Source organism: Neltuma alba, unplaced genomic scaffold, assembly GCF_004799145.2.
Source record: "Neltuma alba isolate B1F8T4 unplaced genomic scaffold, ASM479914v2 tig00002063_pilon, whole genome shotgun sequence".
NCBI classification, from domain to species: Eukaryota; Viridiplantae; Streptophyta; class Magnoliopsida; order Fabales; family Fabaceae; genus Neltuma; species Neltuma alba.
Window position 1 is genome coordinate 1 of NW_021632725.1, and position 52,837 is coordinate 52,837.

The 52,837-nt window shown below is 38.4% G+C and overlaps 5 protein-coding genes, 1 long non-coding RNA gene, 1 other non-coding gene and 1 pseudogene across 11 annotated transcripts; 5 read left to right on the plus strand and 3 right to left on the minus strand.

Moving 5' to 3' along the window:
• Window positions 1–293: 293 nt before the first annotated feature.
• Window positions 294–5,309, minus strand: LOC114716211 (uncharacterized). Of its 3 annotated transcripts, none has more exons than XR_003737608.1 (4): window positions 4,981–5,309; window positions 3,217–3,358; window positions 1,578–3,126; window positions 294–516 (listed from the first exon to the last, which is right to left on the minus strand). XR_003737608.1 is itself a non-coding variant. In XM_028901183.1 (3 exons), exons 1-3 carry the CDS (start codon window positions 5,295–5,297, stop codon window positions 1,675–1,677), a joined length of 1,911 nt encoding a protein of 636 aa, XP_028757016.1. In that variant the 5' UTR covers window positions 5,298–5,309; the 3' UTR covers window positions 1,331–1,674. The 3 variants fall into 3 exon arrangements, 1 of the variants encoding a protein (XP_028757016.1); XR_003737603.1 differs by having other exon boundaries at window positions 294–597; XM_028901183.1 differs by lacking the exon at window positions 294–516 and having other exon boundaries at window positions 1,331–3,126.
• Window positions 5,310–10,529: 5,220 nt separating this feature from the next.
• Window positions 10,530–17,681, minus strand: LOC114716190 (probable pectin methyltransferase QUA2). 3 transcript variants are annotated; one of them, XM_028901166.1, is made up of 9 exons: window positions 17,609–17,681; window positions 15,324–16,182; window positions 15,102–15,234; window positions 14,293–14,533; window positions 13,180–13,393; window positions 12,823–12,998; window positions 12,390–12,693; window positions 11,619–11,757; window positions 10,530–11,078 (listed from the first exon to the last, which is right to left on the minus strand). In XM_028901166.1, exons 2-9 carry the CDS (start codon window positions 16,025–16,027, stop codon window positions 10,920–10,922), a joined length of 2,070 nt encoding a protein of 689 aa, XP_028756999.1. In that variant the 5' UTR covers window positions 16,028–16,182; window positions 17,609–17,681; the 3' UTR covers window positions 10,530–10,919. The 3 variants fall into 3 exon arrangements, with proteins under 3 accessions (XP_028756999.1, XP_028756990.1, XP_028756984.1); XM_028901157.1 differs by lacking the exon at window positions 17,609–17,681 and adding an exon at window positions 16,880–17,145; XM_028901151.1 differs by lacking the exon at window positions 17,609–17,681 and adding an exon at window positions 16,812–17,145.
• A 9,599-nt stretch (window positions 17,682–27,280) lies between these two features.
• On the minus strand, window positions 27,281–27,365 carry TRNAM-CAU (transfer RNA methionine (anticodon CAU)). The gene is given in 2 exon segments: window positions 27,281–27,316; window positions 27,328–27,365. It is a non-coding gene; the product is annotated as a tRNA-Met (tRNA).
• A 2,720-nt stretch (window positions 27,366–30,085) lies between these two features.
• LOC114716231 (probable RNA-binding protein ARP1) lies at window positions 30,086–30,721 on the plus strand (the record flags this gene model as incomplete). The annotated part of the gene is made up of 3 exons (XM_028901207.1): window positions 30,086–30,333; window positions 30,466–30,595; window positions 30,699–30,721. Coding segments are annotated over exons 1-3 (351 nt in total), but the record flags the coding sequence as incomplete, so codon positions are not given.
• A 1-nt stretch (window position 30,722) lies between these two features.
• LOC114716186 (uncharacterized) lies at window positions 30,723–32,225 on the plus strand. Its single transcript, XR_003737602.1, has 3 exons — window positions 30,723–30,816; window positions 31,922–31,958; window positions 32,080–32,225. It is a non-coding gene; the product is annotated as an uncharacterized LOC114716186 (long non-coding RNA).
• Window positions 32,226–38,408: 6,183 nt separating this feature from the next.
• Window positions 38,409–39,554, plus strand: LOC114716178 (protein EXORDIUM-like). Its single transcript, XM_028901130.1, is given in 2 exon segments — window positions 38,409–38,833; window positions 38,836–39,554. Coding segments are annotated over 2 exon segments (954 nt in total). The 5' UTR covers window positions 38,409–38,493; the 3' UTR covers window positions 39,450–39,554.
• Window positions 39,555–42,224: 2,670 nt separating this feature from the next.
• Window positions 42,225–43,360, plus strand: LOC114716224 (protein EXORDIUM). The gene has a single exon (XM_028901196.1). It carries the CDS (start codon window positions 42,299–42,301, stop codon window positions 43,214–43,216), a length of 918 nt encoding a protein of 305 aa, XP_028757029.1. The 5' UTR covers window positions 42,225–42,298; the 3' UTR covers window positions 43,217–43,360.
• Window positions 43,361–48,002: 4,642 nt separating this feature from the next.
• Window positions 48,003–50,391, plus strand: LOC114716240 (phospho-2-dehydro-3-deoxyheptonate aldolase 2, chloroplastic-like; annotated as a pseudogene).
• Window positions 50,392–52,837: the final 2,446 nt, after the last annotated feature.

Sequence of the window (52,837 nt, forward strand, 5' to 3'; positions counted from 1 at the left end):
TTTTTTTTTTTTTTGGAGGCCAACAAGAAGATGCTCATTACCTTTCCTACCATTGAGTAACCATTCCTTGCTTCAAAATTTTGCTGCTCAGACAGAGCATCAACTATTAACGCCTCGCCAAAGCATACGCATTCATGTTTCTCAAATAGCCATCACGAATGACCTTTTGCCACATCCCATTTCTTTCAGGAGGGAAAACTTGGTACCTGGGAAGAGCACTCCCTTCGAGATGGACATCACTAAACGTACATGAAATAAGATGTCTCACAAGTCATCAAAAGAAATGCTCAGAACTGAAGAACGTAACGTAAGTCAGTACCATCGGATTTCAAAAATTCAAGCCCAAAGAGCTTTGTAGGGAAACGATGTTGCATTGGTCACTGGTATACGAACCAATTTGCAGATAAATAGCGGTGGTCAGTCTCCGTTTGTGCTGGAATCTACAGCATTCAGGTCATGATGGGCTGTCACGCTGGTTGTACAAGTTCCGTCGCCATATCAGCTAGAAGAGCCTCCCTGTGCAATACCCAATCGCTCGAGGTCATTCATCTCAACTTGGCTCATTTCAAGACCGAGTTCAACATCACAAATGCAGTCCTGAGAGCAAGCGTTTTTGGTCATAGTAGGAGGAAAGCACCAGTGCTGGTGCACGAGACGTTCTTTGATACCAAAGATGGCAAAAGTGCACACAAATGGCAAAGAGGAGAGAAACTTGATGCAATTTCAAACATGCTCAACAGCCATACAATGAAGACAAGACTCCTATTAGCATCATTGCATGAGTCATTCACGTGGTCCAACCCCCTCACCAAACCGATTTCCCAAGTTTCTCACTCTCCAAGCAAACTAGTTGCATAGTGCCACCTAGTACCTGATTTCCAACCTAGCACTACTTTATTAAGAACATTTTACAACTACCTCCAATGACCACACAATCGCGACAGGAATCGTGTCTTAGGTATTACTATTTTCCCCATATTCATAATATTGGCTCAGTACCTGAGCATCTACTTACTGAAACGATTTACATTCCAACTAGAATTAGAAATGCAAGAAGTAAATAAAATGACAGTATTGTAATATCGAACCACTAATAGCATGCTTAAACAATATTCATAAGCACTTGCAAATCATTTCTCCAAATATCATTATTCGATTATTTGCTTTCTTTTTCTTTCTTTCTTTATTAAATGCACTTTCATCATCTACAAAGCCATCCATGTCCTTAGAGGGGAGAAAGTACCACGGGATTTGTAGGTCAAAGCCTACTGTAAACATTAATCATTCCCCCATTTAATGGCAGCACTTCCACAGGGCTGATCCCCAAATCATAATAATGATGATCATGATATAGTAACCATTTTATTATCAGGTTTTGTGGCAGCAAATTTTGAGATAAAAATCACTAAATCGTGGAAGAAGAAAAAATCAATCTTCGTAGATTTTATAATCAATCCCAACAGATGCGTGAAAAAAAAAAAAAAAAGAATTCCTGGAAAACCACCAGCTCTTGTGCATCAAACAATTTCCAGCAGTTATCCAGGCAATCTTACTGTAAATTAAGATAGAAAGATTACCTTTTCCAGGATACTATCCTTGTTAGTGACTTGAGAATATACAAGCAGAGGATTGTGGAAACCAGTTCATTCTGCAAAACTACTATCCATCGCTTGTTTAAACATTCTTCCACCCACTGCTTGTCATATCAACACCTGACTCAATCTGGTTGCGGCCAAATGCTAGTAATGCCTCATCGTTCTCACATACTTCAACTTGGTCACCCTTAGCCACCTTTGTTAAGCAAAATTTATCAGCATTATCCACTCCATCATGACCTTGCCCCTCAAATTTATTTTGAATACTGCTACTCAAAGGACTAGATACACGGCCACCAGACCTTCCCATTATCATGCTTGTGGTACTATATGCATCTGCTGCGGCATCATTATTGCAGCACACAAGGTCTAATGGAGGGTTCTTGCAGGCCGCTTCAACAGTTTTAAGTGTATCTAAGGTGCCAGAGAAGGCAATATTTGAATTATTATCAAAAGCAGAAGGGGGTTCATCACCAGCTGGCATAACTAAATTTTGTTCAATGCTTCTGGCAAATAAACTGTCAATTTTGCAACCAAAACCTTGCTCCTTCGAGGAACTCGTTTCCAGTGCAAAGCTTGTCACAACACCCTCATTATGAGGAGTATGATCATCATTAAAATCCTTAATCACCTTGACATTAGGATCAATATCTAGTCCACCTATCCTTTTCACGCTATTAACAGAAACATCTTTTAGCTCAATACGGGAATGGGCAGCCGAAAAGCCTTCTGAACTACCAGCAAGTTTAAAACTGTTCAAAACATCTTCAGTTTCCAAGTGACAGTTGCCTGAGTTGGTGAGCCACCTGTCATTCTCAAATAGATTTCCATGTTTAATATTCACATCTTCCAATCCATCAGCAGCACGTCTTTTCTCTTCAAAATTTGGAGGAAGCTTGCCACTTCCAAAATCTATCTGCTCCCCAAAATCCTCCACCAATCTTACAGGAAGCTCATATCCACTGCTTTTGAAAACAAATGGTTGCGCATTTCCACAAGAAATAGTTTCAGGGCATCTGGTATTTCCATCTTGATTAACAAAATTACCACTTCCACTTTTCATGCATTTGACAGCATTTATTTCATCAATGAATTCACAATTACCATTACTCTCATTATTGGAGAAATTTCTGGCGTCCAAATGAGCATCAGGTCTGGAAGCAACATCATGAACCTCATCCAATTTCTCATTAGCTTCATTACCGACTTTACCATCCACAGGAGAACATCCCTGAACTGCATTTTTATCATTCTGATTAGCCTTCAAAGGTCGCTCATCAATAAACAAACTTCCGTGATGGTTGAAGCCAGTAAACATTCTGCCACAAGCTGCACTATCTCCTCCTGGTTTAGTACCTGAAACCAGATCTTGATTGACATTCTCATCAGAATTTTTTTTCTCACCACTTCCAATTGATGATGATAGGGTGGCCTGATTTGCATGATCAACGGGTGCAGATGCGCTAGGGATAAGCAAATTACTTGAAATATTCAAGGCCTTCATGTCACTCGTAGGGAGCAAACCAACACCCTGCAAGATGAAAAATAAATAAATAATTCCTTTGTTTATCTTCATATTATCAAATGAAGAAGCATATAATACCATAAAATATTTACTTACATTTTCAGGCGCCATTTTACCCAGAAACTGCAGGCTTCCATCGGTATGACTAGAATCTAAATTGCTTATCTCTTGAAGTCCAAAACAAGAAAGCAAGTACGAAGAAACTTCCTTGCATGACACAAACTGTCGCCCATCAGGGCTGAAGGGTACCAAATTAAGATGTATAAGAATATCATAAAAATAACCACAAAATAAATAATAAAGTACTGATATTTCTATCCCAAAAACTGAAATGCCACACAGCAGTAGAGATAAATCCTTCCGTCCATAGCAGTTGAATTGAACTAACAGATGAATGTAGTGAACCGAGGAGAGACAACAGCTGTAAACTTTCTAATTCTAAAGAAATTAAAAGTCTTAAATAGGCTGATGATGTACAGAAGAACAGCTGCATAAATGAGGATAAGACATCAAAACGTGACTTCCCCAAGTTGAGAAATGAATCCTTTGGAAACTTGCTACGAGAATATTCACCAGAGCTTCTTTTTTTTTGGGGGGGGGGTGGGGGCGTATACCCATGAGAAATGAATCTTCAAAGGCTACAATTAGCTGAGCTGCCAATAGACTTAGCTTATCACGAAAAACGTGGTATAGATTAGGGAATGGTGAAAGTGATGACAAGAAGAATTGAAGAATGATTTATTTTTAAAATTTCATAACCATGAATTCTAGAATGATCATGTTTCTAGCAATGAATGATTAATTTTAAGAATCGAGGTTTCTAGATGGCTGTCTAGGCTAGGAAGGAAGAAGTTAAGATGGAGGAGAGAGATGCTCAAAAAAATGAGGGTGTTATAGTCTTCCTGTTTTATAATTATTTTCCATACATTAAAAAAAAAAAAACACACACACACACACAACACACACAGAGAACAAACAAAGTTCTTACAATTATTCCATTCACTTTCCTTTGCATGCCAAACATAATTTTTGAAAGCCCGTTCCTATTCTTGGTCCCAATCATTTTTCCTATTCCAATTCCCATCTAAAATTGTATGCCTTCAATTAGCGTAACGAGTCTCATTAAATTTCAAAATTTTTGAATTCATTCATTTCAAAATCTATCAAAGTCTCACTTTCTAAATGAAACGGTTGGTTTAGTGCAACTCATAAATTGTAGAAGAGCAAAAAATTTCAACCCATGCTTAATTATTTTCTTGCCTGTTTCCTTCTCTTTTTATCCTTCTTCTTCATACATATACTCATATTTTAAACATCATAATATGGGGATCCCTTCCCTTCTCAACATTAATTAAACATCCATTCTTTTTTTTAAAAAAAAAAATTATTAAAAAAAACCGCTCCTATATTCCTTTATGAAACAATCTTTCCCTTCTCCCTCAAAAGGGCCAAACAACGTCAAGGCCCAGTGCGGGCTAGTCAAACGACGGAACGCTCACCAGTACTATTTCCAAAAGATCCCATTCATCAATGACTACCATAGTCCTTGCCATTCTGCTCTGTTTCGTGCACCCAAATGAATAGTAGAAGTAATAGATGAAGCCAAATTAAGATAACGAAACGCACCAAGAGCTATAACAGGAGTAAAATGACGCTAAGCATGTACATGACCGACAAGGCACACGATGTTCCATAATAATCAACTCTATACATGACTGCAAGCTCAATGCAATGGTACAAACTAAGGGTATCAATTTTCAACTCTTGTAACTTGTGTATCAGGAAAACAAAACCAGAAAAGAGAGAAAGCAAAGGCGTTCACTTAAAAGATATTATATTAAAATAGAGAAAATTGAAAACCTTATGTAACGGCGACAGATTATCCACACGTGACCTGCTCTTCTCTTGAGAGAAAGCATGATCTTCCATCCTCTGGGCAAAAAGTCGCCAAAATAGCCAGCCGGCACGATCCTCCTTCTCTTCCTTTGGCTTGCCCATTCTCCATCTAAACTTCCCATGAATTCCAACAACTGGGACTCAGTCTGCAACCCTTGAGTCCTCCTCTGCAACTCCTCCTCAAATGGATCGTTCACCAAAGCAGCTGCGTTAACAAGAACATCATTGTTGTTAACTATTATTATCGCCTCCCCAGAATCCTCTTTTGGTTTCTCTTCCATATGGATTCGTGCATTCTCTTCTTCCGCGGCCGCCCACGTTTCCGCTTTCTCTGACCACCAGCAACGACGTCAGTTGGAATATTTTTGCAAGGCGACGGTCGAGGACTCGGTCTCTAGGCCTTGGGTCCTCCTTTTAACTCCACTCCAAACGGATCCTCCACATTAACCGAAGCAACCCCGTCCACAAGAACACCGTTGCTATTGGCCACCGTCTCACCTCACCGCCCTCCTTTCTTAATTTATCTTCCAAGGGTATTCCCGCGTTTTCATTCTTCCGCGGCCGCCCACGCTTCCGCTTGGTCTGACTGACATCAACGATGTCAATTGGAATACTCTGAAAGGCAACGGTCGCGGATTCTGGTAAAGGGTCCTGAAACTGAACCTGGACCGGAACAAGGTTATTATCACCATGCTTGACGTCACCATAAGACTCGACGCCGAAGAGTTGTTGAAGTAGGCCAATGATTTGCTGGGTGCTGTCTTCATCGATGGGCTCGGAATTTTGGCGGGCAATTTGAATGGGGACGGCGGAAACAGAAGAGATTTGGTTGTTACGAGGAGCGAGGCGGAGGCGAGAGAAGGTCTGCTTTCGGCTGCCGGCGGATTCGTTGAAAACGGAGCGGTCAATTTTGGGGATTATCGCGTCGTCGTCAAGACGGCGAAGAATGCGGGAAGAGGAGCAAAGGGAGAGGAGTAGAGTCAGATTGGGAGAGGAAGCGGAGGTCGACGAGTGGGAGAGACTCGACGTGGAGGAGTGGTGGTCGGTGGAGAATCCTCCTCGGCCATGGCATTGCGATTCGCCTCCGTCTGTGCGAGTTTGAAGAGATCGGCAGCGGCGAAAACAAGAGGGGCAGCTTCAAGTTGCAGGATCATACCATTAGCCAATCCCGTGTCAGTATCGGGCTTTTATTCCCCCCCGATAACGTATCTAGAGGATATGAATATGATCATAGCTCATTCATATATAGTGGCAAAAAAAAACAGAGAAGTGTTTAGAGATCCTAAGTTCAGTGATATTATATTTATATATATTAGAAATCGAAGAATAATTTTATATTTTATATATATATATAGGTATTGTTAATATATAAATAATATTATATATAATATATAGATATTGAATAAATCATATATAATAGATAATATGAAGAAGATTAAAAGTAAGTAATAAGATACTAAACTATAATAATAAGAGTAGTGACTAATTATGAGATAAAAGGAAGATAAGCTAAGTTAGTTATTTGTAATAAATAGGTGTTGTCTTTCTAAAATATCCTTGCTATCAAGTGTGTTAATTAGAACTACCATTATTAAAAAGACTATCTTGGAATAAAATGCATAATATTAAGACAGTGTGAATGGAGTTTTATATTTATGACTAAAATAAAAGTCAGACAAGATGTTAATTAAGGATCGGAGGTAGCATTAGAAAGGTTACGAGGAGGGTAAGTAACTTCTACTTTAATTAAAAAAATATGTTGTTGAAATCTTAAAGGTTAAATGGGCAGATAATGAGAGAGGAAGGATTTGGTATGAGAGTAAATTGGAAATAATTTTATCTTTAATATAATTGGACTTAGTAGATATTGTTTTGAAGTCCATTAAAATTATTATTAACAATTGAAAAATAGGACTAAAGCAAGGGCTTTTGGAATATATGAAACGTTTTGTAGTTAAGGTTAAAAAAAGGGTTCAGATTATTTTGCTCTTGTTATTATTCATCTATGTAGTATGCTTTTAACAACCATTAGCCATTTGTATTTCCTATGAGATGATAGGGTAAAGGTTCAGTTTTTTTTTTTTATACTTTTTTTTCAACTTTGAAATTCTGTGCAGCTTTTTAATCAAGTTTTTTCCCAAGGCTCCTGAATTTAGCTGAGTCTGGCTCATTCTAAAATCAATACAAAGATGTGAAGGATTTCAATTGGCTATATCAAGGATTCTCTTCACATCATTCTCAACCACGATCCATAATTTTATAGTGATTAATTTGTGTAAAAGAATTCGAACAAAGCTTCTCATTGAGTGGTTAAAATAAAAGGTGGAAAGAAAATAAAAGAGAAAAACTAAACTTGAATGCAGTTATTGGCAGATATCATTAGCAATTTGTGAATTTTATCTATACACATCATTAGACACTTGCCAACTTTATTTACACGGCCCATCCTCCTGGCATTGATGGCCCCTTCTCCTTTGAAAGCAACTCCTCCAAAGTATGAGAGTGTGGAATAGGAGTGGAAGTAGGTTAGGCCCTATCGGGAGTTTACGTTTATTTTTAAACCTAACCTAATCTATTTAATAAATAGGCTAGGCCTATTTTTATAAGACCTAGCCTACAAATCTACAGGCTTGGTCTATTTAGCTTTTTTTTTTTAAAAAAAAATTTACACTATTATATAATATAATCTAGATTAATTTTATAAATTATTTATAAAATTACTAACTTAGTCATAATCCTAAGTCTCACATCCCATCATTCACACACAAACGCAACCCTTTCATCAATCAATCTTTCACCTTTACATTTCTTTTCTTTGATCACTCAAGATGACTATGTTAGCTCACTCCCTCTTCCCTGACTTACGTTGTTCACTAAAGCATAATAATTGTAATAAGTTTGTTTTAGAGATGCCTTAATGAAATATTATAATACTGCCAGAAAAGCAAAAGGTAAAATCTAGTTTTAATTACATGCCACTTGTTAGGTTTGGTTGATTTTAGAAAATATATCTCCTTAGTCAACATATAATGGTTTTTTTTATTCATATTTATTGGAACAATTGTTGTCACTAAACATTCTTTTTCCTTACTAGACTTTTATTATCTTATATTATATGTAAGAATAGATCCTAAGCTTTTAAGACATAACGTAGGCTTTAAAATAGGTTTGAAGAGTTACACATAAATTTAGACACGTGTTTTTAAGCCTATTTAAATACCTAAATTTTAACTAGGCTTTTAAAAAAGCTTTCAGGCCTTTTGAAGGCTCAGGTTCGAACTTAAAAAAAAACTTACATAGCTCAGCAGGCTCAGACTTTAGATCTCTGATGTGGGCCTAGGCCTATTTAACTAAAGCCTAGCCTATTTCTAACCCTAATGGGGAATGAAAAAGTGACTTTTATTTGTTTTACATAAGAAAAATTATCCATAAGTCCTGATTAAAAAATGTAAATACAAAAATGTTTCGGAAAATTCATGTTTATAAATCAAGTTGCATATTTACAAGTAACACTCAACAATTTATGTAATTATAAGTCAAACGTTTATATTTGTAAGTTAACTTACGTGATTCGTAAGTTAAATTTGCAATTAAAAAAACCTTAAATTTGGCACTTTTTTCAAAAATATTTTTAGATTTCAAATATCTATTTAATGACAGTTAAATTTAGAAACAATATCAAAGTTACCAATTGTGGGGGAATAATTGTAAATTACGCTATATAAAGTCATAAATAGGGTGAGTTGCAAATAATTATTTAAATACTGGGCTACTATGAAATTATTCTTTTGGACATAACTGTCATTCCCCCTTTTTCCCCCAAACACATCATGCATCAAGTCATTAACTACTTAGTACAATGGAAAATGACAATGAAGAACCTTCACTTGCCCCCACAAAGTAGAAATTGCATCTTCTATCATTCTCATTCAGCATATTCCACAGAGCTTGACGCATTGAGTATACTGATACAGCATATGCCGCCAACATTTATTCTGGGAGTGGGAATTCAAAAACCATTTCTCTTACTGCGGTGCATCATCAGCATTGCTTTCAAGAGTGGCATCGAAAACAAATAAACAAGAGTCAAAGTATATATGGAATTATGATTTAAATGATAAATATGGGCGATGAAGAAGACTGAGATCCTACATTTAAGATAAAATAAACTCTTTAACTAGTTTTTATATTTAGGATCAAATGAAATATAAATTTTTTCTATATTGAGTGAGCAAATTCTAAACTCATTGTACAGATAAACAAAGTAGAGAGATTCCGAGTCATTAGCAAAGACTTGAGAGTGCAAAACATGGATGTTTCTCTCAGTTACTCAGCTCTTAACCATGTTTAGGGCCTCAGGAAATCAGATATGGGTAGCCTGTCATGTTTTCTGGGAGCTATGCATTATCTTCAAAGTTTGGTTGTATACCTAGTATCATTTGGCTGGGATCATGCCTGCCAAGTTTCAAGACAGTGTTATCTGAGAATTTCCCAACTATACAGTCTTCCGAGCTATGGTCGGTCTTGTTAAGCTTGGTTTACCTTGATATTTCCCCGACTTTAACATCACTCGCCCTATAAATGCTGTGATGTGCAGACACTTTACACACTTCTTCATGTGTCTCACTCTGAAATATCACATCATTGTGTAATAACTAGTCAATTGAAAGACCTTCTGTCTTCCGCGGAATTCTTAAGTTGCATCATAGATCGAGTTCAAGTTAGATAAAACTTTGGACGGTATTTATCAAACTAAAATGTTCATACTTTGAAGTTTTGAACTCTCTAAAAGCTGATTCTGAAGGCTTTGATTATTTAGACTAAATTCCACACAAGCTTTGGATTAAAATGCCAAACTAGTAACCTGTAAAAACAAATGAACTAAATAGTTCACGGAACAGGGATTGATGAAATCTGAGTAGAGATGTAATATTTAAACCTTCTTCCTTTTTCCCCCTTTGAATATGTTGAATACATGGGTACGCTTCGATCGCAGAAGCAGACTCTGGACTGAGATCACCATAGCAACCCTCACTCTCTCTGTCATTCTACGCGACATTTCGCGTATCTCCAGTACTATCTGGAGCACTTCCCAGCCTCTTATTTATAGGTCTCAATTTTGAGAATTCTTCTCAGCCAAACTTAGTTACCACTAGAAGATAATTTAGAAATTACCTCCTTCAAAATTACATACCCAACTGGACATAGTAATAATCCTCTAAAATAATTAATCTTAATCTAATTTATCTTAAACTTACATTTCGAATTTATTCCTTTACGCGCTGATAAATGCAACAATTCAAAAGAAATGAAAAATAAAATACATCGACAAATTTATATTGCTTGCTTGAATTTCAAATTATCCAACCACATCATGCCCGGCGAGGTTTTTACGGGGCCATCAGCTTCAGTTCCAAACGTGATCATCGACAAATTATCAAGTAGAGTACTTCCCAAGCTTTTACAGAAGACGGAAGAATAATCTATAAAATGGGGGCAGAAATATCTGCGTATGAATTAACCGCTGTGCATTGTATACACCGAGGCGACCAGTAAGAATTTATTCTATTATCACCTTCACAATCTTAATCATGAGGCTGTGTAACTGTAATAATATTACATTGAAAGCAAAAAATCTACCAGTATACTTCCTCGCCCGCTCTGCACCTCCTTTAGTAATTACAGGGTCCTATGCAAACCTTAGGACTGCATAGGATTTGATTTGTATCATTCATCAGGATCCACTGTTTCCTCTATTGATTTTTTTTTCCCCCGGCTTTCTTCGGTTCCCAAAAAAAAAAAAATTCAATCCCCACTTTCTATGGAGCTGTAAGTAAATGAACATCTAGATAATGAAAATGAATAGTATGGTCTCTAAAACTTCAGGTCCTCTCTTCAATTGCTTAGTTTGCCTGTCTCTTAAAGAACGGTTTCTGGCAGATCAGGAGTCTCTGATCGCTGTCACTTTCAATCTCTATGACTCGCGCATCCCACTTCAGCCGTGCTGTTAGAGCTCTTGCTGTTTCTATTGACGGAACTGTGTCACGGATTATAATCCAACCCTGCAAACATCAATAAAATTCTTACATATTAAAAATCCTCCAAACTAACATAGAAGAACCAATTTACTGATGCGTTTAGATTTCTCTGTCTCTCAATGTTGACACTCGACGATTTGGGTCAGACCCAGCAGCCACATGGCAGTGTCGGCTGCTGTCAAGTGCACATAACACATTTTTGAGACCTTGTTGATGAACTGCTTCACTCTGGGTTCAGTTTCAATAAGAAATACAATCTACAATATAATTTGACTAGATGATTAGCACAACTCTCGGTGAAGGGGGGTTAATGATCAAATGATGCTGCAATTCAATCATGTTCCTGAGCCAAATGGAATCCAGATGATTCCTCTCAAGTTCTAACTTAAGGGGGCCCAGTTCAAAAAGGGCAAAAAATTGCCTCATGTCAGGCAGAAGTAAGAAAAAGACTGTCGCCCCAACGTCAGTTACAATCAGTTATTCCATGAAACAAAGCGAATAAAAATGCAAGCGAAGAGATGGGCCATGTACGCAAAGAAATGTTGAAGTATTTAGCTTACATACCTCCGGACGAAGTAATCTATCAATCTCAATGAAGAGGTCAAGCATCGTGCATCTATGCTGCTGAGCAGTTCTTTGGGAAAGAAGACCTGCTGCATGCACCAAGTCAAAGGTTCTAGGGTACGTTGGAAAGGCCTCACACCTAGATACCATGAAAGATCGTTATTGTATGACAACATGTTGAAAGACGTAACAAAAATTGTCATGACTAGCTCATAAAGACTCAAGTATAACAGTAATAACAAACCTTAAGATTTTCTATAATGTAACTCATAGCTCTTACTGTAAAATGAATGCATTAGGAAAACCTTTAGTTTTCGCTGTACAGCACTCTACTGAGTAATATAGCCTTTTTTTTCAATACTCTTTCTTAATTCACTTTTGTCTGACAAAACTACATTGACATTACAACGTGAATTTGGATCATCCAAGTTTCTCAATGAAATTAAAGGGTCAAACTTGGAAGAAAGCAACAAAGTTTGAGGCCCTGCAGATAACAAAGGGACCCCAATCGGTTTCAAGCAAGAGATCCAAATTGAATTTATCTACGCTGAAGCTTAAATCTATAAAGAAACCAAGATCAAGGCTTCAATATTAAGGTTTTACAAAATTAAATTGGAAAAAACCAATAATTTTATGCACTTTGGTGGAATCATGACCAGGAAAAAGAACATAGCACATGGGTTTGGATTTTATATTTGACCAAGCGGATATAACTGACGGAAACAAAGAATTGTGACACGGCCAGATAAGAACAAGAGAAAGGATAAATACCAATCATGCAAAACACCGACAAATCCCCTGTCCAGGATCAATGGAAGGTAGTTTGGTCCGCTGGTTGGAACAACATTCATTACCCACACAGACTTTCTAGCTCGTAACAATGCAGAATTGAAACCACCAAAATGAGCATTCATGTCAAGCACATTTCTGAGCATGTTGTAAGGAGGTGGAGGATCCTCTTCACCAGGCCTCTTTGGATGATCAGAGAATATTAGAGGCGACAGAAGAGACCAATAATTCTGGACTGCAGTTCTCCAGCTTTCAGAGTCCTCAAGAAATTCTTCAGATTGCAACCCTGACAAATGTAAATTTGGACAAATTAAGATAACCTATTGGGTACAGAGTTTCATTAGGTAAGCCATGACAGTGCAATTACTTTCATTAAGAGATTTACAAAAAATTGTTTTAAGAATCTAACAATTACCATGGATGCTGAGTTCCTTCTTGTTCAAGTTAGCCCGAGAAGGCCAAGTTCCCCTCTCTTCAATAGAAATCCAGCGGCGGCTGTGGGTTCCTCCTATGCAGTTTTGCAGTTCCCGATAATATGGGGACTCCACATCATGACTTTTCATACACAGAGAGGGCCCAGAACCAGGCTTTCTGATTATGAAAAACAGGTAATGCTAAAAGTCAGAGGTACTTCTAATTTACCATGCAGCAAAAAAAAGTTTCTATGTAGTCTAGACGCAATTCAAAAGAAATCTGATTTGCAGGTTTTTTTTCCCCCCTTGCCGGGGGAGGGGAAGCACATTTTCATAACATATGCCCCCAGAAGCTCTACCTTGAATTATAGCAATCTCGATTACTAGTTTTCTTCCACACAACTGTTTCATCCTGCTGCGACAGCATTTCCCAGCAAAGATTTTCAGTAAAATCATGGATAAATATCCACCGTTTCTGATTCTCTTTGTTACGAGCATTTGTAAGTGGCGAAGTCCAGACAAAGTAGCCGCCTGGTTTTAAAAGTCTATCGGCTTCAACCAAAAGAATGCCATCTATACCATGTATAATGAATGTATGGTTAACCAACAAAAGTCAAACATGAGAAAAAATAATAAGATACATCCAATTGGCGGTTCTAAAGCTCAGAAATATTTTGTCGGGTGCTAAGTTTACTGTTTACAGAATTACTAAAAGAGATCATAACACGATGGGTATTCAAGTCAGATGAACAATTAACTCCAGTTTGTTTGCTTATAGTATGTTAGCAACTGTAGCCGGACATAATGTACAGCTCCAGTTGGCCACAAGATATCTTCAAAATAAACAGGAAGCCTTAATGCAGTCACTACAAGCAATTTCTTCATAATGAAAGCTTGGCTACCCAGGACCCCCAGAGAAAGGGTGAAAGAGATGAAGATTAATGATAACAAGAGCAATATTCAGCTTGCCAACTAAAGCAAAAGCCTAAGCTACTTAACATACAAAGGCTACATAGAGAAGATTAATACAAATAAGACATGACAAATTTTCTTATGCTTTCCAAAATTATATTTACATGTCAGAAACAGACAACAAATGCATAGTTTGACTGTAAATAAGCTTTGTGGATTTTTTACTTTAAAAAAAAAAAAGAAAAGAAAAATCATTGCAAGTGATATAGATGGTTCGAAGATCCATAATGATCACAGTGGGAAAGGTATCTAAGAATTTTCAATATTGTAAAATCATTCCATAACAGGGTCAACTGTTGAAGGTTTGGACTGAACAGGGAAAACAATGCTTAAGCCAAACCCCACAAGTCCAACATATGAAAGGGTGTATACAATAATTACAAATTTGTTTCTTTGTTCATGAATCTCATTTCTCCTATAACGAGTCTATTTGTGTAGCACGTTTGCAAGGACAATAGTAAAGACAAGATTTTGCTGAATAGAGCAGAAGATGATACTACCTTTCTGGTCCCAATCAATGCCACATCTTGCACAATGCAACATGTCGAAGGAAAGTGATGGATATGGCAACTGTTTTGAAGTGAAAGAAGCAATCATAGCGGGGAGACCTCTCTCAAGTGTAAGCTGAATTTGGCTGCCTGAGGGCTCATAGTTTGCAATGCACATCGTTAGGAGTTGACTTTGATAGAGATGGGCTCCAAAACTACCATATCCACATCCTATGTCCAGTATGGTTCTAACCTGTAAATTTTAGGATGAAAAGATGATCAATCAAATTACAGTAGAATCAAGGAACAATACAGTCAAATAAGGACTCTCTTCAGATTCAATACCATTTTGTTCTACCAGAGAATATATTAGAAATCCATCTTGATGCAAGGCAAAGGTAAAAATTAAGCATATAATTGATGAATGAGTAGATGTTGTATGGACAACAATATTGAGCGCCCATGTACAATAGATCAACGGATTCAAACTATTCCAAAAATGTTACCAAAAAAAAAAAAAATCCAATAGCGCCATCATTCATGTAATTTTATGACATCTTTTCAATATAGACATGGTGTTTAAACAAGCTCTTCGAAAAAAAGCCACATCCTAGGAACGATTCAATGTGTCCATCAATAGTTTGCTGAAAGGACGATGCGAATGTTATGTGTGCGCACGTGCGTGATCAAGCAAGTTTAAAGCAATGCATACACCTCTCTCCATCGAATACAACTACGCAGAAATAAATATGCTGACCATAAAATTATCATCAACAAAGTGAAATATAAAAATATTAAATAAAGATTAAGCATTTACATACCCCAGCTTGTATGAAGTTTGATTCATTTCTAAGTCCAATCATTTCTGCAATTTGATGCGAGTAGTCTTCAACACCATCAAACATAAGAGAGGCTGAACGAAAGGAAATTTGCTCCTCATCCAGCATCATCATCCTGTAGTCATATGGTAAAATGGATGTGTTAGAATGAAAAGATATTGAAAAGGCAGCAGGTAGGTGAGACATATTCAGCTGCCTGCTTACCTCTTGGTTAAGCTCCCTGAAGAAAGAACCTCCTGTGCTGTGATCTTAACATTGGCAATCCATATAACATCTCTTCCAGTAGGCCACCTAAGTGGAAGTTTGTAATTTGCTGGCGGGAGAACTAAACAACTTTGTCTGAGCTCATGGCCACATTGCCGGTCAAACTCATTGTTGTCAGAATAACCCAAAGCTTGATTCTCAGAAACATTATAGCAAGGAACATAGTTTTCATACTCCTGAGAACAGAATTCTAATTCTTTCATCTTTGATGGACCACGGGAAAACTCTCCAACATCCAACAGGTCAGATACTAGTTTCTCTTGGAGTCTTCTATAACCATGGTAAATGTGACCTCTTGATGAGGTAGAAATTGAGATGGACCACCAAAAAGACCCAGTAAGAGCGAGTATGACTATAAAAACTAAACTCATTTTCAATAAAAGCACCGCCAATTTATGGCGATTTCGGGGAGTGCCAACAAGGAAGGGATCAGATGTAAAACCATTCTCAGTGATACCGTATTTAGAGTGAGAATTTTCAGTAAAAAGCAACCGCAGAGGAAATTTCAAACCCAAAGGGCTGTGATCTGAAGAACCCCTTCTATCCAAATCATCTTTTTCTGTTTTATTTTTGGATTGAGAGTCCAACGAATCATGATTGTCCTCAGCGATCCGAGATGCACCTCGATGGAGGGGCCTGGACATTTTCGGAACTGGAAGGGTGCACGAAGTAACAGGATAGCCACGAGTAATCTATTATAACACCAAGAATCCAATATTGAAGTGTTTTTCTGACATCAAAGAAGCTGGGGAGGAAATTTCATCGGAAGAACTCAGGCTTCAGTTCTGCATTTGAAAATCTGTTAAAACAAATACACCATGTGAATCTTTGCACCAAAAAAATGCACCATATGAATCTAAATTCTAAATGACCTTCATTAAGAACAAGTTCGATTCTTAAGATATTTTAAGTGCGAAGAAGTAGCTGGAAGCAACTTAAATAAACAAATTCATAGTCAGCCAACTGACTATTCACTCAGAACAGCAACAACAAGCGAGTAGCATAAAGGTAGACCCTTAATTGTCACCGCATCAGATTCATCAGAGACCCAATTTTGAAACGGGTATATATGCACAGGGGCTAAAACTTCACTGGTGACTGGGAATTGCAAACGTAAAGCCCAAAAAGAAGGTAGTAGGAAGGAGAAGTAAGAGTCGAATAAGTAAAAGTTGAAGAAAAGCAGGTAATCAGTGGGTAACAGAGCAATCAAATCGCAAGAAGGTGGCCTAAGTAATAATAAATCGGGAGTGCATTTTCGGAGAAAAAATCACGTTCACCGGGCGTTTCATACCAAAATCCGATCGAAACCCAGAAGGCACAAAAAGATACTTGATTAGATCACAATGCTAAGGCTAACTCACAACCCAGATGAAAACCAGTGAGCGGAAAGCAAAACAACGAGTGGGCAGTTACAAGAGCGAAGACTACCTCCTTTATAAAAGACGGAGCTGGGAGAGAAGAGCGAAGAAAAACAACAACTAAAACCGAAAAATCACCGTGAACTCATGGGTTGGTTGTTTACTGCGACGCAATAAGAATTAAAAGAACTCGTCAGCCTTCCTAAGCTCAGTCTCTTCTCTCGCGACCAGCTCTCCTCTCTCGATCAGCCTGTTCCTCTCGCTACTCTCACTTTCGTCAAATGCTATGCTTAATGCTCGTGAGAGAGTGAGAGATGCACTCACAGAAGCATGAGCACACGGAGAATTTGTACTGATCCGATCACGTCGCTGCCCCGAGCGCCCAAATAGAGAGTAGCATGATCATAATAATAATGGGAAAAAAACAGAGAGAGAGAGAACTCGGTTCGTAAAAGTAAAACCCTGAAATTAGTTTTTTTTTTTTTTTCAATCTTATAATGTATAGTAATCGAGCATAGGGGTTACGTTCTTACAATTGATGATTAAGATCTCGCAAGACAGTATTATAACATGAGAATTCATAAATTAAGTGTAGTCACTCGACTCGGGTAACCATACCGTGAAAATAGTCATAAATAATTAAGATCTGTTTAGAGTAGCTTATACCTAATTTTTTAATCATAATTTATATGAGAGAAGTTTTGTTTCTACTTACATAAAACATATTTATAAATAATTTTCAAAGACATCCAAACAGACCCACAGTAGATCCAGGTTGAAGTGTTCATTATTTGAACTCCCTGATTTATCTGCTCAGCATAAGAAATGGGCAGACGAAAAGAAATTCCCATAAAAGTCACTAGTTACCTTGATAATGATCAATCATGTGCACCTTCCGTTTGACATTTCCGCACAAAATGCCACCCGACCCATTTCTTCATCGCACCTCATGGGGTGTGGAGAATCTTTCTTGGTAAAGAAACAAGCAGAAATGGCAGATCTAAAAAAATAAAACTATGCAACTCCCCTAGCTTGTATATATACACACAAATATAATATATGGTTCATAGACATGATATTTGACTTGAGCCGGAAGTGGCGGGCGCTGACCCACAGCTTATTTTAATGGCCACCATCCATAAATACGAGCACCTCGACGCTTGCATGAGGTCCCGGCTCGGCTCGGTTAATATTGCGCCAAACTTTTTGCCGTTTTGGCAGGGATTCAACCTAGTGCGTTAGGAAGCAACCCATTTTTGTGCGGGCGGGTGAAAATTCATCAACACGGGGAAATATGGCCGAAATAAAAGAAAATTCCAAGTGCGCTTGGACTATTTGCGTAACTTGGACGATATGGTTGTCGGTGAAATCGATTTATCTTTTGGGTTGGAGAGGACATTAAGGTTCATTATTTTATATTAAACGAGCCAGACAGATTTTCAAAGCGTAATTGTCGATCACTGTAACCAGTAATGTGTAATCATAGTGCGAGCTGAGGCCTGGCTAAGTTCTACAGTGTAAAGTAAAATGTTGAGTGCAAAAAGACAACTCACAACCTGCTAATCTTCTATTTTTCCTTTTTATTGTCTAAGATTCTCCTCCCAAATAAAATAATAACATGTATCCTGGTCCAAGCAGAACAAAAAAAAGAAAAATTGAGTACTCGTCATGGCTTGCATTTACATGTTATGTTCCCACGCCCCGTTTAGAACTTGGTACAGAGTCTAACTAAATCTTTTTTTTTTCATATTCAAATTTTGACGTCACAATATAAAATATGTTGGAAATTTTAAAATGTGAATTGTAAAAATGAAGTATTTGTACGGTGTGGGTAAATGAGCAGCGTGCTGGGTCGAAATTGGTGGCTGCCAAATTTGTTTTGTATTGGGGTGAAGGACACCATGATATGCTCCACCACTGCGTTCTAGTGGTGGTAGGTGGGTCACGCAAGCACAGTAACGCTGCGACTTTCTGAGACCATAATCTCGGCTCAATCAACATAATGGCAGTTCGTTATAGTATAGGTCAAAAAGGGATAAGAAAGGTGGGAAAGGATAAGATTCTGATCTTAACTAAAAAATGTTTGATGTAGGCAACTAATAACATATAAATACAAATCATTCTATCTGATTTTAAATATAAGTGCTGATCATAAGGTTTGTTTTAATTTTATATACTACGAGATCAAAACATATTTGATTTCTCAAATTTATAATTTTTTCCTACAACCTCCATTAAATGGATATATTAAGAGGATTTTTATCAAGTAGTTCAAATAACAAACAAAAAATTAAAATAAGAGCACATATTTTTTTGAATCACTCTATCTTATCTTACATACTGTTGTTGATTAGAGGGTTTATTCTGATATGAAACATAAGATCTAAATTTATTTTGTTTCTTAAATTTATATTATTTATAAAACATTTTTATCGAGCAAATCGTCGAGTTCAAGTACACATAATGATTAAAAAAATCAACGCACATTTTTTAAAAAAAGATCATTAAGTTAACTAATTTTTTTACTTTTTATAAATTAATTATATGACTTATATATTAAAAATGGAAAGAGTATTTTTTTTCAGAATAGGAAAATGAAAATAGCAGCAAAATGCGTTATAAAAAAATTACGGGATGCGTACGGAGAAGCGTCCCATGTGATGTGAGAGAGGCGAGTCTATTTTCGAGTGCAGGAAATGAAAATATATTTTTTCAAATTTCAATCGATAAATAATTTATAAGGATACAGAATACCGCGTCAAGTAGAATCTAGGTAGAATTCTTAAATATAAGATATATTTTATAATAAAATTTCTATTTATAAAGTAAGTCTTACATTTAACATAGGATGTAATATTAAAAATGCAAAGGGAGGGGATGAGAAGCGGGGGAGTGGGGTGGAAGGGGACGAAATCCATCGGTGGACTTGTGTTTCCGCTTGTTTGTTTGTTTCTGAGTTCTGAAGGTCTGCGTTTGGGTGACTGCACTGATTGTCGAGTGCTGATGGACTTGGGGAGCGTGCGAAAGGGTCACGGGCTCCCTTATGCCTGATGCTCTTCCAACAGTTTTGAGCCACTTGACGCCATTCTTGGTTACCCCTTCAATACGCAAAGTCTTCAGCTCCCGAGTGGAGATAGACGTTATTGTTTGTGCTTTCAGGTTTATCTAATTTTAGTTTTAGTCAATTCTTAATTTTCAATCCTATAATTTCATAAGAGTTTCATCTGAGTTAATACCATTAATTATAACAAACAAAAAGTAAAATTAATTAAAAATGCAGGATATGGGGTCATTTTTAACAGTTTTAATTTTCGTCTTTAATTATAAAAACTAAAAATCACAATTTAAAACTATAGAACTGAAATCAAAATTTGAATAAAATCATGAGGACCAATAATATTATCAGCCCAAAAATTAGTGAAATAAGTAACTATTGGTTCTTAATATAAAATCTATTGAATTGATAAATACAGGGAAAAAATAGAGCGGCGTTTAATATTTATTATAAAAATTAATCTAAAATATCTTATTCATTGCTGGGTGTTCTGCGCAACAGGAACTGGATATGTTTGCAGAGTTCATAGTTCAGAATCTCTGGTGTCTCTCTGGTGTCAGTGCAGTGCATTCTTCATCCTACGGACTGCATGAATTTCAAGGCAAATTATATATTCCATTATTCTACATTAAAATTAGGGAAAATGACAATAAAATACCACTTGAATTCTAAAAGGACAAATAAGGGACCTGAATAAGCAAAATGACAAGGAGGTCACTGGGAACCAATCTGGAATTAATATTTTCGACCAAAAGACCAAAACGCCCTGATGAATGCGGGAAGACCGAAAGCTGAAAGTGAGAGAAAGGAGAGAGGAAAACCGACGCAATGAGAGAAAGGAGAGAGGAAGACCGACGCTGATGAAATACGGGAAGAAGGAAAGAAGAATGTTGGAAATGCTATTATCTGACTCTTTCGCATCACCATTCTGTAGAGATTGTTGATTTTGGTTGTGGGAAAGAAGATTTGTAGTGAGAGAGGGAGTGAACCGAAGCGGAAATCAGCAAGCAATTACATAACGTAACTGCTGTCATATGCCTGCTGGTTTTTGGTAAATCCCATTACGTGAATGGTAAATTTCACTATACATGTAGTTAATTATGAATTTTACAAAATACATATTGTGATTTACAACTTTTGTAGTGAAAGTGACTACTTTGTTAATGGGTTTTGCAACCTGTTTTCAGGAGATAAACAACTTGTTTGTAAAAACTAATAAAATTTCACGCTAAATTTGACAAAACGTATAGTGGGATTTACAACTTCCGTAGTAAAAATGACCACTTATTCAATGGGTTTTGTAACTTGTTTTCAGGGATGGGCAGCTTGTTTCTAAAAACTAATAAAATTTCCTACTAAATTTGACAAAACACATAGTGAGATTTACAACTTTCGTAGTGAAAATTACCACTTCTTAAATGAGTTTTGCAACCTCTTTTTAAGGAATTGGCAACTTGTTTCTAAAAACCAATAAAATTCCATGCTGAATTTTACAAAACATAGAGTGATATTTACAACTTTTGTAGTGAAAATTACCACTTAAATGAGTTTTGCAACCTCTTTTCAGGGGATGAGCAACTTGTTTCTAAAAACCAATAAAATTCCATGCTGAATTTTACAAAACACACAGTGATATTTACAACTTTTGTAGTGAAAATTACCACTTCTTAAATGAGTTTTGCAACCTCTTTTCAGGAGATGAGCAACTTGTTTCTAAAAATCAATAAAATTTGATGCTGAATTTTACAAAACACACAGTGATATTTACAACTTTTATAGTGAAAATGACCACTTCTTAAATGAGTTTTGCAACCTCTTTTCAGGGGATGAGCAACTTGTTTCTAAAAACCAATAAAATTCCATGCTGAATTTTACAAAACACACAGTGATATTTACAACTTTTGTAGTGAAAATTACCACTTCTTAAATGAGTTTTGCAACCTCTTTTCAGGGGATGAGCAACTTGTTTCTAAAAATCAATAAAATTTGACGCTGAATTTTACAAAATACACAGTGATATTTACAACTTTTATAGTGAAAATAACCACTTCTTAAATGGCTTTTGCAACCAGTTAATTCAACGTGACTACAAAAGTTGTCACTTTTATTAGTTTTTACAAACAAGTTGTTTATCTCCTGAAAACAGGTTGCAAAACCCATTAACAAAGTAGTCACTTTCACTACAAAAGTTATAAATCACAATATGTATTTTGTAAAATTCATAATTAACTACATGTATAGTGAAATTTACCATTCACGTAATGAGATTTACCAAAAACCAGCAAGCATATCACAGCAGTTACGTTACGTAATTGCTTGCTGATTTCCGCTTCGGTTCACTCCCTCTCTCACTACAAATCCTCTTTCCCACAACCAAAATCAATAATCTCTACAGAATGGTGATGCGAAGGAGTAAGATAATAGCATTTCCAACATTCTTCTTTCCTTCTTCCCGCATTTCATCAGCGTCGGTCTTCCTCTCTCCTTTCTCTCACTGCGTCGGTCTTCCTCTCTCCTTTCTCTCACTTTCAGCTTTTAGTCTTCCCGCATTCATCAGGGCGTTTTGGTCTTTTGGCCGAAAATATGAATTCCAGATTGGTACCCAGTGCCTTATTTGTCATTTTGCTTATTCAGGTCCCTTATTTGTCCTTGTAGAATTCAAGTGGTATTTTATTGTCATTTTCCCTTAAAATTATTCGTAAATTGTCGTCCTCATCCCATACGTTGCATTCTTTTGACACTCTATATCTTATCTTCTGCCTTCTCATTAATTTTATCAGAAAAATTTTATCCCTTTAAAGTATTGAGCTCCACAAAATGCGTGGCCAGAGGAAAATGGAGCCAATCACTCAAGAAAATTTCCCTGCCAAGCCCTTCGTGTCAATGCAAAACTGATTTCTTTCCTGTTTGGCCGATTGCTGAAATAAAAGCTGCTCATCCTATTACCCGATGACAAGATTTTTTTTTTTTTTCCAATGTTGTAAGTTTTAATTATGTCATGCACAGCTAGAACGATGATATTTTAAGTATAAAAATTAGTTGAATATTTAATTTAGTCATAGATATAAAACTTCAATCCATTTAATCTCATATATTCATTTATTTATTTTAAAAATACTCCTCATAATGATTACAGTTAAATGGTTTTTATTCAAATATATATTATTAGTAAGAGTGTTTTAACAAAGACAATACTCATTTATTATAAATAATTAATTTAATTATTTTTTAATATTTATAAATTAGTTATTGAATTCTTATATTAAAATATAATAAGTCCCCGAATGCTCGCCTTACATTTTTTTTTTGTGGGGTCAAAGCTCGCCTTACGTTTATAGCGTGTTCTGCGTTTTCAAATGACAAGTCACCTAAATAATTCATTCATTAAAAATTGTCAGGCCACAAAAAGATTCATCAAGTTTTGACGCACGCATATAATTATACTACCTCCGGTCATTAATATAAGATCCTGTTTGATTTTTATTTTAGTTTTAAATATAAGACCTCAATCTATTTTGTTTCTCATATTTATATTTTTTTTTCAAAGTAGCCCTTCTAATAATAAGAGTTCTAGTCAATACACTTAATTAGTAAAGATATTTTAAGAAAGACAACACATATGTAGGACAAATAACTAACTCAAATTACCTTCTTAATTTCTTTAAATTAATCAACTGGTTCTTATAATTAGGACAGGAGGTAGTATTTGGTAAAGAAGACCCCACTTTACACACCTTACTGATTAGTGGGGCCACCTCTCCACTTATTTTCTCGTTCATTTGTAAGGATTACAGATTTCCACCCTGCAACACGAGAACTGTTCTTTTTAATTGTAATCCTTTTTGCATGAATCCGCCATGTCCCGAGCTCACTTGCAAAAGCTGCCACCGTGCTTTAAACCTTTTTATTTTTTTGCGGCCAACGCATGGTGGGGCTTCATAACAATATTATTATTTACTATTTCAACACCCCCCCCCCCCCAAGCATATTACTCACATTGATAAAATTCCTGAGAAATCTAGTTTTTTAAAAGAAGAGTTCATTTCAATCTCGCGGCGTTCGGCTTCTCTCCTGACCCACCCCACTTTTCGCCAGCTCCTCTGCCATGCCAAAACGGCATCGGTTTGGTTAGACGCTTCGCTCAATATGTAAAACACATTGGATTCCGAAACTTTTGAACCACAGGGATCCATTTAAAAACGAAGATAAATTAGAAGGAAAATTCTTCTTCTTCCGCCGCATTTCCAAACCATTGGTGTATCTTGCGTGCATATAATTACGTAAATTCCTGGGTCTACATGGTTGTCCGGTGCTGAAACCAACTAATAAAAATCCATGGCCGCCTGAAAAACCGGAAGTTATCCCATCACTTTCTTTTAGCCATTCTTTTAAGTTCTATCTCCAATCACGCGCCTGCACTATCCAAATCGGAAATTTTTTGCAGTATAATTGAACTTTCTTCCATCATGCTTGCCACTCCCAATCTGGGAACCTTAATGAGGGGATATTGTGAAGTAACATCAATATTACACATCCGAGTGAATAATTAATCAGCTGTTTGGAAAACTACTCATCTTGCTTTAGATTAATCATTTTCAAACCTCCTTTTTGAGATCTGCGATTCACAATTGCTGTCATATTTATATTATAATCAATGGGAAGTACTGGGCACTTGCTTCATCATTGACGTTACAGAAGTCAACAAATTGGCAAAAGTCTAGGTGGATCCAGAACCCTCATTGGACGCCGGTGTTTGTGCTAAATCCACTCCTCCACTGAAATCAATAGACACTAGCTTATAACAACTTAAAGTCGCCTTTAAAAGAAAATGGACCTCAATATGTGATCCTCCAAATATTACAAGCATAATGTCAAACAATTCACGTGAGGTCGGCGTCCTCCCATCTTGGTTTTTTCCCTCTGCTTTTGACTAACGCCTGGCCTGCTAGTGGCAGACCTATTATTTGCAGCCGAGTAGTTATAATCACAGTAATTTACTGCTCATATTCTTTTAAATAGAAAGAACAGGGGGGAAAAAACCACCCGATTACGAGAGACATGAAGAAAAGACATTGTGGTAATCCATGATTAGCCCACTAAATTATATGATGTTTAAATCATGATGAGCTGGAAGTGGGACCGTTGGAAGTCCTGTGGGTCAAACTCTGTAGCTCCGAAAATGTGACAGTGTATGTTGTGAAAACTGAATAGGACTGCCACTAAAGCAAAGGATTAGTTTTGGATGGGAAAGGGAGATAGGGAAAGATAACCAAACAGAGCGCTAGGAAATATTAGCACGAATTGAAGCGCATCACAGAAAAAAGAGAATCAATCAATTTCATAAAATTATGAGAAGAATAAGGTATGGACTTCATTTATTGGCTGTACGGTTTTGTTTCTGCCTAGCTGGTGTGATGATCAGAGATAAATACTACTTTCCTGATCCTAAATATAAGACTCTCATACTAGTGTGTACAAGAGTCTTATATTTACGACCAGAGGAGTATTATTTAACATTCAATTTGTAGGGAAATGCTTTGGATGCTTATCCCGATATCATATCATCATCAGATATTAATGTTTCTTAAATGGCATTATTTGTTAGTTGAGAATATTAATATTTTTCCAACACCATGATAAAGTAAATTAGATCCTTTCCATTTGGAGAGGCTCCTTATTGAGAAGGCGTGGGTGAGGGCTTGCTGATGAGGTAAATTTCCTCAAGGGTGACCAGCTCTTAGCTTGGGAGCTGGATAGCTAAAGCAACAATTAAATACGACTTTATTGTGGTCACGGCACAAATAGCAAAATCCAGCCTTTTGAAAGACGTCAATATTTGGTCCCATCAAGCAACTTTGGTCACTGAGATTCAAACCTCTCATACAGTTTTATAAACAGCTGAAAGCTACGCTTTTATTAATGGCTAACTACCCGTTTATCTCTTATTTTTACTCCTTTTTTGAATCTCTACAGGTCGAATTGTTCAAACAAGATCAGAATCACTAGACGTAATTTACCAGGGTATATTTCATTTATTACTATTGACCCAAACGGACACCACATTAGGCCAACCTTGTCAAGTGTCATTGAGCTAATTCTACACTCTACCGTAGTCCACTCCACATCTTATCCTGGCAAGCGTGCCTTGAACTATCGTTTATCAACAGTACCGAGTGCTTTATAAATGGAACCAGACAAGAGTGGCTTGTGTCTTCTTTCAACAGATTAATCATTGCACGAGTTGCAACCAAAGTTTGTCACCTTAAGTTGGGTACCAAGGAACATCAGGACCCAGCACTACATGTGACAACCTTGATCACACGTCTCTCTCCTCAGCTTCTCTCGTTTGATTTAATGGCTTCGGTGACAAGGTATTTGAGCTTTCATCTCATGTAACATGGCATAAGAAATACCACTAAAACCATTTTAGTACATAGAAATTTGAGGAGTGGATTTGGAAAGAATAAGACTGACAGAGAAGGATCATAGAGGGAGGGAGGGAGGGGCGGAAGTTGAATAATAATTTGAACATTGCTGTGGTCGCCATCACTGGATTAAAGCATACTGATATGTGTCATGGTCACAAAAAAACTGAGGGCTATATTAAAGCATGCTGATATCCAAACACAGGGTATGAATAAAAGAGTGGAGTGGGTGAGCTGTAACATTTAAAAGGGTATCATGGTGGATGAGTGGGGCAAAATAAATGCAGCTTCGCCAAAAGGCATAGGAAGTGGCATATTCTCATAAACCAGCAACTTATAACCGTTCATCAATTTCAACTCAGAAACGAGAGAGGCTCTCTTCCCGTTTTTCCAGCATCTATAGGACTAACAGAATCTTTGAGATAAAGCGTAAATGTAAAGACAGTTGCAGTTGGACAAGAATTCAGCAGCCATTTCTCTCATGTGACGGGGGAGATTGACATGCATATTTTTCTCATCCATCAGACCTAATTTTGGGTCATCCCTCTGCATCATCCTTCAGATTCCAACAAGAAATTTTCGAATCCTCAATGGAAAGACATGTCATGTGAAAGTAGGATAAAAGAATAAGAAAATATTTATTTAATAGGGTGAACTTCCAAAAAAGACATTCTGCAGGGCGGTCAAATCTTCTCTGATCACGGGAAGGATCAAAGCACGCTCAAATTTAAGAAGTTGGCGAGATTCTTTCGAATTTGGACATGATTTATAGGTACAGCCATTCAAGTCCCATCTGCCACAGTGTATGTATCCAGGTTATCTAAAGTTTCTTGTACCTTATCAAATGCTTAAACAGTCCTGTAAATTGTACAAGATGATACAGTTATAAAACTTCGAAAGATTAGAGCACATAAAACTGTGTGGAAATTACGCAGACACCCGGGATGAAAAAATTTCACTCATGGTACAAGATGATAAGGTTATAAAACTTCGAAGGATTAGAGCACATAAAACTGTCTGGACATTACGCAGACAAGCGGGATGCAAAAATCTCACTCATGGGGTGAGAGAGGCTCGAACTCTCGACCTCAGGATAACTCAGAAGCTATGAGACCTACGCGCTAGCCAACTGCGCCACCACCCCGAGTGGTGGGGAACCTTAAAAGATTATCTATTTTTTGGTTATCGAGGAGAGGATTAAACTCCTCCGATGTCATCTGTATAGATGAGAGAAGGTCGGGAATGAAAAGCCCAAAATGTGATTGATATGGAATATCAGTACAGTAATGTTGAATGGCATTTTTGACGGGCAAAAGCATTTAAAATAAAAGAGTGAATGAATGTGTCGGTGGGTTCATGCTTCCCCCCACCACCAACTCCACATCTGTCCTCTGCTTTTGTTGGATCCAGTGGGTGGGACAGCTCATCACTACCCGCGTTTAAAAGCTGATTTGGTTCAATTATACTACAAGTGTGACATACTGAGTGAATTTTTTTTTTTTCCCCTTTCTAACTATTGTTAATATGCACTACATAAGTTATCCTCGCTATTTATCGCTATAGTTCATGGTACAAGTTACTACATAAACTGTATATATAAATACAAGGAAGCTTTTTTTAACATGAAATTTCAGGTTTAAACTAGCGCAAGTCAATTTTTCACTGCAGACGCAAACAAGTCGACAAATGAAGTTAGAGAAAAGAAAATAATGATTAATATGTGAGACCTAGGATAGATAGCCATGGGACATGGAGACCACTTGGATGAGTTAAAAAAAGCACTCGTCTATTGTGTGTAGAGAACCCCTAATATAAGTTAGAACTAGGTTCTCTTTACCAATATAAGAGGGAACTTCTCTTCGGTTTGGACTTTGATTGTCGAGATGAGGAAAAGGAACTGGAGTATACAGTTTCAATATACACCAAGAGATACCAACAAAGTTGCTGATAGGCTTGCGAAGGATGGCCTCAGTAGGGTACATAGTTTTGTTTTTATTGATACGGTCCCAGACTCGCTGAGGGCCCTTGTGCACCAAGATTATACGGGACTTCTATCCCCTCATGTGTAGTTTTTCTTTGTAATGGGCTAAGCCCTCCTCTTTACCAAAAAAAAAAGTTAGAACTAGGTTCCCTCGGGCAAGACTTGAATCCCAACATTAGTAGGCCCATTGACGTCCAACCTACAAACGTTCACACGATTTGGGGCCCATCTCGTGCTATTTCTCTAATTCCATAGCAGGCCGAATAACACAGATTTGGGCTTCTCAAGAATTCGTGCTCTCTGAACACCACGCCATAAATGGGCGGTGTTGGCGGCTTCTTTCCATACTTCGTGGACGGTTTTCGTATCGGTCGAGGTGGGGGGGCCTTCTTACGTTTTCACGGTTATTTAAAGTAGAAGCTGGGGAAGAAGAATACGAAGGAATGTGAACCAGTCAACAAATCTCAATCATGTTTGTTCGAAGGGAGGAGGGGATGCCCCACGTGCAGAGGACTTTATAGTAACAGTAAAGAAAGCAGAGGAAGAGAGAGGGAAGGGGGAGGGGTCCTCGTAGCTGGCAACCAGCATAGATAAGGACTACTTGCGGGGTGGATGAATTGTTGGGCTCAGCGTATATTTTTGCCAGCAAATAAGTCAGTAAACAAATCATGATCATTAAAGCCTGGGCTACCTCCTCCAGTCGCCCTTGCAAATTCACTCTCTCATCCTCTTCTCATTTCACTCTGGCCTTTCAATGCCATGAGATGAAGCAATTCTCGCAAGTACATATGCATTCACGTACATATTTTGTATTTAAGCATGCGGTTCTAAATGCATATTGTCCGGAAGCCAAAGCTATGCACAACCATCCCCCCCCCCCAAAAGCGTTATAGTACAGTTTCTTCTTTTCATGTACTTGGTTCAATGATGATCGGCGTTTATTTTACAAATTCGGCCGAAAGAATAGTTAAAGCGGGCCCATTCTTTTACAAATTAATACCTTTGCGTTTGTTTGATATAATGTGATGAAGATAATACCATTACACCAAAAAATATATATATAGAGGAGAATGAACACAACAAAGAGAACCAGGTAAAGAATAGCTGCGGGAGCAGAAGGCTGTATGTATATACCACTTTATGTTCTTGTTAAGAGTTACTCCCTCCGTTCCTTATTATAAGAGACGAATAACCGAATTACGTTGATCAAAAAAACAGTTAAAATTAGTTAAGAACAATTAATGTGTAAAAAGTATAATTTTTTTCCAAAAATGCCCTCATTAATAAGGAGAGAGAGCATGAGAGAGAACAATAGTAAATTCTTAAAAGAAAGAGAAGTGGAAAGGAGAGAGAGTGTGAGTTGGAGACAATAAATATGGGTAAAATAGGAAATCAACACAAAAAAGTAGAGACAACTTTTAAGTGTCTCTTATATTTAGGAACATGCTATAAGCATCAAATGTCTCTTATAATAAGGAACGGAGGGAGTAATTGACTAATTTAAGTAGATTATAAAAAATTAGTTAAATTGGTTATTTGTAATAAATAGATGCTGTCTTTTTTTAAAATATTTTTGTTAATCAAGTGTATTGACTAGAATAACTATTATTTCAAGGACTATCTTAAAAAAAATATATGAAAAATAATAAATATGAATTTTGTATTTAAAATCAAAATAAAAGTTAAATGAAGCTCTTATATCAAGAGGTAGTATGTATTAATGACTTTGGATTGAGACAATACCAGGCAGCTGTCACTCCATGCTACAAACACCAAAGCTTACCCCTACCTCACACATGCTCCATGCCTTTTCTTTTCTTCACTTCCTTTTTATACGTTCTGTTCCAAACAGCATGAGATGACAACACAACATCGACAGGGCCAGCAATTGAAGAGAAAGAAAGCCATTACTGCGTGTACTGGTAGAGCTCGAATGAATGATGCGATGGCCAATCACCCACACTACCGATCCCAGTTCGGCGACACCACATTAACCAAGGTGTTCGTGGGAGGACTAGCTTGGGAGACGCCCACTGAAGAATTGCATAGATACTTCGAGCAGTTCGGAGATATTCTTGAAGCCGTTATCATCAACGATAAGCATACTGGGAAGTCTAAAGGCTATGGATTCGTATATGCCTTTTACTCATCTCCTTTATTTTCTATGTCTTGAAGACCAATTCTCTGCTCATCATCTGATTGGTTGAAGTCTTATATTTTAATTACTGTTTATTTAATTTATATTATGTCGTCCAACGAGCAGGTCACTTTCCGTGATCCAGACTCAGCAAGAAAAGCTTGTGCGGATCCCAAACCGATGATACATGGTAGAAGAGCAAATTGCAATATTGCTTCTCTAGGACGGCCTCCGCCCCCACCTTCATCTCCTCGAGGTCTCTTCATTTTATACTTTACTATCATCATGTTTCAGTTATAGTTGTGGATTCTTCCATTGACGTTGAAGTTGCATAACAAGGTTGGCTACTGATAATGCAGGAACGAACTTATCGGTGCAAGATGGTGGCAAGGAAGGCACAGTACGAGAAAAGCCGGCCTACAATGGAGTTCCGGCAGCGGCAGCGCCACCTTCTCTGATGTACTCAGCAGCGTATAGGTGAGTGAATTAATTTGATTCATTAAGTGGCAGAGTAGTCGCAGGCAAACGACTGGTCCGTACTCCACACTACCACATGGATGTCACCTTCAAATTCACTATATACTAATATCATAATTATTTTTTAAACCCAGTTTCACCTTCATATCATACTACCACCTCCTGTATTTAATATAAGAGTTAGTGACTAATTCATTAAATAGACGTTGTCTTTTCTAAAATATCCTTACTAATCATATGTATTAGTTAGAACTACTATTTAATTAAACCTTTCACACGTGTAATTAGCTCCTTAATAGGATCAGAAGTAGTATAAAAGAATATTGCGTCAGTATATATAATTTTCATATATTCTTAGAGAAAAGTATTGATATATAATTAGTAATTCCATAATAATTGTAACTTAAAGAAGGCTGAGGACGCGGTTACCTCACATTGTAATGCATGCACGTGTAGATCGCAGTGGTCCTGTGTCAATTGACATATAATCTCAGGATCATATCTCTCGGCTATCTGTACTTTTTATTATCCGTACCAACAAAGTCATTTTCCTCCCAGCTATGGCACTGTCTGATGAGAATGTTTGGTAATTGAAGAGCTAAACAGGAGCTATAAAGAGAATTATATTAACACTCGAGTTTCAACTCTAATGTTCTTTTTTCTTTGGGGGGGGGTCAATTCATTCTCTCTTCATCAAGTAATTTACCTAAAGATGTAAAACAAAGTTTTTGCCAAATAATTACTGTGAATAAATGTAAATATTACCAGACGCGCCTCCTTTGACGTTCCTTTTTAAACTTCGTTTCACTTCATATGATGTGTACTACAAAAGGAAGTCCTCTACAAAGTAGCACGCTGGGTCACAATTATTGAAGCATAGGGACAAGCACGCTGCATCATATTAGCCATCCACTCAATTTGGGAACCCACCACAACCTGCAGCTTTACATCAATATTTAATGGCTACTTATCCTTACTGTTGTACAGATCCAACATTATATATATATATATTCTTCATTACACAAGTCAATTGAGTTATTTGCTTCTCTAAGCATGAATATTTCCTTTCACATTTTCTCGGTCAATGTTGCTTCACCTTGTGCAGCTATCCAACCTACACTACTGATTACGGGTATCACCAAGTAAGGATCTTTGTTATCTCCTGTTTATCTTATCAGCAACTTAAGTTTTCTAAGATATAAATTATCATCGATAACAAACGACAAATATACTAAGAAGATATATGGCATATATTGTGCACAGGTCATGTTGTCCAACCCACAAGTTCAACAGCCACGATACTATGAACAAGTCTATGGACAATCACATTCACATTACTATGGGTATTCTGTTCAAACACCAACGGCTACATTTTTCACTCCCCCCCGGGCAGATCGCTTCCCAGCTGGTGCCTCCTATCCGTACTACCCTACACCCATGCAAGGCTATTGTCCTCCTCTACACTTCCTTTCCCCTACTGGTACGTAGCTTTCTGTTCTCTTAATAATTTATTTTACCTTTTGATCAGTTAAATTCGCTTTCTTTATGTGCATGTACTCTCCCCACAAAACAAACGCAAGAACAGATATTGTGATGCATTTCACTGATATGGGGTTTGGCTGTGACATGTGGCTGTGGGGGTCACATGGGCAAGTAGCCCAGCCATGAACCATGAAACTTATAATGCATAATGGATCAGTGTGAAAAAATCATGATGGGAGGAAAGGGTCATCATAAAGCATAAAGTAAAAGAGCCTGCATGTGGTTTCAGTTTAGAAAATGGAGTGGTTAGTTCTTTATAGATGCAGTCAAAAGTGCTGCTATATTCATTCCCCCCCCCCCCCAAAAAAAAGCATACTAGACAGATATACATACTGCCACACTTCGATCTGTCAAATTTTAGACAAAAGTTGGCCTTTCAGCAATTACCAGTCTAATTCTTCGGGCTAAACTTTCTGTTATGCTACAAACTTTATTTCTTTTATGATTTGGATGGAGGCGAATGAGGCAATCAAGCAGAGTCAAGAAATGAAATACTATCTCGGGCACTTAATATAATATAAGAGTTAATTAATTAATTTGAGTAGATTAAAAAAATTAGTTAAGTTAGTTATTTGTAATAAATAAGTATTATTTTTTAAATTATCCTTATTAATCAAGTCAATTGGCTAAAACTATCATTGTTATACGGATTACCTTAGAAAAAAATAAATAAATATAAAAAATAAAATAGATTGGGGTCTTATATTTAGAATTAAAATAAAAGTCTAACGAGCTTTTATATTAAGGACCAAAAGTGGTATAATCTTGTATTTATCTAAGACAAGTTTAATGTTGTTGGCCCCACAGATTCTCGGACCCAGCAGTGAAGCTCCTTGGAGACAAAAGCTGGAGTAGTTATAACTTCAGAAAGTGCCAATGGCCGGGGGAAGAACTGATAAGATCAGATCACCCATATGCACATTATTATATCTTAATGTTTTCGGTCCAAAGATGTAGCCTTAGGCCTTAGCGCAATAAATAGCAGAGTCAATAAATGGCTCAGCAGATCATTACGCATATTTTCTACGGCTATGGGACTCAAAAAATGGACTAACTTGACTTCAGATTTCAGACAATCTTCGTTCTCTATTCCTATTCTCGCAAGTAATGTATGTTTTTTTACTAGTTAACTCCTTTTTCACATATTATGTAAAGACGTGACCTGATCTTAATGTGCATGCGCTATTGTTGCTAATTAACTCAATTTCCTCTTTTTCATTAATAACAACATACACTGATATATGCTTAATTCATCATCATAACCTGATTTTCTTCAAACATTATACTTTACTAACTAGTGATTTTGTACGAACAATGAAGCTTCAATGCTTCTGCCAAGATTTCTTATCGACGACTTCGCCTTTCAGGCCTCATGTTTAAACAAAGTTGAACCATTAGCAAAATTATAATGCCAGACCGAAAATAAGGCCACCGTGAACTACTGATTCCATAATATATCAGTGAACATTCACAACGAAGCAAAGGAGGCGCAAGTACACTGACCAAGAGTTGGTATGATAGAAGGAAATAGAAAAATAAATATCCAAATAAATTACATGTCACTGGATATATATGATTGTGGCGGCAATAATTTAAGTTTTCTCGGTTTGTAGAGGGAAGCAATGGTCAGGGTCTGGCCCAACGTCACATAGTCCAGTCCACGTCCACTGGGCATCGTTCGTCCAGCGAGGGTAACATATCCCACGGTAATGGTGATCCAAATAAGGTCTCGTAGTGTGCTATGCCTTCAGTTGTTGATTTCTAGTCTGTTCTCCACATCACTTGTTTTTCAGCGCACCAAGTGACACGATCTTGGTGTCTAATCAAGCTTAAAAGAAGCAGAGATGGCATGATCAATTATATTTCTCAGAGAAATATCTTATCGGACAGGAAATCTATTTTAGACTAATCCCGTTTTATATTGTCGATCAGAACTGTCTGAACTCACGCTCCCAGTCTCTCTTATATCGTCATCATAGCGGCAAGCATAACAGTGATCCTCAACTACTGAAGTATACGCAGCATCCAATCCCAAACAAGAGCAGTAGCAGTGACCAGTAACCAAGTTGAGATCAAAAGCAACCCCAATACTAATAAGGCTGCATTATTATTAGATAGACCATGACGGGAGCTTCGTCCTGATCTGTTATGAACCAATAGCCTTGTTGACAATTTCATGTGTTACGGCAGTAGTAATCGATATGAGCTCCGTTAGATTGGAAACTGTTGGTTCTGATGAAACCAAAATATTTGATAACTGATCATTTCAAGGTCTCCTCAAACTTAGCTTTTCGTCTTAGTTCCTCATGATGCCGGAACCAGCTGACTCGAGTATGGAACACCTTGTGCATTTGGGGGAGCGTTCTCGTGGTTGTTAAGAGAATCCGTCCTTAGGCTAGGGCCGCTTCTCTGACAACACGGTTAGTAGAGATGCAGACATTTGACTAGTGCTTGAGCGGTCCAGCATGCTACAACCAATAAGATAAACCCTTTGGGGCTCTTTCCTACACAAATGAAATTAACATGTTTAACACTAGGGTGAGACGAACCCACACAAGACCAGAAATTTAAATCACAACATATATGAAGGGAAAAAATCATAAATAATTATTTAAAAAAATTAAAAGAAAACACACACGGATTTTGACTAAACCCAGAAGTGAGTGGGCAGGAAGACTGGGCACAGTGGAGTAGGCAGAAGATGGGCGCGTTTACTGTGAGCTGGCCAGGTCATATGGGGCGGGAGGTGGTAAGTTTATTATCAGACATACCATACATACACTTAATGCGTACATATCCAGAGAAGAAGGCGGGGAATAGACTCATACATGGTATGCGCACCCATATTCCTTGGTAATAATTAGTGCAGCTGTTTGTTTATTTTGCAAAAGCGGATGGTAATGTAGGTAGGGGGGAGCCAGATATGGGTCATGCATGCTATGCAGGGTCGGCCCTTCAAAGATGTCCGGCCCCACCATGCTGTTTCCACCTCCATTCTGCATTTAAAATTTGATGTACGTACGCAATGGTAGTATTTAAATGAGCGTAGCTGTGTATGGGACAGAGGCGCCGCCATGACCATGCCTTGCCCACATATTTGAAGCAGCGCAATTACACACGCCCTTTGTTCTTAATAATCCCAATTGTGGACTCACCCTCTCTAAGATACACCCTTGTTTCTTCTATCTGCTTGACTCTAGACACGCTGCGTGCTCCCCTCCTTCATGCTCCTACTCCCCGCTGGATTCTCCAAACCCACGCTTTCTCTGCTTATTCATTTATACCTCTGAAATAATTATTTGCCATGTGTCATCTCCTCCCGCATACGACTTCACCCCGTCACAAATGCGGAGTAGCATAAAATTCGACGCTCTTTTGCCACCAACTTTTGAAGATTACACGAATCAAATTAATTACAAATTTAGGGACCCGTAATTCAACGGCATCACTTTTCATCGCTGACTTCGTTGTAATATGAGAATTAAAAATAGGGGACATGGAGTACTAGTAGCAAGTAGAATGATCTGAACTGCGCATAAACAACTTGGTAAATTACGGCTACGTCCAGCCTGGCTCTTTGGATTCGATCGATTCTGGCTAGTTGTATCGTAGCTGTGGCAAACAGGCAAGTTAATTGACTTATAAATCGCACGCGAGGATGGGTGCATCATTGACTCCAACGTCCCCTATGCTTCTTAGAAGGTTCCCATCAATCCTCATCCGTATACATACAGCGGCGACCCACAAATTAAGGAGCTCCAAAACATGGGCAGGCGCAGACTATTTTCCCTGGGTCTCCGTTGAAGCCCAAATGAAAAATGAGCAGCACTACTATTCATCATTCCCACCTAACATTCATAGCTACAGATTAGAGGATATAATGGAACTCAGCAGCCAACGCGCTCCGTGAGTTCCAGACACAATCCAATTATATATGAATCGTGTGTTTCAGTCAAAGCCCCAAGATTCCTAATACCAGTTGGAGTGGTTTCATTTGATTCTGAATTAATCAAGGCCTGTTTGTCTAAATCACTTGTAAGCATGTTCAAGACAATATTCTTCTCACATATTTAACTCGTATTATTTGTATACTTGCCTCGTATCTAAATCATAATTAGAAGGTTGCTCATAAGTTGGGTCTGAGTTGTGAAAAGTTTGAAGAAATAATTTACTGCTATTTTGTAAGGCTAAATTCGTGGGGCCAGGCAGAACTGCCACATATTATATTGTTCTCTGTGTCTGGGACTTGGAAACAAGGCAGTGTAAGTCCAGAGGTGAATGCACCATGAGAGGCGCTGTACTTGTCTTCTCTTGTTTACTACTACCGGGATGTTTGGCCATTGTACGCGGACGCCCCGCCCGCTTTTTTTAATGCTACGCCCTCCAATCCATTAATCAATTCATTATTTTAATACCCCATCGCCTCGTGAATCCGACTTCCCTTCAGATGGTGATTAACAAAATATTCTCTTGATCTTAGGTTTTGGATATATGGCAAAATATGTCATCAAACGCATAAATCTGTCACAGGGTTATAATTAATTTGACAGGTGCAACGCATCTGTCCATGACCCATCAAGTAATTTAGAGTCGGATTCTATGCTATGGCAACCAGTAACAGCCGTCCCGTTCTCCCCGCCAAAAATTCTAATACCACGGCATGAAGACTCTTGTATAGTCTGCGACAAGTAATTTATCATTATTATGCACGACAATCACTTTCATTCCCATATACATACTGTGATACTTTTGCTTGTTCCGTTGTAACTGGCGAGGATTTTATGATAAGGTGGATCAGCCCAAGTTCTTACGATATGTTCTCATATGTGTGCGCTTAAATTCATTGGCACTTGCAATTAAGACTTGGGACTTCACAGAATTTTTCCTCAAAGAAAGTGTTCACAAAATAAAGCAACTCATAAAGCCAAAGGGGGATGACAATGAGTCAAGGACCGAGATCTATTGACATAAATACTCGTTAGATTTCTGCCCCGGTTTTTGTCTCTCATTAATATGAGATTAGATTATGGATCCAAATAATCCAAGTACGTACGTGGGCTCAAACTGAACTGAAAAGTGATATTCGGTGTGCCCAGCCGTCCAGGTGGGAAAAGAATACTAATGAGCTGGAACGAAATCACGTGCCTGGGGTGGGGGGACAGACGAGGGGGGCGCGTGATATCACGTGCTTCCTCGGATACCCTTCTGAACCCCCCATTGGGTGACTGCCAGTTGGATACAATCCCTCTTCCCAATAAAATACACACCATCCAGACTGTCATCTCAACGTCTCTCCCTCTCTTTCCCGGCGTCCCCCCTACGCTTCCGCATTCTTCATTTAAAATTTCATTATATCCATCATTCAAAAAAAAAAAAAACTGATCTGAAAAAGAAAATTATTTTTATAATGAATTCAAAAAATTAAATTTAAATTTATTGTATTCCTGATTTGCAATGCGTTCATTATATTCTAGCCTCGGACGTGGTGGTCCCTGTTGGGAAGGGCATTGTGGAGAATGAATGCCTGGAAACATCCGAACTGGACATAAGCTGGAATGCTTTTTGTTTGGTAGCGACCACGAGGAAAAATCACCTCACTCATTCCCACAAAAGCTTGCCCTTTTTTCTTGTGTTGTAAGCCCACCTCCGCTTTTCAAAAATGCCACTCCCCAACTACTCCGCGCATTTTTATAATGGTTTGACTCTCACGCTCCTCCTCGAACTGTATTCACCCTTCACTGTTCAGAGCGTGCAATCCACCCCTCGATTCTTGACTTGGACTTCTTAGTCTCGCCACGAAAGCGTTTGAATAAAGAAACGCGCTAGATAGTACCATCTGGGGTCCCTCCTCAACTTTTCTTGCCTGGCAAGTCCTGGCTCGGAAATGCCCACAGCGTTAACCCATGTCCATTCACAATAGCCAGCAGCTAATTGTATATCACACTAAACCCAAACCAAAACCCCGCTTGTGCTGGCACCTATATATATAGGGCTCTTCCCTATCATCTCAATCCACACAAGTGAACTTTCGAGCTCTCTCCTCTTCCTCTTTCTTGCATCTTCTACAGCTCTGCCCCCGGAAAAAGAAAGAAGCCTATTGGCGACCCTCTGCTTTGGTTCTGTTCACAAAACAAAATGGCTGCCCTTGTTTCTTTTCAATGCTTCCTTAAAATCTTTCTGTTGATCTCAGTGCTTCAGCTCTCTCTCGCGTCCAGGAGGCTGAGTGAGCTGGCTCAGGATCAGTCCTCCCAGCTGCTCCATTACCACAATGGCCCTCTTCTCTCTGGCAAAATCTCTATCAATCTCATCTGGTATGGCCAATTCAAGCCTTCCCAGAAAGCCATAATCTCCGATTTCGTTGCCTCGTTGACATCTTCTTCGCCTGCTCAAACCTCCCAACCCTCCGTCGCCACATGGTGGAAAACAACCGAGAAATACTACCATCTCACCAGCAAGAAGGCTTCTGCTCTTTCCCTCTCTTGGGCCAGCAGATTCTGGACGACAACTACTCCTTGGGAAAATCGCTCACGAGCAAGCAGCTGGTGGAACTGGCCTCCAAGGGTGACCAGAAAAACGCCATCAATGTCGTCTTGACATCAGCTGATGTCGTCGTGGAAGGTTTCTGCATGAGCCGATGTGGGACTCACGGATCCTCATCTGTGGGACACGCGAAGGGCAAGAACTACAAGTTTGCTTACATCTGGGTTGGTAACTCGGAGACTCAGTGCCCTGGTCAGTGCGCTTGGCCTTTCCACCAGCCTATTTATGGTCCCCAGAGTCCGCCATTGGTTGCTCCCAACAACGACGTTGGCCTTGACGGAATGGTGATCAACCTGGCTAGCCTTTTGGCCGGCACCGCCACGAACCCGTTCGGAAATGGCTTCTTCCAGGGTCCCGCCGAGGCACCACTGGAAGCTGCTTCTGCTTGTCCCGGCGTTTATGGAAAAGGAGCTTACCCTGGGTACGCCGGAAACTTGTTGGTGGACCGTACTACTGGTGCGAGCTACAATGCTCATGGTGCTAATGGCAGGAAGTATCTCCTTCCTGCTCTGTTTGATCCTTCTACTTCCACTTGTTCTACGCTCGTGTGAAGATAGATGCGGATTAGCCATTGTAGCTGCGCGATTAGAAACACGGAATTAGTAGGCTGTATAAGCATATAATGTGTAGGATGTATTCATTCATTTGTTTATTTCTTTTTGTTGTGCCCATTGTTGATGATATATAAGCAAATTTGCTTCAGTTTGCTTCAATTCATTCTTCCGATCAGTGTTTCCCTGGAAATTCCTCATTCCTGTCTTCCGCTTATGCGCTTTGCTGAGTTTAACAGAATTTCCAAGCCCGCATAGTTCGTGAAAGATGCGATTTTTTCGAATGATTGAGATGAGAACTTGGGATAGATTAACCTATGTCTGCATTTGCAAATAGAAAACCGCCTGCGATCGCTAAGCGCGGAGTTTTCAAAAACCAGCAAGGAAAAACGACGGGTAATTCACAAAAAATCAAAGTAAAAAAAAAAAAAAAAAAGTCATGTTAGACTGTGTTAAAAGACATTTGAAGTTTTATTTTTAAAAGCAATTCTCATTTTATGACTAAAATTCATGCTTGATAGTTTAAATTAACATTTATAACTTGCTTTTGAAATACTAAAAGAACATTAAAAATCTAAATTGCCATGAATTTTGATTTTATGTAATTTAAATATCATTCCTCCTATGAATCAGGGTTAGACGAAATTAATGAACTCGATCCATCGACGCTACGTATATTCGATATTTTGCGAGTCAAAAACTCGAAACTAACAACTCAGCCGATCTTATTGGTTTGACATTGCTTCTTTTTTCATCGTCCGCTTTGCTCAACGCCCTTTGTCCGGATGAATGGCAATCATGGGCCCTCAGTGCCAAAATTCTAACCATAATTGGACACGTTTTCTTTGTTTTAAATTGCTTTACAGCTCGACAGCAATCATAATAAAAATGGGTAATTTGTTTTCATGCTGTACGACTCTAATAATCCAATAACAATTATTAATAATAATGACGCACTAAGATTCCGATGAGATTGTGCAACCGCAGACGATAGGAAACCATGATTCTCAAGCATTGCAAAAGAACAAAGATGCGCTGCCCGATTGGGGGCATTACCCAAGAATGCTGCTAAACCAGCTTTGGGTAATGGTGGCGGGACATGGACTCGATTAACAATATCAATCGAATTTGTCCGTATTAGCATCATCAACGTCCAGTTGTCCTAGTCGGGTATTGGGTTATCCTTAGCTGGCCATGTCCGCTCCATGAGGTCCCACCGAACCTTAAAATGGAGCCGATACAGATGGGCGCCAATGGGATAGATAAGAAGAGGAGTCATAATGCAGCCACCTCGTTGATTTACTGTGCCCTGCCTTCAATCCAATTGTGACGTTGTGTCTTTCGTGGACCCAATCCCCATTGTCCTTCTCCTTGCTCCCAGCGGCTACACATTTGCAGTAATGGATCATGTGGAAAGCAACCGCTGAGAGAGAAGCCTGTACTACCGCGTCAACTCGTGAATCAAGTAACTCCCAAGTGTGTTATGCATTGTGATATACTATGCCATACGCTATATATTTGGTATAAGATCTATTTTGATTTTTAATTTAATTTTAAATATAAGACTCTGATCTATTTTATTTTTTATATTTATCTTTTTTAAATTGTCCTTTTAGTAATTTTACATGTTAGAGATTTTATCAAGTGATGATTTTAGCTAATACCAATCCATCTCTTGTTATAAGATCCTTTTAACTAAATTGCGAGGTTTAAGAAAATAGTTAAAACTAGTTAAAAGCAATTAATATGTAGCAAATGTTATTTTTTTCAAATATACCCCTATATATAAATGAGTAGGTGTAAGAAAGTAATAGTAAGATAAATGAAGAAAGAGAAAGTATTAAATGGGTTATCAATAAAAAAAAAAGTATTAAATGCATTAAATTATGAGTAAAATGACTAATAATGTATTAACTGTTTAGACAAACTCAAAAGGAGTCTTACAAAAAGGGACAAACCTAGTCAAAAAATTGAATCTTGTAATAAGAGACGGAGGGAGTATACTTGATTAACAAAGATATTTTAGAGAAGATAAAACATATTTATCATAAACAACTAATTTAATTGATTTTCTTAATCTACTCAAATTAGTCTATTAGTTCTTATATTAAAAAACCAAGCTATAACATATAGTCTCTGGGATTTTGAGTTTTTTCATATATAAATAGTTCATATTCAAATTTTAAGTCATGGGATACGAGAGTTATTTTTAAATTCTTGTTCCTTTAAGAATTATTGGTTTTTGTTCGATAGTATTTATATTCATAGCTAGCCAGCGCCGGGTGCGTAATCCGCAGGACTAGGATAGACACGAAGCCTTTTAGTAACACGAGAGAGGGAATTAACTGACATGACATCTAACATGCAAATGACAAGCCACGCCAATGCTGAGGGGAAATAGTAGCATAATTTTTTTCTCTATAAAATGCAACAACAATGTTCTAAAAGGTAACAGTATTCTGAATTTTGATTTCAAAAATACATTATAAATTTGAAATCAGCAGTTCTCTGGCTTTGTTTTGCTTTTTTGGTGGGCGGGTGGTGGGGAGGTCGTTCGTTCGAGATTGGCCTGCCGAGATAAATCAATTTTGTCGTGTATATGCGCCTTAGCTGGCCATATACTGTGATGTCTTCATGACTCATAATTGTATCCCCGTTCCTAATAAATCACTGGCTCACGCGTCAACCAGCTGGTGCCTCCCTTGCCCTCCTTCATTCCTCTTTTGACTTCCCTCATACGCCTCCTTTCCTCCTTCCTTCCCATTTCCGCCCCCCAACCCTCCTCCTATATAAATCATTCTCTTCTCCTTACTCCCTCACAACCTCACCCACTCCGCTATCTCATCACAATGGCCTCGTCTCTTGTTCTCCAACTATTCCTCTTTGCTTCTCTCCTCCATTCCAGTTCTGCCTCCAGAACTCTCTCCCACTCATCATCCCAGAACTTCAAGTTCCAGTACCACAAAGGGCCGCTCCTTTCTGGCCCCATCTCTGTCCACCTCATCTGGTACGGTAAGTTCTCTCCTTCCCAGAGAGCCATCGTCTCCGATTTCATCACTTCCCTCTCCTCCTCCAATCCTTCCGCGACCCAACCCTCCGTCGCCGCCTGGTGGAAAACCATTCAGAAATTCTACAACCCCAAGGTCTCCCTCTCACTCGCTTCCCAAGTCCTCGACGACTCCTACTCCATGGGCAAATCTCTCACAACTCAGCAGGTTGCCAAGCTTGCATCCAAGGGTGGCCAGAAAGATGCCATCAACGTGGTTCTCACGGCTGCTGACGTCGCCGTCGACGGGTTCTGCTCCAGCCAGTGCGGCACTCACGGTACTTCGGTGGGCGCTCCTTTGCGCGGGAAGAAACACAAGACCGCTTACATCTGGGTCGGTAACTCGCAGACTCAGTGTCCTGGTCAATGCACGTGGCCATTCCACCAGCCTATTTATGGTCCTCAGAACCCACCCCTGGTTGCGCCCAACAACGATGTGGGACTCGATGGTATGGTGATCAACGTGGCGAGCCTGTTGGCCGGAACCGTCACCAACCCCTTTGGCAATGGTTTTTTTCAGGGACCAAAAGAGGCGCCACTGGAGGCGGCTTCAGCTTGCACCGGCGTCTATGGCAAAGGAGCCTACCCAGGCTACGCCGGGAACCTCTTGGTGGACTCAGTCACGGGCGCCAGCTATAACGCAAATGGGGTTAATAGCAGAAAATATCTGTTGCCTGCACTTTATGACCCCACCACCTCTTCTTGTTCTACGCTGGTATAACACGGGATGCATGCTGCAGAAGTTCAGATTGGTTACCGATGTTTTCGGCATTGAGAAATATTCTTTGATTCCTTCATTCTTTTTCCTGTGACATGGAATAAATATCTCATTTACGTATAATCAAGACAACTATATTTCTATCTATACGAGTCTATGCCTGTCCCTCCATCGTTATTGTCTTCTGCACCATTTCTTCCCTCCGCTGCGTGTCTCATCACTTTAACAAACAAGTAGTATCGTTTATGATTATTCTCTTGCAAAATGAAATTCATGACAAAGAAACGATAAGGGAATCAAGTAAGAGGGAAACCAGAAACTGAAATGAAGACTACGCGGACATACGTACAGGCAATGTTTTACATTTTAACCCGCACAAATTGAGATGGCCATCGGACTGTTGTTTCCTTTTGAGAAAGGAAAGACCGCGCAGAAGTAGAGAATAGAGATGAATGTTGGTCGCTGTTCTTTTCCAAATCAAGCGTAAAGCCAAATTTCTTGAACTGTTGTTTTTCCTGTTTTCAAGATTTTTATTTGATCAAATCGCAACCCATACTAATATTATCATGGGTCTCAATTTACAATTTTTTTAATTCCACGAAGTTTTTTTTGGGTGATTTTCTCTTTTTATTTTTGGGGGTACAGTCTCGCTTTCCAGATTTACTTGAGCGAAACCCGATCCATTGATGGCAAAAACGAAGAACCCGACCGGGAAAAAAAAAAAAAAACTCCCAATCTGAGCTCAAGTATTGGCTATCAACCTCTCCTTATCCACCGCCTTGCGGCATCAAGGAGTGGCTGATCAGAGGCACCACACCTTTTTAGACTATCACCATGTGATTGAAGAACCAGGACAATTTTTTTGGTTGCCATCTTCAGGACGCTGGGACTAGAAAAACAACACGTGTGAAACTAGAAGTAGCCGTGAACATGTGAACAAGACCCAGCTCCTAAATTTGTATGCAAAGGTTTGAAGGCTCCGAACCAATTGTCGATATGGGAGAGCATAGAAAGGCTTCGTTCCCAGGTTGTATCCGTGACGCATAAAGCCGCTTTGAATCCCGCGTAGGGTTTGACTAGTGTTGTCAGACTGAGATGCTCAACGATGACAACAAATTGAAAACTGCGGATGGCTTGCTCACCTTTGGCGTGACGATGAAACGGAGAAGCACGGTTATTTGGGAATGACTGGGGAGATTTCTTGGCTGATTGCCACATCTAGATTATACACTCTTACAAGGAAACACTGAAATGCACTATCGTCTTGTTTGGGGTTCATAGAATAGCCTTAAAATCACCCTGAGCTTGAAAGTAGTCCCAATAGGGCCGGAGTTAAGCCCTCCCAGTAAAACTGCCTAAAAACAGAGAGACGCCTACAGCAATCATTCCTCAGTGCCTCCAAGCTTTTTGGCATAAGCTCCGAGTAATCCCAGTTAAGAGGAATGATAAGTGCAATTCATTTTATTTAAAAAATAATTAATTTAGGGCTTGAATTCCTGTCAGTTAAGGTCAAGTTTAAAGGAAAAAGTCTATGGATCCGCACAAATATCCTGCCTGTGCACTTTCAGTTAATTGGGCCAAATAAACTAACGTAGGCCCAATAGTGCGATAATCGATTCAACGAAGCCCAACCCAAGTGTCAATGGCATATTCAGCCTGGCTTGATGCCAGCAGAGATAATAAATACTACTTTTAATCCTTAATATAAGAGTTAGTTAACTAATTTGAGTAGATTAAAAAATTAATTAAGTTAGTTATTTGTGACAAATAGATATTGTCTTTCTTAAAAAATCCTTGTTAATCAAATGTATTGGCTAGAATTATTATTATTACAAGAATTATATTGAGAAAAAAATGAACAAATGTGAAAGACAAAATAGATTAAATTCTTATATTTATAATCAAAATAAATGTCAAATGAGGTGTTATATTAAAAACCAGAGGTAACAATTGCGAGGAGTTAGAAGCCTGGAACGTTGGAGCAACACGACCTGCCACGGATGTGCATGTACCAAGCCGGTTGGGAATTAAAATAAAAAATACGATGACGTTGATTTGACAAGGCCTTATGCTTCCACACTCTTTAATATAAAATCTGTTTAACTAATTTGATTAGATTAAATAGGTTAGGTATGTTAGTTAACTATGATAAATATAACATGTTTTTATTTTTCTAAAATACTCTAATTATATTCATTATATTCTCACTCCCTCTCATATTTGATTATGGTTGAAGAAATATTAATAAAGTTGATTTGAAAAAAAAAAATTGATAGATATACGAAATAGATTTTATATTTAGGAAAGTCCTATATTAAGAATCTAAGGAGTATTTTAAAAGGATAAAAGAAGATACGCCTCTGATCCTTAATATAAAATCTAATTAATTTGGGTAAATAAAAGATGTTAATATGATATGTTTTCTTTAAAATACCCTAAACATTTTTTTTAATTTCCTTCCTCTATGATTATTAAAAAAATATCAATAGGATTAATTTAAAAATGAAACAATAAACATGTAAAATAAATCTTATATAAAATACCAGTATTAATTCTCTAATTAAATTTTACACTAAAGGCCTGAGGATTATCAGGAAAATAGAGGGAAGGGCGCCGAAAGTCTATGAATAAGAGCCCTAAAGACATTCTCCAATTTTGTAATTAATCTGATTAAGCAACAGAGTCTTTAGTTTCAACGATATTGTTACGGGCTACCGCTATTTTGGTAAGAGAGTGGGCTTTACCCTACAACGAATAGAGTGGGCCTGTTTTAAACGCAAATCCAGCCGAAAGGAAAACACGCAAATGAAAATGGTGCACACCTAGAGGATTTGGCTGGGGCTAATTAATTCCACGTAGATCATTTAATTTTATTAAAATTTGGGAGTAATTTTGTTCAGGACATATGAAAAAGAAGCCCTATTATTTACAGCATGTAGTCATTTCTTTTGTTTTTTTTAATCAAGAAAGTATCCCCAATCAATAACTAATCGTTTTTCAGGCGTAGGAGTCATACGAGTGGATTTTTCATTTCCTAATAAAGAATTTTTCATACACAACCAGGAATCGAATTCCCGATATCATGTTTGACTATATATAATGATTGCGTTAGATCTTGTTTGTTAACTCGTAGTACTAATTATTTCTGATCATCACGATTCATTATGGTTAGCAAAATATGGTTCATTGAGAATTTAGCTATAAATGCTACTCCTCCGGTCTTTAATATAAGACCCATTTAATTAATTTGATTAGATTAAGAAAGTTAGGTAAGTTAGTTAATTATAAGAAATATGACACATTTTTCCTAAAACATCACAATCATCTTTCTTAATATCTCATTTCCCTCTTTTACTTGATTATGGTTGAGAGAGTTTTTATAGGGATAATTTAGAGAAAATTGATAAATATGATAAATGGGTTTTATATTTAGGATCAAAACAACTCAAGAATTGAATCCTCTATTAAAGATCGGAGGAGTATTTGAATTTAGATGCACGCGTTAACTTTAGTAAGTCATGGGAAAAGATTGGGGGGGGGGGGGGGGGAATAGGGCCGTAGGGGGCATTGGCGACGGGTTTGGTAGAAGATACGTGTCGTGGAGAATGAGAGTTTTGAGTATAGGCAGGAGCTTAGCTGGACATCATATATGGAACATTAACGCATTGCTTTAACCACGTTAATATGATCGATGAAAGGAAATAAAATGCAGGACCACAATAATGCGCACTCCATTATTGCAGCGCCAAGCACTGAATAAAATAAAATAAGACAAAGGATATTTTAGTCATTTCGATCACCCAGAATCAACAATATAAGGGGTTTTCACTGCCTCAATCCCTGGCTCTGCTTAGCCATTTTCTGAGGATTTTGATATTGCGAAGCGTTTGTCCTGTTCTTTCACTCGAAGGAGAACCATCAGAGGAACCCGCAAAGCTCGGATTGAAAATCACGTTTCATCGTTTGCCTTCTTTGAGGAATATAATATCACCCACACGCTAAAATAATATCAATGCATGGCTGACGGAAAATACGAGACAGACGTAAAGATCACTACCTTAATTTAAGAACAACTTAAATATTGTAATTAATACATTACTTAATTTTAATAAATATGACATGGTCTCTCTGAAATATAAGGGGTAAAATAAATGAAAATTTATATCTAGGATTAAAATAACTCTTCAATTATATATTCCCAACATTTAACACCAGATCAACACCGTATATTCATATATTCTCCTTTTATTTTCGATAACAAAAAGGAATGACATATACTCCTGAGCACACATTTTTATTTACTCATCCATTTTAAATTTTACTGCCTATTTTCATGATGTAGGCTACACAGCAAGTCCTCAGTTACATATATTTTTCTTATTTCACGTGCAATTGAATTAATTATGTGGAGTCTTACCAAGCTAAATTGCAAAAATACTTGGACGAGCAAGGATTAATGGGAGAAAACTAAGGTAAAATATGTAATAAAACATCTAAACAAATAACCCAATTTGACTTCTTCCCCAGCTTGGACATCAGAGTGCCAAAAATAGCCTTAAGATGCCGAATTGACCAAAGCGACCTCCCTCAACAACCACCAAAACCGGACGGAGAGCAGATCCGCTTCATTTAAAAAAGGAAAAACGTGGCCACATTTCTGTCATCACAGCTGAATTTGTCAGATCTCCGCTTCCTCCGTGATATGGTGCTTCGTAGATCATAAATAAGATCTTTGGAACTGTCTGAGGATATCCACTCCTATCCAACATCACAACATACATCTGCAACAATGGCCGTGTCTACTTCCACTCCCTTACTTCCCTTGACTTCATCTTCTCTTGCTTCTTCTTCTTCCAAACACAACCCACCTTCCTTCCTCAACCACCGCAGGCATACTCCTTCCATTGTAGCCGTACATGCAGCCGAGCCTGCCAAGAAGCCTCAAGCCACTGCGACGACTTCTCCAACGTCGACAAGCACCGTCGGAGTGGGTCAGGGTAAATGGAGCCTGGAGAGCTGGAAATCGAAGAAGGCACTGCAGCTGCCGGAATACCCCAGCCAAGACGAACTGGAATCGGTGCTTAGGATCCTGGAGGGCTTCCCCCCTCTTGTGTTCGCCGGAGAAGCAAAAAGCTTGGAGGAAAGACTAGGCCAGGCTGCCATGGGAAATGCATTCCTTCTCCAAGGAGGAGACTGCGCCGAGAGCTTCAAGGAGTTCAATGCCATTAACATACGTGACACCTTCAGGATCATTCTCCAGATGAGCGCCGTTCTCATGTTCGGAGCACAAATGCCGGTTATTCAGGTCTTCGAAATAAAAATCAATATTTTGCTGCAAATATGGAATTGAATGTGTGATAAATAGTGATCATGGCGTATGTGGGTTATTAGGTGGGAAGAATGGCAGGTCAATTTGCGAAGCCGAGATCGCAGCCGATGGAGGAGAAGAACGGAATGAAGTTGCCGAGTTACAGAGGAGACAATGTGAACGGAGATGCGTTTGACGAGAAGTCGAGGACTCCAGATCCCCACAGGATGATCAGAGCCTATTGCCAATCAGCAGCGACTCTGAACCTTCTCAGAGCGTTTGCCACGGGAGGCTATGCTGCAATGCAAAGGGTCACCCACTGGAATCTGGACTTTGCGCAGAATAGTGAGCAGGGAGACAGGTCGGTGATTCTTTTAGTTACCTTTTCCGTCGTCGTCGCTTTGGCCAAACTTATCCCTTTCTAGAAAATATTCCCTACTGCCCTTTTCGGGCCATGAAATGAAAGAAAAATGAATCGGTTAAAATTTTGAGTGAATCAACTGAAAAAAGTGGACACGTGTTTTAGTTTAAGATTTTTCTGGTTGGTGAATATAGCAATGACAGAATACAGATCGTACATATAAGTTTCCAATGAAAAAGTTGTAGACTAGGGTGGCTTGGCACCGGCTCCTTAGAAACTTTTTTTTTTTTTTAAGATCAAAACCCCAAAAAAAAAAAAAAATGATAACGGGGATGCATTCAGAGGCCTTTGCCACGGAAAGGACAAATTGGACAAGTTATAGATTTGGTGATGAGAGTTGTTGACGTTTGGGGTGATCCATGGGGTGGCAGGTACCGAGAGCTTGCTCACAGAGTGGACGAAGCACTTGGATTCATGGCGGCGGCGGGGCTGACGATGGATCATCCTGTGATGAAAACGGCGGGGTTCTGGACGTCTCACGAGTGCTTGCTTTTGCCATATGAACAGTCTCTCACTCGGTTGGATTCAACCACCGGTCTCTACTATGACTGCTCTGCCCACATGCTTTGGGTTGGGGAACGCACCAGGCAACTAGACGGCGCCCACGTCGAGTTCTTGAGGGGAATTGCCAATCCTTTAGGCATCAAGGTCTCACTCTTCATTTCTCATTCTTATTGTTTGGGTTTGATGAGGGAATAATAGAGGGTAAGTGACCGTAATAATTGCTGCAGGTCAGCGATAAGATGGATCCCAACGAGCTGGTTAAACTGATTGACGTACTGAACCCGGAAAACAAGGCGGGAAGAATAACAGTGATCACGAGGATGGGAGCAGAGAACATGAGGTTAAAACTGCCGCACCTGATCAGGGCGGTGCGCAGAGCAGGCCAGATGGTGACGTGGGTCAGCGATCCCATGCACGGAAACACCATTAAGGCTCCTTGCGGCCTCAAAACTCGCCCCTTCGATGCCATCAGGGTATGCACTATACTCCTAACTCTCTATAATTGGATCTATTATAACCATGCGTTTTCGAACTTTTCTTTTCTTAAAATCAAAACACGCATTTTAATTACGTTCCTCAGTAAGAGAGATCGTGAAGGTTTTTAACATCCCAGTACTTACATTTATATATATATATATATATATATTGATGTAAACAGGCGGAGGTGACGGCATTCTTCGACGTGCACGAACAAGAAGGGAGCCACGCGGGAGGGGTGCATTTGGAGATGACGGACAGAATGTGACGGAGTGCATAGGCGGATCAAGGACGGTGACTTTCGATGACCTGGCGGCGCGTTACCACACGCACTGCGACCCTCGCCTGAATGCCTCGCAGTCACTGGAGCTGGCTTTCATCATCGCCAACCGCCTCCGATCCTCTCGGATTGTCTGTGCTTCTTCCTCCCACGCTGCCCCCTCTCTTCCCCATCTGCCTCTGTATTAAACACACCTTGTCTTCTGTAACCCCTTCCCCACTTATTCATCTTCCTGCTGCGTCTCAGCTCTTATAGTTCTTTTTGGAAAAAAAAAAATAAGTAGGAAAAAGATGAACCACTCTTTTATTATTCAATCGACTCTTGATCGTCTTCAAATTCCAGTATCCCCTTGGCCACTTCCGTGATAAACTCTTTAACATCGATAACTTTTATATGCTTAACACGTCGTGAGAATTTGTAAAAAAGAGAACAGATTGGATAGAACGATATATTGCCAATGAAAGAATCAATGGGAAAGGAATGGAAAAGGAGAGAAAAAGTAGAGTGGGTTCCATGCGGTTCAGAATCTCTCCTCTTCCCTTCTCATAATTTTTTCTTCTCTTTATTTTCTAACCATTAGATTAACATATTTAAACAGCTGAGATTTTAATTTTATAAACTATTTATAAAAACAATTTTAAAAATATTTAGTACATTTGCAAACTATTAGAATTAAATTTTAATAGAATTTGTAATTTATTATTTATTTATTTTTATAATTTAACAATTTAATAATAATTTTAAAAAGATGTAAATCTGAACTGTTAAAGTATTAATCCAATGGTTAAAAAAAAAAGAGAAAGAAAAAGAAAGGTTCCGAACCGTGCATTTGGACAACACTTTCCTAGTCATGCACTGACAACAAAATGAAAACCTTTCCTGCTTCGCGTTTTTAAATCTATTTTCTCTCATTCCTCTTCGGCTGGGCAGAATGACGTTACGATGTAAATATAACTGTCAAGGTGGGGGATATGGAAACCAGTTTCGGTAAGTGCCATACACTTATCAGATCTGAATCATTCATATCTTATTTGGATGGTCCAGATTTGATTTCTTTTTTTTTTTTTAAATTTATTCAAAATAATTATTTTAATACATTGAGAATCTAAAATAGGGATGATCTTTTGACTATCATTCTTTTTAAAAATATTTTTTTCTATTTAAAAATAATTAATTAAAGATTTCAAATTTGGATAATTCAAATGAGATATAGACGGTCCAGATCTGATGAGTTTATGATGCTCATCAAAATAATGAGTACCGAAACTGGTTCCGGGAGATATGTGACCGAAAGCACATAAGAGAATTGGTGTGGTTGTAATCGGTTACATAGATATCTTTCGTTCTAATACTCATATTTATTTATTAAAATAATTAGAAATAAACAGTACATCCGGGTCATCCAAGTTTTAAAAGTCCATGTTTGAGCTATACCAATGTGACAAAGGAAAATCCTGAGCACTAGTTTGAACATTCTGATTTTGTTTGTGAACGCCACGTCAAAATGGTCCGGGAAATTCATTATTAAGAAATTAATGATTTTGCATTTGAATTGCAGGGTCGCTATGAGGTATGAACTAAGTAGCACTCTTGCTTTTTAATTATCAAGTCCTGAGATTTGATGCTTCTGTTATTCGAGCTACTTGCAATATCAAGGGAATTTAATTCTTATATGCGATGGGCCAACTTTTCAGTTTATCCTTATTGTTCTCGTTCTTTAAGACTAGTCTACCATTCTGGTAAAAAAAAAAAAAAAGAGACTAGTCTAGCAGACTCAGATATCTATAAGAAATTTCTTTAGATAGGTTCTCCAACGTGAGTGAACAGTTGGAAGGACTACATTGGAGCTGCATTTGAACAAGATAAAAAGTCAGAAGCACATGCACATACGTATACAAGTGGCCTATAATAAGATGCAGACAAAATACCAAAGCCTCCCTTCAGACTAACTTCATATTGAAAAGTCTAGACAACCATGGGATTGGAGAGCACATGCGTTGACTAATTAATTATACCACAGGTGCGATGTAAAACCGACTACTGATAAGAGCAGTATTGTGCTGCAACCGGAGGTCCAAGATACGGCGCTCCTCTCACAACTAGGTCTGAAGGCAGAGGTATGGCCTCAAGCACGCATAACCTGCGCACACGGGTCGTCTCAGAATCAGTGGAATAATGGATTGATGTGAAAGGGTAACACGAAGCAGCAGTGAAATACCAGAAGAAGGGAAAGGAAGAGGGAAGTCAGAGAAGTATGTGGAAGGCCTTCCAAAATCTTCAGAGTATGGCGGAGAGAGCACGTCCAGAATGGCGCATGGCGTCAACGCAGTGAAGCCATGGATGTTGCCTCCACTTGTGGGAAATAATATGGATGCCTCTTGTGGTGCTTTCATTATTCCATCTATCACTCTCCCTGCCAAACCTACCACACCCGGCCACAACGTTAATTCAAGCACTTGTTCAAGTTCCTTTGTTTCATGTTTGTCAGTGGAATTGGTTTTTTCTTAGGGCTTCATTAGAATTTGGTCACGGATCGGTCTTAGTTCAGCAGGATAAACACTATAATGGCCAAATAGGGTCGGAATAGAGAAAGAGTAGCTAATTACACTTAACATCTTGGCTGGCAATGGCCTC

Coding starts and splice junctions, on each gene's coding strand:
- LOC114716211 (XM_028901183.1), bottom strand. CDS start 5,297: ATGGAAGAGAAACCAAAAGAGGATTCTGGGGAGGCGATAATAATAGTT. Junction 3,359..4,980: donor ATCTGTCGCCGTTACATAAG/GTTTTCAATTTT, acceptor GGTACCCTTCAG/CCCTGATGGGCGACAGTTTG. Junction 3,127..3,216: donor GTAAAATGGCGCCTGAAAAT/GTAAGTAAATAT, acceptor TTCATCTTGCAG/GGTGTTGGTTTGCTCCCTAC.
- LOC114716190 (XM_028901166.1), bottom strand. CDS start 16,027: ATGTCCAGGCCCCTCCATCGAGGTGCATCTCGGATCGCTGAGGACAAT. Junction 14,534..15,101: donor CAAACTTCATACAAGCTGGG/GTATGTAAATGC, acceptor TAAAATTTACAG/GTTAGAACCATACTGGACAT. Junction 13,394..14,292: donor CATTGATTGGGACCAGAAAG/GTAGTATCATCT, acceptor TACATGGTATAG/ATGGCATTCTTTTGGTTGAA.
- LOC114716224 (XM_028901196.1), top strand. CDS start 42,299: ATGGCCTCGTCTCTTGTTCTCCAACTATTCCTCTTTGCTTCTCTCCTC.